Source organism: Choloepus didactylus, chromosome 8 (genome assembly GCF_015220235.1).
Source record: "Choloepus didactylus isolate mChoDid1 chromosome 8, mChoDid1.pri, whole genome shotgun sequence".
NCBI lineage: Eukaryota > Metazoa > Chordata > Mammalia > Pilosa > Megalonychidae > Choloepus > Choloepus didactylus.
Genome location: NC_051314.1, coordinates 1,348,378 through 1,419,335, shown reverse-complemented (window position 1 = coordinate 1,419,335; position 70,958 = coordinate 1,348,378). Strand labels below are relative to the sequence as shown.

Here is a 70,958-nt window from a genome sequence, read left to right as displayed (position 1 = left end):
GGGACCTCCTGCTGCCCTTTAACCCATGGCTCACCACTTGCCATCTTTGGGACCCTGTTACTTATGATCGTCTTATTGATCGGGTCACCAACGCCATGGAACATGAGAGCAAGCGCTTCCCTCCCGGCTTGCTCCCCACCTTGATAACCATCCGCTCCTGCCTTCAGGGCTCCCTCCCCCCTGATCGAGGCCCCGTTAATTCCAAGGAGGCCCTATCAACCCAGCCAACAGATTCAGATAGCGATACTAATTCAAATCATGACTCGGACACGGAGTCCTTAGTCGAGCAGATTAACAACGCGCTCGAGGTGACTCCCAAAAAGCAAAATAACACTGAGCCACACCAAGATGGCGAACTTCCTCCTTCTTTTTCCATCGAGGGGAGGAAATGCTCCAGCGATGACATCAGCCCTAAGCTGGGCCGGAAACCGCGTACGCTTTACCCCGCCCTTCCACAGGGCGGAGCTAGTCCGCCATCTCGTGCCTTGAACCCCGCCCTTTCACAGGGCGGGGCTGATCCACCATCTTGTGTCTTAGCCACTCCCACCGCGCCGCCATCTTGCGACGCTTGGGGCCTCCCACTCCCGCCTCCCCCTTCGGCGAGCTCACCCTCGGAGCCGCTACCGGCAGCTGCCGCCACTCCTTCCACCCTGCCAACTAACAACCCCTGGCTGCCTTCTACACCTCAAGGCAACCCTTGGGGCAACGCTCCCCCTACCCCCACTCCCGCGCCAAGCCCTCTTCAAGCGCGTCCTCCTTTCTCTCGTGCTTTTCGCTGCTTTCCTCTTAACCTTGCCCCCACCCCACAGAAACCGTATGACTGGTATCCCATTGACTCAGATACTATTAAGCAGCTTCGCAGGGCCGTCAAGGAGGACGGGTTAGGTAGCCCATACGCTTCCCAAATACTGCAGGATCTCGGCATGGACTTTTGCATCCCCCAAGACTGGGCCTCGCTTGCCCGTTCCATTCTTAACCCCGGTCAGTTTGTTGACTGGCGTGCTCACTTCCAGGCAGAAGCAGCTAAGCAAAGTGAGCAAGACGCAGCCCTTGGAGTCTATCATCCCCCCGAAGCCTATATGGGCACTGGAGCGTTTCTAAATGCGTCTGCTTATATTAATGTCCCTGCTACCTTCTGGACTGTCCTCAGAGGCATCGCCTTACGCGCGTTTGCCAACTGCTCTGCCTGTCGGCCTAATAAATTCACCAAGCTCTTCCAGGAGCCGAGTAAACCTTTCGCCACCTTTGTCTCCAGAGTCGAAGAAACCTGCACTCAAAAGGTAAGTAACCCCCAGGCCCAATATTACATGTGCCCATCCTCAAATCCTGGAAAATCGTACTGTAATTCCCCCAACGAGTACTACTGTGCATACTGGGGGTGTGAAACACTAACCACTAATTGGAAGCCTCCTGTTCCTGATCATTACCTTACCCTAAAGTGGGCCCCTACAGGGTGCAAACTCCCTACAGTTAACTGGCTCGGCCAAGAAAGTGAGGGATCCTGCACACATCTTAATCTTACAGTGCAGCTCCCCACTGATCCCTCCTGGTTACTCGGTCAAACTTGGGGCTTCAGAATCTATGAAAAAGGAGCCGACCGAGGATCACTTATTCTTATAAAAAAGGAGGCTGTAAGCCAACCATGCCAAAATACTGCATTAAGAACACCCTCTGGCATAGGTCCCAACCAAGTCATTAACCCCCTTTTTCCACAGCCCTCCAGCCGCACCTCAACTACAAGCAGCGCATCCGGAGGCCGCACCTCAGCTGCAAACAACGCATCGCCAACCCCACCACCCCAACCTTTCCTACCCCCCTCTCGTTACTCCTCTCCCCTCCTCAGCCTCATCCAAGCCGCCTTTACCTCAGTAAACTCCTCCAACCCCAATTTTACCTCCTCCTGCTGGCTCTGCCTCTCCACCTCTTCCTCACTGTATGAGCCCGTTGCCTCCAACCTCTCCTTTTCAGAAAGCACAGAAAACAGCCCCTTGGAATGCAATTGGAATACCTCTGCCGTCCCCCTAACCTTTCATTCAGTCTCCTATACGGGAAAGTGCGTCCGCCCTCGCTCCAGTAACTCTCCCGACCTCACTGCCTGTGCCAGCTACTCATCTCCCAGCAGCTCGGCAAAATTTCTCATTCCTCATAACTCCTCCCAATGGCTCTGCTCCTCTACAGGACTTACCCCCTGTCTCAGCACGAATATCATCAGTGAATATAAAGAAACTTGCCTCCTAATTGTCCTTATCCTTAGGGTCTTATACCACAGCGAGGAAGACTTCTTCCTCCGCCTGGAAACAACTGCAGCTTCTACCCCACTGCAAAAGCGAGAGCCCATCACCGTCCTCACAATTGCCTCCCTCCTAGGTCTTGCCGGCACTGGCACCGGAATCGCTGCACTAGCCAGTCAAGGCTCCGCCCTAACTCACCTCAGGGCGGCTGTTGACGAAGACATTCATCACTTACAAAATGCTATTTACCATTTAAAAAATTCTGTCAATTCCCTCTCTGAGGTAGTGCTCCAAAACCGCCGAGGTCTTGACCTTCTCCTCCTCAAAGAAGGAGGCCTCTGCGCCGCCCTAGGAGAAGAGTGCTGTGTATATGCCAATTCCACAGGTCTCGCCGAAGACAGCCTGAAAAGGGTCCGAGAGGGACTGGAAAAGCGTAAAAGAGATCGTGAAGCCACCAGTTATTGGTCCAGTTTTTTCACTCCCATTCTCCCATACATCCTTCCTTTTCTTGGCCCCCTATTAATAATTATTCTAGCTCTCATCTTAGGACCCTGCCTCATCCGCAAAATTGTCCAGCTTGTAAGAAAACAAACAGATGCCATTTTTTCCTCGTTCGTGCAAATCCAGTATCAGCGACTCGCCACCTCTGACGCCCCCCACTCCAAGATGACAGCCAACCCTCCGCGACCTCAACGCCACCGGTCGACTCGCCAACCGCGAGGCCCTTCTCAATCACCTGAACATCGCTCTCACCTCGAGTTCCAGCTTCTCTGAACCCCTGAACTTTAAACCCCTCACCTTCGCCCAGCCCGCTGCAGCGAAGCCATTGTCAAGCGCCCGGGCACCACACCAACACTGAGCTCCAGCCTCGCTGAGCCACCGTCAACCCCTTTTTCCCTTCCCTGACCTCCCCCTTCCCTCACCCTTAGCAGGCCTCTCCGGTAAAGCCTCTTCCTCTAATTAGAAAAGAAAGGGGAATTGCGGGTGACTGAGCTTGTACCTCGACTTACCAGGCCTGGGCCAGGGGACCTGATATCACCCCCTGGGGAGGGTAGTAGGTACGGGCGTGAGTGCCCTCTGCAGCCCCCCCGAGCCTGGGGAGCGAGGTCAAGGCAGCTCCCTTTTCCTCACCCAAAATGTCACGGGCAGGGGAGGCTTGCCAGAGGGAACCGCCTTTCTCCCAACCGCCCTTTCCCCACTTCCTTATCTTACCCGCACACTCCCCTGTGCCAAGGCACTCCTGCCACCGCCAGCGCGCATGCACCGTGGCCGGAACAACTCCCGCCCGCTGCTACGGCTCCTGCGTCCTCTCAGAACCAATCCTAGCCCCTCTCCCTTCAATATTGCCATTTAAGGCTACTTCACCTCCTTTCCAGCCCTACCCTTCTTACCAGCCTATATAACCTGTAATCACCCCTGAATAAATCTCTTTGGCGCATACTCCTACTGGATGAAGAGTGTCTTGTCCTTATCGCCGCCCTCCACACCTTGCACGCCTCCCGCCGAGGACCTGGCCAAGTCCTCCGCCTCGCCCTCGCCTCCGGGAAAGAGCCCCCGCCGCCGGTACCCTTTAAGCAGCCCCGAGAGCTGAGGGCTCCGCTACCGGCCGCCACTCCCCCCAGAAGCAGTAACCGCGACCGCACCCTGGGAGGAACGACCCCACCCCTGGGCCCGGAGGCGCCGCTCCTGCCCCGTCACTGGCCGCTGACCCCACTCCTGTCCTTGTGCTCCCCCGTGGGGCCCTCTCCAGGCTTGGTGGCAGGCGAGGGAGTGACCAGCACTCACCCACCTCCCCTCCCATCCCCTCCATGTTGACCACCCCCCATGCTTGTCCAGGGGAGCCGGAGCTCAGCTCCCCAGAAGTGGGGGGCCAGGCTTGGGAAACAGAGGCTGGACTGACGAGCGGGCATCCCAAGTCAGCCAGAGGAAACCAGCACCAGCACCGCCGGCTGCCCCTTGGCCGGGAAAGCAGCTCACGCGGGCTCTGCGTGTGGCCAGGACCTGGCTACGGGGTGGGGGACAGCCCCCCAATGCAGCCCCTCCCTTGCCGTCTCGCTCTGAAACACTCACTGACTCGATGAGGGGCCTGGCGCACCCCCGTGGCAGTCAGTGGACTTGTCCTCTGCCCCCACTGCCAACCTGTCATTGAATGGGGGGGGTCAGCCTCAGGGGTCGGGGGCCCTCATGAGCAGAGGAGGCCCCCGGAGATGAGGAAGCTCCCCAGACCCTCCCCCGGGCCTGGTCTCCAGGCGGGTACCTGCTTGCGGCCCCCACAGCCCTGAGCCGGCATCACCCGACCCAGGAGCCCACAGATACCAGCCCGGGGGCCCACAGACCCCTCCCCACAGTGTCCAAGGTAACACATCAGCAATCGGGTACCTTCACTGGAGGATGGCAAATGGTGTCCGGAAAACCTCTGTTAGCTGGGAAGGCACGTGGCTGGTATCTGCTCCAAAGTTCTGGTTTCAAAATGGCTTTCTCCCAGGACGTTCCTCTCTAGGCTGCAGTTCCTCAAAAATGTCGCTCTTAGTTGCTCTCGGGGTATTTGTCCTCTCTCAGCTTCTCCGGAGCAAGAGTCTGCTTTCAATGACCGTCTTCAAAATATCTCTCATCTGCAGCTGCTCTCAGCTCCTGTGCTTTCTTCAAAGTGTCCCTCTTGGCTGTAGCAAGTTGCTCCTTCTGTCTGAGCTTATATAGGGCTCCAGTAATTTAACGAAGACCCACCCTGAATGGGTGGGGCCACACCTCCATGGAAACACTCAAAGAATTACGATCTAATTGACACTAATACGTCTGCTCACGCAAGATTGCATCTAAGATAATGGCATTTTGGGGGACATAATACATCCAAACTGGCACCTGGTCACTCTTCCAAGAGGCCATGGGTCTGTCCATGTGCCGGAAGGTCTACAAGTGAGAAAAAGGTGAGCAGGGGACGGGGGCAGCTGGAGCCTCGGCCACACTCACTGCTCGGGCGTTTCACTCGGTTACGAACTTCCTGTCGTGCACATGTGTCTGTTCTGCTGCTTGGACCACACAATTCTCATGATTGTGCTTTCAAATGTGTTTCCCTAATCGGTAGGTCCTTTCCCCAAAATTCCCCACATAATTAACATTGTTAGGGTTAAATAACCCTAGCCTTGTTAATTTTTCCCATGGAAGTTTAGAACTGACTTGTCTTCATCTTGGTTTTTCCCCACTGGGCTCGTACTGGACTCCAGTTACTGGGGCAGCCTGGGGACCATCACCGTTTTCTGCCTTCCCAGCGAAGCACGGGGCACCGCCTGTGTCAGGCACCTGCCCTGTGGCCCAGGTGAGTTATGAGCCCCTCGTCCTCGCTGTACCCCCGGGAGGTGGGGGGCCACATGGCTTCACCCCGAGGGACCCGTGTTTTCTTACAGTAACTGCTGAGGCTGGTGGACAGTGGTCAGATTCTTCTTCCCAGTCTTGGGGGGAACTGGGGGGCTGCTGAGCTGGGGAGGGGTTCCTGTCTCCCCGTGGCCGAGAGACACGACCTCCTGGACCTGCTGGGGCACTGCAGCCCCTGCCCTCCTGGGGGTCACTCAGCCTCCTCCTGCTGCTCAGCCCCCCGGTGCACCTGCCAGAGGTCAGGCCTGCAGGTGACAGAGGCCACCGGGGGGCCTGGGGCTGAGACCCTCACACCCAGGTGGAGTGGGGGGATGGCACCCCAGAGCCTGCTCTGCGCCTCCACGAACTGGGGTTCTGCAAGAAAGGGGGCCCTGCCTGGGTCAAAACATCGGAGGGAGACACCTCAGGGCTCCGTCACTCCTCAGAAGCTTTAAACAACCTGCAGGAACTGTCAGAGACACACTGCTCAGAGCTCCAAGAAACTGCAGTAACAGGGCGAGTGCTGAACTGAGGAAACTTTCCTAGGGAAGAGGGGGTGATCCGAACCCTGTACACGGGGGGGTTCCCAGCAGGGGCCGAGAGGACAGGGCAGGGCCCCACGCTGTGGCCTGGGGCTGTTCTTTACACTCATCGTGCGGGTGAGCCCTGAGGGGGTCTCACGCAGAGATCAGAAAGATGTTCCTTTTCTTCCTCCTTTTCTTTCTCTGTTTTTTTTTGTTTGGTTGGTTGGTTGGTTGTTTTTTTCCCAGTTGGTGGGTTCCTGGCATTCCAGGAAAGCTGTTATGACACTCACTGGATAAAGATTAAGGCACAGTAAGTAATTCCAGTGATTACACGTTAAAATCTCAGAATGTCCAGGTTGGCGGATGGCCAGAAGGAAATGAGGGAGTCTTCGGTGGTTTGTGATGCTGCTGACAATTCAGTGGAAAAGCCAAGAAAGTTTTGTTTTTGCAAAGAAAGGAACGACGCTGCAGTTATCAGGAGGACCGGCGCGGACAGGCGCCGGCCTCACCTCGTGTGCGCCAACGCGAGGACAGAAGAGCCGCGTGTCCTCTGCTTTATTCCCCGATCCCGCCGGAGGTGCGCCCCGACAGCAGATGACGCACGCTGGGAGTAAGGACAAGCCATCCCCAAAGGCTGGCCCAGCCAAGACGCTGGAAATGAGAAATACCGAAGACCGAAGGACAGTCACGCGAGAAACTGGGATCTTCCCACTCGAGCAAACTCCTGTGCTTCTGACATATGGATGCATTAACCTGGCCACACCGCGGCCAGTCACACATACTTATTTATGCCTAAAATGCAGCCATTTACAGGTCTGTTTCCTTTTCCAGTGCAGAAAAATTCTTCATCTGTGCAAAGTTTGAACAAAGAGGAAATTATCTTCACGGTAAAGAAACCTCTGTAAATAGTGACAGATTCTGCACCGCACATTATGGAAGTTAGTCCGGGGTGAAGTAGTGCACCCAAGTTACAAATATAAGGAAACACTTCACCCCGGGACTAACTTCCATAATGTGCGGTGCAGAATCTGTCACTATTTACAGACACCGTCTGATCGTCATGGACAACAGTTGCCTCCTCTGGACAAACACTGGGTATTAGCAGTTTATCTAAGAAATAGCATATCGTCACTTGTCAAATTTTTCAAATTAATTTGAGGTCAAAGTCTTGACTGTCCCCATTTTGAGCCATGAGTAATCATTTCCTGTCATGTAATCTGCATGACAAGTGCTTTTTTCATCAATCCATAACTTTTTTGGTTCCCTATAACTTTCTAATCAATTTTGGAAACCGTATTTGTCACCCACTCATTCTCCAGGTCTGGGAGTTAGATTTTAGGATAAAGTTATGACCGTTGAGTTTTCTTCGTATGGAAACAGCAGCTTAGTCTTAGAAATTGGTGGGTTGTAACTAATCAAGGATTTCGTTCCTGGTTATGTCTTTTCTAGATAGTTTTGAAACTTCTAGGTTAATGAAGAGCCTCCTGAACACTAGTTATTGTCAATGTGTTAATACTGTGCCTTCAATTTGTTAACTTTACAGTTAGTCTAGAACTTTTACACTGCCGGTATTACAGATTTGGTGAAATTAATACTTTTGTAAAGGGTCCAGATAAAACATTTTTCTGGAGTGTGTATCCAAAAATCTATAATAAAATCAACTTTATATTTTTAAAATTCCAGCTTCCTGCTTGCATTGATGACTACGTGGCGGTTGAGATTATAATTTTGGATGTGTTTGTGATTAGGTTTGTGCCATGGAAAAAATTACCTATTTCAAAACTTTGACCATATTAAATAACATTAGCATAGCAATAAAGATTCTATCTTGTATCCTAAGTGTCAGAAGAGATCCTGAATTGGACACCTGAATAATTAACTGGACCAGTCCTGTTAAGTGGGCATCCCTGGCATAGAGCAAGGACTCTAATATGCTGTGCAATTTAAAAACAAATGTGTAACAAAACTGTTTTCACATTAATTTGACCAATGGCTCAGAGACTTTATGTGGAGACTAACGTGGTGAGTGAATGCTTACATTAAGAATATCTTGGTCATTTCAAAACTAGAAGAGACATTTACTTTTATGTTGGTATACCTTTCATTCATACGTTCTTGGTGTCCTTTTTAAGATTTCTGTGCTAACTTGAATATAGAGGTAAAGATAGTTGGAATTTTCACAATACTGAACAGAGCATCTTCTCTTCCCAACACGTATAACTTACTGTATGGTTTCAGTAATCTAGATACCAAAAAGCAATAGAAAGTTAGAAGTGAGAAAATGTTAGATATTTGTGGGGTTTTTAATGATGGGAAAGGAGTCTTTATTCCAATAATTTCCAGAGAGAGAGAGAGAGACCGTCACCCAGGAAGTTTATGAATTCTTTAAACAGGTACATGGATATTGGAGAGGCGCTTGCTCGTTTAGAATTCTGAGGAAAGGCAAATGTAATACAAGAGAATGGAGAGTGTTTTTAATGTATTTGAATGAAGGAATTAAAATTTTGTTTCCTCTTGTTCACAGCAATGAGAGAAACTGGTGATGCAAAATGTATTTTTAAATGGGGCTCCTTGTTTTGTCTTGGGTGGGGGTTCTTGGTGTTCTTTTTAATTTGAAGACTCTGTCTTCCATTTTGTTAGATAATCAGATAATATTGACCTGCCACATATAGAACTTAGCTCACTTTTCTCTAACGGGCAAATTGCTGTGCCAAACCATGTTTTATTGAGCTTGTCTGACTCTCCTTATCAATAACGTGTATTTTGCAAGATGATTGAGTAGGGGTCAGAAACACAATTTTTTACTCCCCCTGTGTACTGTTAAGTGTCCCGAATGTAGATTCACAAATAACGTGCTCTCAAATGTTCTCAAGCTTTTATATAAATTTCCCTTCCATGTGACCAAATTTTGCATTGTTCTTTTCAAATACATTTCCCAAATGATATCTTTTTCTACCGTCGCTTAAGTAGTAATCCCAGATTTCATAATTCCAGTTTTAACAGTCCACAGCATTCTGGTACAGACTATTCCCCTTCAAGCTTGAATCTTAGCCTTTCACTTTGGGCAGCAGATTTTGGTCCTGGGAACCTTCTTGGTGATCTTTAGTTTTGAATGGTTGGCCTTGCATAAGTTCTGCACAGCATCTAGTGTGGTCAAAATAAAACCAACTAGTAATCATGGTATGTTTTTTGTATGGTTTTGTGACAACTTAAACGACATATGAAGAAGACTGTTTTCAGGTTACTATGATGAAATTCCAAAATGAGAGAGAATTCTCAAGGAAACAATGGTTGAAAACTACCCCAATTTAACAAAAGACACGAACGGACAACAAACTCCAAATAGGATAAATCCAAACAGACCCACCTTGTGGCATCCTCTAATCAGGCTGTCAAATACCAAAGATAAAGAGAGAATTCTGAAAGCCACAAGAGAGAAGTAACCTGTCACGTACGAGGAGTCTCAAGAAAATTAAGTACGGATTTCTCATCAGAAACCACAGAGGCAAGAAGGCAGTGGGATGAATATTTAAAGGACCAAAAGTGAAAAATAATGCCAACCATGAATTATAAATCTGGCAAAACTGCCTTTCAAAAATGAGGGAGGGGGCTTCTGGAGTCCAAACAGTTGTCTGGCTGGGCCAAACCGCCCTGCATCCCGCCGGCCTCTCTGCCTCCCATTTCCTGCCCCACTGCCCAGGTCCCCACGGACCTTGGTTCATTTTCAGAAGTTTAAAGAAACCAATGTCTTCAAATTCTTGTGGGTTCGAAGCTTTAAATGTAAAGCACAAAAGAGGGAAAGAGAGCCTGGGAGTCTCAAAGCCCGAGCAGCACGTTGTATGTACATTGCAAGATAAAACAAAAGAAGTAAATATATTAAATGTTATCAGAATAGACCCCCAGATCTATGGTTCACTGATTTTTTATAAGGCCCCCAAATCCACTGAGCTGGGACAGAACAGTCTCTTCAACAAATGGGGCTGGGAGAAATGGATATCCACATCCAAAAGAATGAAAGAGGACCCCTACCAAACACACAATACAAAAATTAACTCAAAGTGATCAAAGACCTCAGTATAAGAGACGGTGCCATAAAACTTCTAGAAGATAATGTAGGGGAATATCTTCAAGACCTAATATTAGGAGATAGCCTCTTAGGACTTATACCCAAAGCACAAGCAACAAAAGAAAAAATAGATAAATGGGAACTCCTCAAAATCCAAACCTTCTGTGCCTCAAAAGACTTTGTCAAAAACATGAAGAGGGAGACAATTCAATGGGAGAAAATACAGGGAAACCACATATCTGATAAGAGATTGATATCATGCACATACAAAGAAATCCTACAACTCAGTAATAATAGTATGAACAGCCCAATTTTAAAATGGGCAAAAGATACTGTATTAGTTAGGGCTCTCTAGGGAAACAGAATCAACAAGAGATAACTAAATAAATAAAAGATTTTATAAAAGTATTTCACGCAACTATGGGGATGCACGAGTCCAAATTCTGCAGGGCAGGCAGCAAACTGGGAACTCTAATGAACTTCTCAGGAAACACTTCACTGGCTAGCCAAAGAAGAAGTGAAGGTCCTCTATCTGTCTCACTTAAAAGTCTTCAACTGATTGGGTTAAATCCAGATGAATGAATACTCTCATTGAGGAAGACACGCCTTTTGTTGATGTAACCAGTCACAGGTGCAATCAACTGATGGATGATTTAATAAACCAGCCTTCTGGCTTATTAACCAGCCACAAACATCCTTGCAGCAACCGTTAGGCCAGTGCTTGCTTGACCAGACACCTGGGCACCATCACCAGGCCAAGTTGACACATGAACCTAACCATCACAGTCCACCCCTTGTCAACTTGGCAGTTATACACATCAACCTAAGCCATACTTGATATATAAGTAGAGAACAATAACAGACATATGCTCCACCTAACAATACTCAGCTGTCCTGCACACAACCGGGAACGCACTAAATCTCTCCAGAAGAGGGGGCAAGTTCTTGGGTGACATTAACTCTTAAAATTGATTTCCTTTAAGTTAAATACTGTGAAATGAACAATACAGCTTATGTCATATGATAAGGGGATAAGATAGAGAAGAAAAAAAGATATTTGCTTTACGGACAAATACAAACATACTCATAATAAAACAAGGAGGAAATATTCATGCCATCGTACTCCTCTTTTCTGTAACTGGTCACTTGGCCATAGTTCATATCTATCACGACCTTCCTCCACTACCCATTCCATGTTCCCTTTACCCTCAGCAAGCACTTCAGCTGGCCGTGGTTCTTTGCCTGGTGGGGTGACCCAAACCTTCCTTCCTGAAGTTTCTTGGCCATTGGTAGTCCTGCCTGGATTGGGTTGTTGCAGTTTTCCATTGACTTGAATCACAGGGCATGGTAGTACTAACAGACGCCCCAGGGGATCTCCTGTACGCCAGGAAAACTCTTCTTTACCTCCATTGTGTAGTTGCAGTGATATTTCCCCTTGATAGTCAGGATCAATCACCACAGCCAGTACAGTAATCCCCTTACTTGCCTGTTGATTCAGAGGCATAAGAAGCCCAAAGTGGCCAGGTGGCAGCCTTAACTTCCAGTTCAATGGGATTATTGTTGTGTTTCCTGGTGGAAGCACTCCTCCTTTTGGAACAGAGCTTAAACTTGCAGGGACAGGAAGCAAAAATTTCCCTAGTGGATCACTAGGAGTGATAGTGAGTGGTTCCACTCCTGTTTCCACCCCTTGATTCCTGGACCCATGAATCCTGGCTATGGGAGAAACAGCACCATAGAGTGGATGCTGATTCAGAGCATACACAGCCTCCTGGAGAACACTGCCCCAGCCCTGCAAGGTATTGCCACCTAGTTGGCGCCATAATTGAGTCTTCAACAGGCCATTCCACCGTTCTATCAACCCAGCTGCCTCTGGATGATGGGGAATATGGTAAGACCACAGAATTCCATGAGCATGTGGCCATCCCCTCACTTCATTTGCTGTGAAGTGGGTTCCTTGGTCAGAAGCAATGCTGTGTGGAATACCATGATGGTGGATGAGGCATTCTGTAAGTCCACGTATTGTAGTTTTGGAAGAAGCATGTCATGCAAGGAAGGCAAACCCATATCCGGAGTATGTGTCTATTCCAGTGAGAACAAATCGCTGCCCCTTCCATGATGGATGTGGTCCAATGTAATCAACCTGCCACCAGGTAGCAGGCTGATCACCCCGAGGAATGGTGCCATATCGGGGACTGAGTGTGGGTCTCTGCTGCTGGCAAATTGGACACTCGGCAGTGGCTGTGGCCAGGTCAGCCTTGGTGAGTGGAAGTCCGTGTTGCTGAGCCCATGCATAACCTCCATCCCTACCACCATGACCACTTTGTTCATGAGCCCATTGGGCAATGACAGGAGTTGCTGGGGAAAGAAGCTGATTGGTATCCACCAAACAGGTCATTTTATCCACTTGATTATTAAAATCTTCTTCTGCTGAAATCACCCTCTGGTGAGCATTCACATGGGACACAAATATCTTCATGTTGTTTACCCACTCAGAAAGGTCTATCCACATACCCCTTCCCCAGACTTCTTTGTCACCAATCTTCCAATCATGTTCCTTCCAAGTCCCTGACCATCCAGCCAAACCATTAGCAACAGCCCAGGAATCAGTATACAGACGCACCTCTGGCCAGTTCTCCTTCCAAGCAAAGTGAACAACCAGGTGCACTGCTCGAAGTTCTGCCCCCTGGGAGGATTTCCCCTCACCACTGTCCTTCAGGGACATCCCAGAAAGGGGCTGCAGTGCTGCAGCTGTCCACTTTTGGTGGTGCCTGCATATCTTGCAGAACCATCTGTAAACCAGGCCCGAGTTTTCTCTTCCTCAGTCAACTGACTGTAAGGAACTCCCCAAGATGCCATAGCTGTGGGCTGGGCAAGAGAAGGTAAGGTGGAAGGAGTGGGGGCCATGGGCATTTGGGCCACTTCCTCATGTAACTTACTTGTGCCTTCAGGACCTGCTCAAGCTCTATCTCGTATATACCATTTCCATTTTATGCTGGAGTGCTGCTGTGCACGCCCAACTTTATGGCTTGGTGGGTCAGACAACAGCCAGCTCATGATAGGTACCTCAGGTCTCATGGTAACTTGGTGGCCCATGGTTAAGCATTCTGTCTCTACTAAGGCCCAGTAGCAGGCCAACAATTGTTTCTCAAATGGAGAGTAGTTATCTGCAGAGGATGGTAAAGCTTTACTCCAAAATCCTAAGGGCCTGTGTTGTGATTCTCCTATAGGAGCCTGCCAAAGGCTCCAAACAGCATCTCTATTTGCCACTGACACTTCCAGCACCATTGGATCAGCTGGATCATATGGTCCAAGCGGCAGAGCAGCTTGCACAGCAGCCTGGACCTGTTGCAGAGCCTCATCTTGCTCCGGTCCCCGCTCAAAACTAGAAGCTTTTCTAGTCACTCGGTAAATGGGCCGGAGTAGCACACCAAAATGAGGAATATGTTGTCTCCAAAACCCAAAGAGGCCAACTAAGCATTGTGCCTCTTTTTTGGTCGTAGGAGGGGACAGATGCAGCAGCTTATCCTTCACCTTAGAAGGAATATCTCGACAGGCCCCACACCACTGGACACCTAGAAATTTTACTGAGGTGGAAGGCCCTTGTGTTTTTGTTGGATTTATCTCCCATCCTCTGCCACGCAAATACCTTACCAACAAATCTAGAGTAGTTGCCACTTCTTGCTCACTAGGTCCAATCAACATGATATCATCAATATAATGGACCAGTGTGATGTCTTGTGGGAGGGAGAAATGATCAAGATCCCTGTGGACAATATTATGACATAGGGCTGGAGAGTTGATATAACCCTGAGGTAGCACAGTGAATGTAAACTGCTGGCCTTGCCAGCTGAATGCAAACTGTTTCTGGTGGTCCTTACTGACAGCAATTGAGAAAAAGCATTTGCCAGATCAATAGCTGCATACCAGGTACCAGGGGATGTGTTGATTTGCTCAAGCAATGAGACCACATCTGGGACAGCAGCTGCAATTGGAGTCACCACCTGGTTAAGCTTACGATAATCCACTGTCATCCTCCAAGACCCATCTGTTTTCTGCACAGGCCAAATAGGAGAGTTGAATGGGGATGTGGTGGGAATCACCACCCCTGCATCCTTCAAGTCCTTAAGAGTGGCGTTAATCTCTGAAATCCCTCCAGGAATCCGGTATTGCTTCTGGTTTACTATTTTGCTAGGCAGGGGCAGTTCTAGTGGCTTCCACTTGGCCTTTCCCACCATATTAGCCTTCACTCCAGGAGTCAGGGAACCAATGTGAGGATTCTGCCAGTTGCTGAGTATGTCTATTCCAATTATGCATTCCAGCCCTGGGGAAACAACCACAGAATGGGTCCATGGACCCACTGGACCCACTGTGAGATGGACCTGAGCTAAAACTCCATCGATCACCTGACCTCCATAAGCCCCAACTCTGACTGATGGACAGAGTGACATTTTGGGTCTCCTGGAATTAATGTCACTTCTGAACCAGTGTCTAATAACCCACAAAATGTCTGATCATTTCCTTTCCCCAATGCACAGTTACCCTGGTAAAATGCTGTAGATCCCCCTGGGGAAGGCTGGGAGGAAGATTAACAGTATAAATTTTTGGCAGTGTAGCAGGGTCCTTCCCCAAGGGTACCCGGCCTTCCCCTCATTCAAGGGGCTCTGGTTCTGTAAACTGTCTCAAGTCTGGGAATTGATTAAGGGGCTGTGACTCCCTGTTTTTGTAATTCAAGGTGGACTTTTGTCCACTTGACCTAGAATTCTGCTTCTACAGCTCAAATAAGAATTCAGTAGACTGCCCATCTATTTTACTGCTATGTACTCCATGATCTACTAGCCAGCACCATAAGTCTCTGCGAATCAGATTACTTTGACTGCTGCCTTGAGCCTGTTTTCCATTATGGTAGCCACGCACACCTTGTCTGTGGCGATTAACTGCAGCCACTTGGCTTCTGCCGACTCGGGACCCGATTATCCCCATTGCGTTTAAGGATTCCAGCTCAGTGACAGCAGTTCCCACAGTAATATCTGACCCACAGAGAAGGGCGACTACAGAGCTCTTCAGGGATGATGGAGCTAGTCTCACAAATTTATTCCTCACAGTCCTGGTAAAAGGTGTGTCCTCTGGACATTCCAGGGCTGTGTGAGCAGGTCTCCCATGATAAATCCACTCTAACATTCCAGTCTCTCTAAGCCTTTGAATCCCCTCCTCCACATTATACCAGGGCAGTTCTGGCATTTCAGCCTCAGGTAATGTTGGCTACTTTTTGATCCACATTTCAGTCAACCACCCAAACAATTAACCCCCTTTCTAACCCCTCGAGCTACAACATTGAATGCAGAATCTCTGCTTAGTGGGCCCATATCAGTAAATTCAGCCTGATCCAACTTTATATTCCTCCCACCATTATCCCACACCCTCAATATCCATTCCCACACAGATTCTATTCATTTCTGTCTGTATAAATTGGAAAACTCATACAGTTCTTTTGGAGTATAGCGTACTTCCTCATGGGTCACACTTTGTACCTCACCCTCCGGGGCCTGCTGGGACTTTAGTCTAGTTATAGGTCTAGAAGCAAAGACTGGTGGTGGGGGTGGGTCATGAAAAGAATCAGAAGTATCCCTCAAGCCATTTACCTCAGGACATTCCCTGGCAGTTTCATCTGGTGAAACAGGATTAATCTCTCCAGACAGAGGAGTGAGGGCTGCTTCCTCAGGGGAGGCGATTACAGGGTTAGCAGGCACTGAGGGGTAATCTCTTTAGGTGGAGGCTGGATGGCAGGCTCCTTGGGCAGACGGGAGGTCCGAAAGCTGCTTCCCCTAAGCAGGCTGAAGGTTGGTGGGGGGCTGTTTCCTCAGGACAGCCCTCTACAGGTAAATCTAACAAATACTCAGCAGAATCCAGGGTTCCAATGTCCTCACTGCCATTATTATCAATCCATATGTCCCTATTCCAAGTTTCCGGATCCCATTCTTTTCCAATCAATGCTTTACTTTAATAGCAGACACCCTGTGAAGTTGAGATTTTAGTTTACATTCTAAATCTGCTACTCACAAAATGAGACTCTGGGTCTGGTTTTCAGAAATCTCAAGTCTACAGCCACAGGAAATAAGATTTTCTTTCAGGGCACACAAAGAAACCTTTACATCTGTCATACGGCACTTAAGTTTCAATTTGAAGTCGTTAGCTGATCCCTTTCTCTTATAACTTTATCCAGCGTATCTAAGAGCAGCCAGCCAACATCATTATACATCTTAACTCTGCAAAACTCTGTTAAGGTGTCAAAAACACTGTCGCCCAGAGCCTTGCTTCGTACAATAGCATGATTAGGAGAATGAAACGGTGCTGTTTTGCATATCTCCATTGCCAGATCACCCCATGGGCTGTCACTGCCCTCCTGATTATTGGAAATGGAGTCATTAGTGCCTTTGAATCTAATCAGAGTAGAAAACCAATTGTAAAAGCCCATTTTAAGATTCTGTTTCTCAAGAACCACCCCACTTCGGGTACCAAGTTGTATTAGTTAGGGTTCTCTAGGGAAACGGAATCAACAAGATCTATCTATAAATATAAGATTTTATAAAAGTGTCTCACGCAACTGTGGGGATGCACAAGTCCAAATCCGTAGGGCAGGCAGCAAGCTGGCAACTCTGATGAAGGCGTCTGATGAACTCCTCAGGAACGAACCGGCAACTTCGATGAAATCCTCAGGAAATGCTTCGCTGGTAAGCCAAAGAAGTGAAAGTTGTATATCTGTCTCACTTAAAAATTTTCAACTGATTGGATTAAATCCAGCTGACTGGATTCTCTCATTGTGGAAGACATGCCCTTCATTGATGTAATCAGCCACAGATGCAGTCAATTGACTGAAGATTTTATAAACCAGCCTTCTGGTCTATTAACCAGCCACAAATGTCCTTGCAGTAAAGGTTAAGCCAGTGCTTGCTTGACCAGACACCTGGGCACCATCACTTGGCCAAGTTGACACATGAACCCAACCATCACAGATATGAAAAGGCATTTTCCTGAAGGGAAATACAAATGGCTAAAAAACACATGAAAAAAACTTTCCTCTTCACTAGCTATTAGGGAAATGCAAATCAAAACCACAATGAGATACCATCTTATACCAGTAAGAATGGCTGCCATTAAACAAACAGGAAAAAAACAGGAAACAATAAATGCTGGAGAGGATGTGGAGAAACTGAACTGTTACTCGCTGCTGGTGGGAATGAGTAATGGTACAGCCGCTGGGGAAGGCAGTTTGCTGGTTCCTCAGAAAACTAGACATTGAACTGCCCTATGATCTGGCAATTCCACTTCTCGGTGTACACCCAGAAGATCTGAAAGCAGTGACACAGACAGACATTTGTACACCAATGTTCACAGCAGCATTGTTCACAATTGCCAAGAGATGGAAACAGTCCAAGTGTCCTTCACCAGACGAGCGGATAAACAAAACGCGGTGCTACACACGATGGAACACTACGCAGCAGTAAGCAGGAACGCGGTCTTGAAACATTTGACACCATGGATGAACCTTGAAGACAAAATGCTGAGTGAAATAAGCCAGACACAAAAGGAGAGCTATTGTGTTACCACTAATGTGAGCTCCCTGGACAATGTAAAATCGGCGGCTTATGAAGTAGAATGTAGGGGACCTAGAGATAGACAGAAGCTAGACGTACGGGAATGGACAGGGGTAATGATAATTCATTAATGGGATTATAAGTATCAGAGCTGCATTGACAGCAAACAGGATTGAAAGTTGTTTAAAGGCATGTATCCCACAGATCAGCACCACAAATATGAATAAGTGCTTGCAGGATCTTCTTCTAAGGTATGACGCTGGTACAAAGAGTTAACCACAGAGTAACATGTTAAAAACTACCTATTGCATACTAGGGACTGTATGTAATAAGAGTACCTTACCAGTACCACACTAATTCTAGGGATAAATAACTAGGGGCTGATAAGAGCTTTGGGTGGTTTTTGTTATAATTGTTTAAAATTGAGAGTGATGATAATTCTACAACTAAGTGAAGATAATGTGAGACACTGATTGTTTATCTTGGACATAACATGTACGTGAAATTAGGAACCCGCTACTTTATAAGTGAAGCCCCTGATCTTGAGGCTTGCTCTTGTGAAACTTAGGGCTGTGAAAGAGAGGTTGAGCCCACTTACAATTATGTCTAAGAGTCACCTCCAGAGAGCCTTTGTTGCTCAGATGTTCTCTAAGTCCAACTCTGCAAATAAATTCACAATCTCCCCCCCAACAAAGGCTACGACTCCCAGGGGAATGGATGTCCCTGGTGATGTGGGATACAACTCCCAGGAATGAGCCTGGCCCTGGCATCGAGGGACTGAGAATGCCTTCTTGACCAAAAGGGGGGAAAGAAAGGTAACAAAATAAGGTTACAGTGGCTAAGAGAATTCAGATGGACTCGAGAGGCTGTCCTGGAGGTCACTCCTAGGCAAGCTCCAGCCAGATAATCCAAATTCCCACAGTATGCCAAGGCCAAGTCAACTGCAGCCCCGAAAACCTTAAACAATACCCAGGTCCCTAGCTGAGACTCTATAAAAGTTTCATTCACTTACTTTATTTTTCAGAAACTTAAATCCCCCAGGGTGTTCCTATGACAGCTAAGTTCCCAAACCCACTGGCAACGGCCTCTCCAAGAACATCCACCAGGTGCATCCCCCCTCCCCAGTGTTGACAGCCCTTCCCAATACGGACCAGTTAGGGTGGCCACTGTCCAGACATCCCTGAAGACTGGGAAAGTGATCGAATGAGAGCGAGGGGTAGCAACTGACAAGATAGGATTTAGGAAAGGATCATGAACACCGAGTTTTTGTATAAATATTTTTTTCTTGGTTCTAGGGGACTCAACTAGCTAGAAGGAAATGACCGAAACTGTAAACTTTAACCCATAGCACTCTTCGAAATTTGCTAGCTACTTGTTAAATTGTACTTTGAAAGTTATCAATTTTCTGTATATATGTTGTATTTCACGATAAAAAATGTTAAAAAAAAAAAAAAAAAGAGGGTGAGATTGAGATTCCCAGATACACAAAGCGGAGTCTGCCCCTCTAGACCGGGCTGAAAGGGAGGCCGAGGGACAATGGATCAAAGACCCATTTATCAGTAGAAATGAAGCTCTCGGTGAGCAGGGAGCACCCAGAGGGAGCACCCCAAGCCGGGGCGGCCGTCCACACCACCCTGCAGGAGGACACACTGGCACCTTCACCACCTGCCCCGGCGGAGGCGGCTGGCCTGGGTGTCCGGGCATCACGGTCTATGAACGTGGGGGGCCCAGGCTCCCCAAGACCAACACCACCCGCCGCCTGGAGCCCGGGCCCGCTGGGCCCAGACACCCCCCGACCCTTGGCACAGGGCCCGGTCAGGGCGACAGGGCAGAGGCGGTGGGGAGGCCGCAGCGCCAGGGGAAGGCCCCACCAGTCGCCCGCCGCAGCCCCCAGCACGGCTGACCCCTAGCCCAGCCCCGCTGCCTGTCCCCAGGGGACGCGAGCCCCCCACCGACCCTCGCCTTCCCCCCCACCCAACCCTTGAATGCAGGGGGTCCCGGCCAGGGCCAGGGGGTGGCTCTAAAGCCAGGTTCGGAGACCCCGGGGCCCCCGGCGACCTCCGACCTCTGAAAGGGGTGAGAGGAGCCCACTGCACCCCTCCCCAGAGTCTCACCCTGCTCCTCCACAGCCCCGAGCTGCAGACCCTCCACCTCGGCCCCCATCCCCACATCCTGCAGCCCCTTCTCAGCCCCAGGACATGAAGCACCAAAGGACAAGCCAGGTGCAGCCTCTGCCAGAAACACACACGAGCGCGGGGAGCTTGAAGACCTGCCTCCCCGCAGCGACCCAGACGTCCACCCTCTAGGCCGCAGCACGGGGACAGCTTGGGGCTGGAGAAGACCGGATCGCATCCTGCCTTCGGCAGCCCCAAAGGGAACGTGGGGAGCAGGAACAGGCTCACGTGCTCACCTAACCCTGAGGTGCCTGCAGCCTGGCCACACCCCACACCCCCACTCCCCACTGCCCCCACCAAACCAGTCTCCGTCCCCACCCTGTGGGCGTCCCGGGCCAGGGGTCAGGGCCACAGCAGACAGCAGCAGCTGCCAAACATGACAGATGCCAGCAAAGGAAGATGCTGAACTCAAGTTTCTATGGAGATATTACAATGTGGACGTAAAAAAAAAAAACACTTAAAGCTTTTTAAGTAACTTACTATCACTTTAAAATAAAAATTAGGTTAAAATAACAAATGTCACCCCATGACAATTTTTAATAGAGACGCACCAACCTGCTTTCCCGAGCATCCCCCAAGGCTGGCAGTCCCACCACAGGCTCCCAGCCCAGCATTTCAGCGATGGAAGGAAAAAATGTCCACAACCGTCCAAATCCTGACTTTATTTTTTAATATAAAAAATGCAATTTTGGAAACCCACCCTACTTTTCCCCCCTAACATAATGCTTTACCTCTTAAAAATAAAAATAAAGTACTAATTCTATATACATCACATGTACCATACAAAAATGTATCCAAAGTCTCTATTGCTACCAAAGTGTTCTAAAATAAAACAAGTTACAGAAAGCCCCTCGTTGTAAACAGAAGATTACAGGTTACAAAATCAAAGTACACACAAGCCATCAAGTCATTTATACAACGACGCCGATACATCTCTCTCCCAAAGCGAGTTGGATTTTTATGTGCCTGTATAAAAATGCATATCAATATACCTTTGCAAATTTATTTTTCATTATAAAGCAAATGAATACACTTTCTACAATAAATAATCGGCTGGGAGGTGCACCGTGGTGGCCTGGGGTGGGCGGGAGGGGCCAAGGGGATGGGGCCGTGCCCCGGGAGCTCTGCCCGACGGCTGCGGAGGGTTTTTGGTGATTTGCAAGTGATGTGCAGGACATCAATTTATTCTCCATCTCTTTCCACAAAGTACCATTCAAAATAATGTCATTTCTTTCTTAAAATACACATTTGTCACTGTAAATTTACACCCATCTTATTAAATAAGTGGCACTCTGTGTAAAGAGTATGATTTACAAAATTATCAAACATTCAAAAGTCTTTAAAAAAAAGCTACTGATCAAAGAAAGTGATATAGCAGCACCATCCAGCATGTGAGGGATTCCGCAGACAGACCCACGCCATGTCCGGGCCCACAGAGCCGGGCGATGGCTTCACAGAGGACACGTGGAAACAAAACCTCCCCCTCCTCAAGGGAACAGAACCAAGACCTATGACGGAAACCAGAATAAGTTAAGATCTGAACAATGTACACATATGTACAGGTTATGGACAGTGCGGGAGACGCCAGGGCCCTCCTGCGGGGCTAGTCGACGTCGCTGAGGTCGCTGACTGGCTCCCCGTGGACGCGGCTGAGGTGGTTCATGGCGCGGTCAAACGCGACTCGCACGGCCTTCCGGATGCTGGAGTTCCTGCCCTCCATCATCTTCAACTTGTCGATCGTCTCATCGATGCCGAGCGGGACCATCTTGGACTTGGGAAGCCATTGCCTTCGTAAAACACAAAAGATGGAGACAACAAAACTATTCACGTTATATGTCACGTGTGTTGTGCAATAATCAAGCCCACAGCTCAGGCCCTTCTGGCTAACACAGAGCTCAGGCCGAGCTGCGCTTGACCTGCTGAGGCCGGGCGGGGGTGAGAAGCCAGGTGACGGCGCACACAGGCAGGACAGGCACCCCAAAGCTCGGACCTCACTGCCCCCTCCCGGAAACCCTTCCCAGGGCCCACTGACGGCACGAGGCCCACTGGGGGGCCAGCAACGAGCAGGGACACATGCAGACACCAAGTGCGTGTACACACTCGTGTACGTGTGCATGCACGCTTTCTCAGGCATACGGATGCACACCCATGGACACAACACGCTCTCACACACACACACAAAGCCCCTGGCACGGAGCGGGGGGAGAGCTGCATGGGCCTGGCTGGGGGCAAGGAGAGGCACGAGCACTGTCGGAGGGGCTCCAGGGAGCACCGGGCAGGGAACCAGAACCCTGCTGGGTGCAGAGCCACCCCCGGCACCCCCAGCCCAGGCCCCTGGGGCGTTCCAGCAGCAGCAGCCGAGCAAGGACAAGAAAGTAGCACTTCTTGCTGCCGGGCCCAGTGCCCTCCTGGACACAGTGTGACAGAGAAGCCCCAACGCATCACAGGTGCCCTGGGGACCCCCGAGAGCCTGTCCTGGGAGGTGGGAGGGTGGGGCCGGCACGGGGCAGAGGCCACAGGAGCCCCCAGGGCACTGCCCGCACCCCATGCCTCGGAGGGCCCCCAGAAAGCAAGGCCCTCAGCAGTCGGGAGGGCCTGCGGGACACATGGTACAGGGTCAACAACAGATGCGCTGGGAGTAGCCATTGCACCGACAGGTGACGCAAGCAGATGTCACTCACATCAACACAAAGAGCCCTGGGCTCAGCATCAGATGCAGAGTCAGTGCTGCCCAGGCCGGGTGCACTGGGTGGGACCACGTGTGGCATCAGGATGGGGAAGCATTGTGGCAGGTGCGACGTAGGGGTGTGGTGAGGGGATATGGAGATGATGTGTCAAGAGCATCAGGGGGTGTGCTCCAAAGGGGCACCAGCCAGATGGAAACGAGATGCCCTCAGCTTGGCCTCCTGGGCACAGCACGTGCCAAGGCCCTGTGCAAGTGGGCAAGGTTGTATTTGGGGGGGGGGGGGGGCTTTCCTGGCAGAGCACTAGGAGTCTGGGAGCTCACCTGAGGAGCCCCCAAGCCTGGGCCCTCATAGCAACAAAGGGGTGAAGGGGCAAGTACTCCAAGTTAATGTTTTGCCGGATGAACACATGGGCACTGGAACGCTCCCAGGTGCTGGTGGGGCCCGAGCGCGCGCTGGAAACACAGAGCCGGGGACAGGGAGCAGTGCGGACAGCCGGACAGCCGCCCCCAGGCCCTCGGTGCTCAGTCGGCCCCTAGTGTGCTCCTGGTGTACTCTCTCAAGTCACCGGCTGCACCCAGACGGAGGACCCCCGGCGGGAGCCCGCACCCCGTCCTCAGTGCAGGAAGGACACACCACGCTGGCGCCAGGGCCTAGGCTCTGCACTCACCAGCTTCTCTTGTTGTCGAAAAACAGGACCAGGAACAGCTTCTCGCCAGCCTTGGTCTGCATGTGCTCCCCGATCCTGAGCACGTCCAGGGGGGGTGCAGGGATGGTGACGCCATTGTGGTGGCCGGGCACACGGGGCATCTTGGGGTCGATGATCTGTGCAGGGAGAGGTCCTCGGTCACTCGGAGCTCCCTAGGACCCACTGCCACGGACCGCAGAACCCCACCCACCCCCACAGAGCCCCTGTCCCCGCTCCAGCCAGGCTGATGGGGAAAAACTGCAACCAGTGCCGATGCTGACACTGAGGATGAGGGCATCCGTGCTCCTCTCCCCCAACCCCACCGAGTGCAGGCCCTGGGCAGGGCAGTGTGGCCGGCTCGGGTTCTGCAGCACCACGGCTGTGTCACCCCATGATGCCCCTCCACCTGCCCTGCCTGGTGCAGACGCAGGACCCCCAGCTGTGGCCCCTTGTCTTGGGGAACAACACTGTCTCGGCAGCTCAGGGCACCAAACCCTCTGCACCGTTGGCTGATGCGTGTATCTGCAACCGGCCGACTGAGAACCAAGGCCCAGGGCAGCCCTGGCCCGCCCCGCGCGGTGTCCTGGCCACTGCTCACCAGCGCGGGGTAGGAGGGGTAGCCGCTGCACTTGGCCCACACCACCTTCAGGGGCTCGAGCACAGAGGCCGCCGCGTCGGTGGAGATCCACATGCCGCTCTGCCCGACTTCTGGAGGAAAGGAAGAGCAGGAAGGGTCAGGGAGGGTCAGGGAGGGATGTGGAGGCAGGCGGGTGCCACCCCCGTGCTGGCCCCCAGCAGCCTTGCAGCAGGTGGGGACTCACAGCTCACACCACCCACCCCTGAAGACCGAGCCCAAACCATGGTGCACCGCAACTGCCACCCACGCAGGCCAGACGTCGGCCACAGGAAGACACCACGAGAGCCTGGTCTGAAGGAGAGGCGAGGCCACGGGAAACTGGCCAGGAGGGCCTGCAGCCCCAATGCCCACGCCCGCACTCTAGACCCCCTTCTGGAATGTGCTCCTTTCCATGGACCCCCTTTGGGTAGCACCACTGGGCTCCTAATACCTCCCCGACCCGTGAAGACAGGACCCCTGCTGCTGCCCCTCCCGCCACCAGGGTGCCACTGCCCTGCCCCCACGCCCTCCTCACGGCCCACAGGCGCGACGGCCTTGGCGGTGCCTGGTGCTCGAGACCGCTGAGGGTGAGCAGCAGAGGTGACACGGCACTGCCCCCAGGCCCGCCCCCCGGGCCCCCCACAGTGGCAGCAGACGCCAGCTCCAGGCCACGACATCAACTGTCTCTGGAGGGCGGCGAAGGTGCACACATGCACAGCCAACATCAACGCCGAGGGAAGGAAAGCACTTCCCCTGGGCAAAGCCCAAGCCTGGCTCGGGAGCGGCAGAGCCAGACAGAGAGGGTGGGACAGGGATCGAGAGGGCCGCTGCTGGGGCCGAGAGTGGATGCGCGCCAACAATCACACGGCCAGGCGAGGGCCACCAAGAGCCGTGACGCCGCAAAAATCGCCCGCAGTGCAGGCTCCGGGCCAGCGGAGCGCAGAGTTCTAGGAAAACTACACGAATCCGGCGTGATGAAAACCCAACTGACCTGCCGCGATCCGCGCAGCCTTGGCGTAATTCCCGTTCTCGATGCAGGAGATCAGCTCGCTGCGGTCTTCAAGCGTGTGTCTGCGCACGAGTGCGGGCTTGCCCCTCCCACACTTGGGTGCACTGAAACTGGAGGGGCCGGGACAGAGGGAGAGAGCGAGCCGCTGGAGGAGCTGACGCCCGCTCACCTGCTCTGCCCAACACCCCCAACCCAAGCCAATCTCCCAGTGATCAGCGCGGCAGCTGCCAGCAGGCGGGGGGCCGAGTCCCCAGGCTGCCACCCACCCCAGGCCAGTCCTGCAGAGGGTCTGTGGGCCAGGGCCAGCTATGCAGATGGGCGGGGCTTGTAGACAGGGGGTTCAGGGCTCCTGATTCTGGCCCAAAGAAGTGCCAAAGCGGCCTCCACAGGGCAGAGCCACAGGGCTTCATTTACTAAGATTTTGACTTGGATAAGGGATGAAATGTGAATTTACATGTGGACTCTAAGCTGGAGCCCACCTTCCACGGTGGCTGCCGGAGTGAGACTCTACAGGGTCACTTCAGTGTGGGACCTGGGGCCACCCTCACCCGCACCCCCAGCCCAGCCATGACCAGGGGGCTCAGGTGAGAGCCAGTCAGCAGGGGCGGGTGTGAGGAGCTGGCAGCGGGGGGCCCAGCCTCTCCACCCTTCCTGGGGCGCCACCGCAGCCGCGCAGCCGTGGTACCTGGGGCCACAGAGGAGACTGTTGCTGGAGGAGATGCTGGACTCAGAGGCGCAGCGGCGCCGGGGTGCGGCCTTCCTGCTCGCCGCGCCGCCCGGCTCCTGCTCGCTGCTCGCATCCCCAAAGCCGTTGGTGAGACCTGGAACACACACACAGGGCCCTGAGCTGCCCCGGCCCCGAGGCCCCCGACCCAGGACAACCCGCAGGGCGCCCCCCGCCTGGCGCTGGCCCAGAACACAGCGGACACAGGAGCACTCGCTGCGCGAAATGAGCAAACACAGTAAATCCAACCCGGAGCCACTCCCTGGGCCACAGTCTGCAGGAAGAAGCTGCTCTTCCTCCAAAGTAACGATTTTAAGTGGGTTCCAAGAGCAAACTGGCCTGTTTCGCCAGAAGACCAACTGACGACAGCCCACCCCACCATCCCCTGGCTGAAACGGGGGGCAGGGGCTAGGGGCCCCACACTTTGAACACATGCACCAAACACCAACGTCACACCGGGGCATGTCAGTCAAGGAAAGAGTGGAGCTTGAAACAAAACAAAACAACCTTGTGCCAAGAGAAAGTATGAAGATAAAAATGCTTCAGGAAACACCCGAAAACCGAAAATGCACTCTGAGTTCATCCATCTCATGCCAAGGCAGAACCATCTGGAAGCAACCTCACCAAAGTCCAGAGGACACAAAGGCTTGCAGCTGCCCTGCCTCGGCCCCCGGGTACCCTCTGAGCTCCTCCTTGACGCTAAGGCTCACTGGTTCCCAAATGATCTAAATAAACAAAACACAAGTACAGCATCCCAGTATTTGGAAACAGTTTTAACCAAGGCAAATCCCAAAAGTCAAACTGATCACTTGGCACCTTCCTCCTGAAAACGCCCATCGCGAGGGCAGTGGGCGGGAGAAGTGCTTTGTCACTGCCCTCCCTGCACTCCCCCGGGCCGGGGGGACAGGAGGACAGGGAGACGGGGACACAGAGTGACGCGCACAGAGAAATGCCCACGGCCATGGGCAGGTGGCTGGAGGCGGGATTTCCAAAGCAGAACCCCATTCCCCTGCCCAGCTCATCTTCAAAAGAAAAAACATTAAAACAAAACAGTCCATTTCCAAAGGAAAAATGAGTAACCCTGTAAATAATGCACTTTCTTAGAAAACGTTTAAGTGGGTAGCAAGTTCACCCATGTTACACTTTCCTGTGTTTTCTCAGCGAGTGTGGATTACTTCAAAAGAAGGGCGGTACTCCCCTACGTGGGATCAGACACCAAGGGGAGTGACTCTCCCTGGCAACGTGGAATATGACTCCCGGGGAGGAATGTAGACCCGGCATCGTGGGATGGAGAACATGTTCTTGACCAAAAGGGGGATGTGAAAGGAAATGAAATAAGCTTCAGTGGCTGAGAGATTCCAAAAGGAGCCGAGAGGTCACTCTGGTGGGCACTCTTACGCACACTTTAGACAACCCTTTTCAGGTTCTAAAGAATTGGGGTAGCTGGTGGTGGATACCTGAAACTATCAAACTACAACCCAGAACCCATGAATCTTGAAGACGACTGTATAACAATGTAGCTTATGAGGGGTGACAATGTGACTGGGAAAGCCATATGGACCACACTCCCCTTTGTCCAGTTTATGGATGGGTGAGTAGAAAAACGGGGGCAAAAAAAAAAAAAAAAAAGGCACCCAGTATTCTTTTTTATTTTAATTGTTCTTTTTCACTTTAATTTTTATTCTTATTATTTTTGTATGGGGGGTAATGAAAATGTTCAAAAATTAATTTTGGTGATGAATGCACAACCATTGTCACGGTACTGTGAACAAACGAATGTATGCTTTGTATGACTGCATGGTATGTGAATATATCTCGGTAAAATTGAATTAAAAAAAAAAGGGGGTGGTAAGTGGGCCTTGTCGCAACCAGATAAAGCCGCGGCCGTGGGCCCCATGCGGGGGCCTCTACAGACCACCCCCCGGGTGCACTTCAGCCCAGCCCGGAGCCGCCGCACAGTAACCTTGGCCTGACTTGGGGCTGCCATCCTCGTTTTTGGAACGCGGACATTTTTAAGATTCTCCAAGTTACTGTGGGAAAAACCCGGTCATAAAGCTGAGCAGGCCCCACGATGTGCACACAAGAGAAGCGCACCGGCCATCCCACAGCAGGGGACCCCGATGCTGGCCCAGCTGCAACAGAGGGACGGGCAGAGCCCAGAGCCCCCGGCTCTGAGGCCTGGGGGAGACCTCAAATCCTGCCACGGTTCTCCTCGCTGAACGCTGTGCAACCCAGGCTGGGGGCACCCTGCCCAACTCTGGTGAGTGGACACGTCCCACACAGGTGACCCCCATGAGATGAGCCCCTCCCGGACACTGCCCGATGGAGTGGGCCGAGCCCTGCTCCCACCGCACCTCTGCCCGACGCACAGTCACGCAGCTCAAAGCGCAGGTGACCACGACGGAGCGGCAGAACGCGCAGGGACAGCCACGGGACCCCCACCAACAGGCACACACTGTCCACTGGCCATAGCTCCCGCGCCTCCTGACGGCCACCCGCAGACGCCCGCAACGCCAGAACACCGCCACGGGCTCTGCGGGGACGCACTGGGCCTGGACGCGTGGGCTCTTCTAGAAAGGAGCCGGTGTACTTCCTTGCTTGACAACAGGCTTGCCCAGCGGCACCTGAGGCAGAGCCTGAAACGAGGAACGAGCTGAGACCAAGGCTGGGGCTCCACGCGGCCCACACGAGAGCGCCCGCGGCTCAGGGCTGCCAATGGCCCTCAGCGCCCTCCGTCGGGCGGGGGAAGAGATGGCGCAGCACAACGGGAAACCTTGACCACGGTCACCAGACCAGGCCCGTGGCCTGGGAGGCCGGAGAGCATCAGAGCACGGGGGTCAAAGGCGCCCACGTGCGTGGAAGGTGCTGGCCGAGGCCCGGGCCTGGACGCTCCCCACGGGGACCTGCACAGACTTCACGCGGCTGCATCCAAGTCGCGGGTCAAAGCCAGGCTCACTCTGCAAGGTAGCAACCTAAGGGGAAACCAGTCAAACGGACCGAAGAAAAACGCCTCAATTCTGAGAAATAAAGAATGGTTAAACATCTCCCTTTGGCTTTTCCTAAGCCTTTATTAGTGGATAGTTGATCTCTAGTCAGTCACACACAATTTTATATATAACTCATATATAAAAACTTTCCCACAACATGTATAATTTTACAGAGCACCTAGCACACGCCAGGCAGGGTCCGCAGGGCCTGTGAGGAGCGACCCAGCGCCCGGCCCGTGGAGGCCGGTTATGGGGGCCCCTCAGCCCCCTCCACGTGGACAGGCGTGTCCTGCAGAAGGTTATACACACCTTATGGAACACGCACTGACCGCCTGCACGGAGAAACGAACCCATGCAGACCCGCTGCCCGAAAGGGGCCCTTCCTGCTGGCCCCACACCCACCAGCAGGAGCAACCCTCAGTGCTGAGGCATCACCTTGCGGGACCCCCAAAGGAGCTGAGATGCACCCAGGACCGGAACGTTTGCCTGGGCCGTCTCCCAGGGAACCCCAGGGCCAGGAAGTGCCCCTCCGACAGCCGCCCCATCTCAAGCCTGGGCACAGCAGGGCACGTCCAGAACTACGTCGGCGTGAAGAAGGGCGAAGTAAAGCCAGTGGATTCTGAAAAAATAAACTAAAAGGCAAGACGGCTGCTGGGAAACCTCCCCCCGTCCCCCTGTTCTCCCCGCCCCCCTGCCGGTCCAGGCTGCACTTGGACCCAGCGTTCCGGAACCTCCGGGCAGCCGCTCATCTCAGCAGGTGACACACACCGTGACTTCTCATGAGTCAAAAGACTAAAAGTCAACACTGTGAACTCTCCTCCCGATGCCACCAGTGAGGAGGAAGCTTCCGGAGGCTGAAGACACTGTTCCCTGAGCAGCTGGCACGGCTGAGCCCTGGAGCAAGCTCAGCTGAGAGGGCAGTGGGCCTGCCAGGCCGCAGGTCCGCCAGCACCAGCAAGACCCCAGGCCTTCTCTAAGCCTCAATTCCCCAAACCAAAATGGGGAAGAGTGGGGTGAAGGGCTGCCCAGGTCCCGGCTGGGGGCTGTCCCTGATGACCGGGACATGCCTGGGGACAGAGACCCTTCCAGAGCGCCTCACCCGCAGCCTCTGCCATCTCGCTACTCCATAAAGACAACACCAGGCGAGCGTGAACCAACCCGCAGCTCACCTGCGGCGTCTGGACATCTTTGTGTTTTGCAGTCTTACAATTAAAAACAAAGACACGGCGAGTAAGAAGACTCCCTCAACCACCTGCTCTTGCCGAGACCAGCCCCGAGGACACGGGCTGGGAAAGGCCTGCCTCTCGGGAGCTGCAGGATGCCAGAGGCCTGGACAGAGGGGACGGAGGCCCAAGGCTCGCCGCCGCCACGAGGACACGCGTCAGGGCACCGTGGCAGCTGGTGAGAATTCAGAACTTGATGCGCTCAGTGACCCAGTGGGAATCACCAGATGGAAATAAAGGAGAAAGCCGGGAAACTGAGGAAGATAAAGGCACCAGAAGCTGGCTGGAGTGGTGCCCTCGGAGCTGGGGCTCGTGCCCACCACTGGTAGAGATCCCGGGCTCATGCTGTGCTGGCTCGGAGCCCAGTTGCGCGGCCAGGTCTGCACGTGCTGGCAGCAGGTGGCGAGGTCTGTGCCGGATGAGCTGTCCGTGGGCGCTGTAGCTTTCGGCATCCTCCGGGGACACGCGCCATCTCTGCATCTCGCATAACTATCGACAGAGGGTAGGGCCGGAAGCTGCTGGCAGTGTCCAGCCAGCGCGCAGAGGGGCCACTTCTGCTGCCCGAGTCTGGCCAGTGCAGACAGTGGGTGTGGGCTGCTGCCTGCCTGCCCCATGCGCGCCGCTGCGTTCTCTTGCAGACGGCGTGGATGCTTCCAACATGGTCCACAAGAGTTGCATGGAATGAACGATCTTCCCGCGCTCCAAAACGACCGTTACACAACTCCAGTCCAGGATGAGGTAAGAGAAAATTATTAGGATCCAAAGAGTTAACTACCCAGGATATTAGTAGTTAAAATGAGAACCTGGAAAACAGCGAAAAAGCCATTTAGTCTGACTGGAAGGGCACAAGCCAGCCACCTCCCAGGGCAGCTGGAGACCAAGCGCACTCTCCCGTCCACTCGTGCCCACCCCACCTCGCGCACAGCCAGAGTCCGGTGACAGGCGACCCGAGAGAGGAGACGAGCGAAACAGAACTGCTGGCTCGACTGGTCGTTGTTGGAAATAAATTAGTAACTGCAGAAAAAGAAGGTGCTGGCGAGCTTGGTGAGAACATGACCTCCCTCGGGAGCCGGCGCCGCAAGGACCCGCACACCACGCACGCTGCCCCCGGCCCCCAGCGCATCCCTCCCCGAGGGTCCGGGACCCCACAGCTCGACACCCAAGGGTGGAGTCCACAAAGGCACCGGACAGGAGTCGTCTCAGAATGAACGGGTCTCTTCACGCTAATGCAGGGCTCCTGGAGCGCATCATGGAACCCCGAGAACTTCCACGTGAGTTCAGAGCACACTGAAGGATTTGGGGGAAAAACCAGAAGGTTCAAAATACTTCAAGTCCTCAGACTGTGAGGAAGTGCGCTTTGGAGCGAGAGATCCAAGGCGCGCCGCGAGCAACGGCGGGTGCGGGTGGGGACGGAGGCCAGCCCGGCTGCAGCTCGGAGGGCAACGGCTGCTGGCCGGACCGTCAGTGGTGGGCGCCCGGCACTCCCGAGGCTGCTCTGACCAAGCGCAGGCCTACCAACACTCTCGGGGCTGCCGGGGCGCTTGGGGCTTCACCGCGCGTCCATGGAAATCTACTGCCTCTCTGGAACAAGACAGCAAGCAGAGACCTCCGTTTCAGTCGGGCTCGAGGGGCATGCCCCGGGAACTCCCCCGTGGGACCGGGCTCAGTCCAGGCTCGCCCGTGTCCGCGGCAGAGCGGCAGGAAGCACCGTTCCCACCAAAACAAGCCACATGGCCCAGACATGACAAAGCGGAGCCGGGGGCACAATATCTCCTACACGGACACTCAAGGACAAAGGCCAGAGAGCTCCCAAAGTGACGATCGCCAGGCCAGCAGCTGGAGACCCCTAGCTGGAGACCCCCGGCCCCGAGAAGAGCTCTGAGACCAGCTGGTCAGATCAGGCCCCCGTGGCGGAACCTGCCAGACCTGAGACCAGGCCACCCCACAGGGACCCCACGAGAGAGCGAGTGACTGCAGCGGAGCGGGGGGCATGGGCACTGCCTGCCAACACCCCCTCAGGCCCGACCGACCAAAGGATCTGCCCTGGGAAGCCCCCGGGCCACAGTGCTGGCGGCTGCGGGCACAGAGCCTGGGGAGAGGCCGTTGGGGCTGCATGTCCCGCCTGGACCCCCAGCTGAGCCAGGCATGGCACCTTGCTCGTAGCCAGGACCTGAGAGAGGAGCCCTCCTAGAACTCCCCAGTCACAACTGCTTGAACTTTTTAGGGTGTTTGAAAAACAAGGCCAAAGAAAGGTCAAAATGTAGCTCAGAGAAACCATCGGGCACTAAAACACTGTCTATAGCCTAGAAAAAATTCAAATACTTCATATTAGATACAAAAAACATTTTATGAATCCATCAAAGTAAAAGCACATGAGTAGAGTTTCCACAAATGTAATTCTAAGTGCAAAATTCTCCTAGGCATTAAAATTAAACCTACAAGAAATTCCTTTGGCAACAAGAATCATCCTCTGCTTGTCCGCAGTGGCAGAAATGCAGCCGAGGTCCCCTTGACCACGGGGGCCCGGCCTCGCCAGCACCAGCCTCCACCTGACTTCGGCCAACCCCAACCCCACCTTCCCGCCACCGAACACGCAAGGAGCCCCCTCACACTCAGGCAGCCAGAAGACTAGGAGCTGCTCAGCCACAGCGGAAAACATGCAACTGGGAGCCAAGCTTGACACTGAGGCACAGCCCTCAGGGGCATCTTTCAGGAGATGCAGTGATCCCATCCCGGTGCCCCCACAACGCACGGCTACCTGCCGAGTGAAGGGCAGACAGAGCGCCTTGCCCAGCTACGTCTTCATCTTTTCTCCTACTGAAATCACACTACTTTAAAGACCACAAGATGCTCATGGCTCTCACCTGAGGGCTGCCTTCCATCCGTGGCCGTGAAGGGCACAGAAGTGCAGGCCCGAGGGGGGGGGGGGGTTTCCCTCAAGCCGCAGAAGCTTAGGGGTAGGCACGATACCTTCAAGTGTTACACAGATAACTCAGCCTCCTACCAACAAGTCGACACAGAACAGTGAGAGCGCATAAAATGCCTCCACACCAGGCTGCGCCACTGAGGGCCGAGGCGGGGTGCACGCCTGGGGTCCCGGGCCTCCCCGACTGCAGGTCAAGAGCAGACGCACGGATGCGGCAAGAACAGGCCAGATGGACACACAGCCGCCTGCGCAGCGCTCCGCGGAGGCTACACACACGATGGCCCGGGTTTCCGCACCTCACCCAGGAGGCCCATGGCCACCCACATTCCCATGTCTGTCTAGCTACCAAAAAACCAACCCCGAGGGAAAAAACCCGCACGGCCGCCACCTGGCTTCCGAGCACCCACAGCCTGCAGTCTGAGGCCCCTGAAAGGCAAGGGCAGCCTAAGCTTCTCCTCTGGAAATGGACACTCCGCGAGCCCCTGCAGACCCCGCGTGCGGCCCCTCGCCTCCACTCCACGCGACGCTGCTGGCGCCCCACGGCCGCCGTGGCATTTACCTGTGTCCAGGCGCTTTCCCGGGGACTCCTCTTCCGCCTCGGAGTCTCCGCAGGCGCTTCGGGACCTTTTCCTTGGCTGCAGAAGAGTCTCCAACCTCGGAAGGACTACAGACAAAAAGGTTTTGGTCCCTAGCTGAGGAGAAGTTGGCTGGGTTTCAGTGTTCTTGGCAGACTTTGGGGGGCTTACGCTTTTCGATTTGCAGAAGAGAACAGAAGTGCGTCTGTTTACATCGCTCCAGGGCTCTGCCCCTGCGGCGGCGGCCGGCGCGCGGCCAGGACCGGCCAGAGGGGCGTCTGCTGGGTGTCCGTTCACCGGCGCGCTCTGAGGGCCGGGGCTACGTGACTCATTATCAAATGTGACTCTTTTGAATGGTTTACTGTGCTCTGGATTGAGTTCTACTGGTCTGAGGGTTGGTGGTTCTGAATTAGTCTCCGGGTTTGAAGGAAGAGGTAATGCATCTGATGGTTCAAGTTTAGGGGGAGATTTATCTCCTGAAAAAATTATAAATAAAGTGATTTTTGAAAACTGATAGTTATAAGATCTATTATAAAACTTTCTACAAATGTGAAGTCCACCAAAATACTAATTCAGTTAAGGACACAAAGCATCACACACACGGTTGGCTGAGCATTGCAGGCCCACAGCGGCCGGACCCCCCAGCGCCAGCCGGCCCCTGTGCACGGCCCGCCCTACACCACAGCTGGCGGGGGCCTCGTCCCGGCCCCCAGATACAGCGTTACCTTCTGAAAAGAAACGTGATGGATCACCTCACATCGCCCCACTAAATGCAACATTCGAGTTCGTGACAATTTCTAGAACCAACAATTCACTTACCTTGAGGAAGAGAAGGTCCCACCGAGCTAAAGGGACCCTTAGACTAACACCCCACACGGCTGTGCACCGAGCCAGAAGGTCAGCGAGCAGAAGGAAACAGACATGCACATTTCATTTCTGACCAGGTTTTTCAAACTCAATGCCAAAAAGTGGTGGAATGGTAAGTGGCTTTGAACAATTGTCAAGAAAAGAAGGGAAAAAAATTCCCATTCTTTTGTCAAAATACACAACCATCTACGCAGTATTCAAGGATCAGGTTACCCTAGAGTATTTTCAATATGAAAATGTAAGCTTTTTATGAGAATCTGACTTTAAAAATAAAAACAGTCTTGGGAAGAAGGCTATTTGAACCTTTTAAAAAAGGCTTCTAGAAGGGCTGAACGTGAAAAGGAGGCATCTTTAAAACTGCTGCAGGCCATGGCAGTGATTCTGGCCTGCACCCCAGGGGAGGCGTCTGTCTGGCCGTGGACAGCAGAAAGCAGGGGACGGACAAGCAGCGGGAGAACGAGGCGGGAGGCTGGGCACCAAGTGCTCCTTCCGGCCCGGGTATGACTTGTTTTTACCAGGTTATGTTCTGTATGTTGTTAAACTTGCAAGGTTCCCAAAAACCATCTGAAGTACGTAAGATTAAGCTTCTAAATTCAAAGATTCATTCTGAAGGTAAAAAGCTACACAACTTCCAAGCTCCACTTGTTTCTGGGCCCTCTGATGAATTCAGAGCAAACGTTTTGAGAATGACACCAAAAAAAGTTACCCTCAAACTTCAGAAAGCGGCGAAGTGTGGTCCTGCTGGCCCTGCTGGCCCCAGGGGCAAATGCCTCGACAGAGAGCCTCAGACAGACAAACACCATGCAGGAGACACACCACCCCTGGAGCCCAGTGCCAAACCACCCAGATGCACAGCGAAACGTCCCCAAAGCAGAGCCCTGAGTGCCGAGTCCTGGTGACATGTCCCCGCAGGTGCACGAAGCCTGTTTACAGGTGCATGGGAACACTGGCCGGACGGGGCCCAGAGAGCCGCCGCGCCCACCCGCCCCCTTCCCTGACCTGCAGCTCGAAGGCCTCCATGGGGCCAGGCAGCACCCACACTCCTGGGATTGTGGGGGGCTTGTGCCTCCCGACGGCCAAGGCTGCTCGCCAGCCAAACCTGCAGGAAACTCCCAGTTAGTATAAAAGGATGAAGGTTCCGCTGAGGAGCTCAGCGACCACCAGCGACTGTTGCTGCTACTGAACTGCAGGGGACAAGGCTCAACCGACTCTAGGATCCACTTCAGGCAACTTGAAGGGAAACGAGAGCATGGAAATATGCAAACCTAAAAGCCTGTCATTACCCTGAAATGACATTCACAGGAACTCATCCCATAGGTGAAAGAGCAAGTGTTTTAACCAAGAACGGCCTCACGCCCAGGATGTCCACTCTAAACTAGCTACTTGTGACGAATGAACGCTCCGCCCGGGGCCTCCCTGAGAGCTGACTCAGGCTCTACAGAAACCAAACGCCACAGACCCTTGCAGTTACACCCTGCTGTGCTTTCCCCAAGTCTCCTGATGGCCCCTCCTGCTTCCCGACTTCCCCACTGAAGGAACGACGTGGCACCCGTGCAGACGTGTTCTGGCGGGCTGGGCAGGACCTCGGCTCTGTGCACAGTGGGTGCCCTTCCCCCGGGGCCTCAGCAAAGGAGAAACGGCCAAGACCCAGGCCCACATGTGCTCAACCCCCAACTACCGTGGAACCCAAGCCGTGGGCCTCGGAGGTGGCCGTGAGGGGGCAGCTTGGGACAAACATCTGCTCCGAGCGTTCTAACAAGTCCACGTCTTTGTCAATAGTTTGACACCCAATTAGTTGCCTGAAACCAAACTCCATGTAAAAATAAAAACTAAATCTCCAAGAGGCGCTGGCTGCTCCCACGTGGCTCATCGAGTTCCCTCTGTAATCCGACCTGTACCTGCTTGGACACAACTAGAAATCCAGCCAGAGTGTGGCTCCCCAACAAACCCCCACCGGGATGCCATGGGGAGCAGGGCCCCCAGGTGGCAGAGGGGGGGCCTCAGGCCTGGCAGCTGCTGCCCAACCCGAGCTTCTCAAGATGGAGACACCACGAGAGCTGTGTCAACACAGCCACTTGCAGTTCTAGCGGCAGTGTGTGTCGGACACTAAGAAATGCTGTATTTTTTCAGGTGAGCTACTGATACTGTGGTTCTGTTAAACAAGGAGCCTTATCTCTTAGAAATGTTCAGGGAAATGTTTTTTAAAGATCTGATTCTTGGTTCGAGTCCCATGATAAGTTTCTCAATTACACACATCTACACTAAATCATAAACGTTCTTTTCCGGTTACCTCTACTGACCATTTATGTCACTGGGTATAAAACTTCCACGATGACCCTCCCCACCACAACTGCCCACGCGCACCCACTCCGACCTACAGCTCGGGGCAGGCTCCCACCTCACCCGCCTTCCCGCCAGCTGGAGGACATGCCCTGCTCCTTCACCAGCCAGTTAAGCACAGGGAAGGGGGTTCCCGGAGGCCCCCCTGGGCTTCCTGCAATGAGCCGGCACTGCTGAACTCAGGCGCACTCCCCGGGCCTGGGGCCCCTGCTGCCCTTGATCGGGGCAGTCGGGCAGCTAAGCAGGGCGGGGGAGGAGCACGGCTAAAATGCTTGCAGGGCACCCGTAGCCCGGCGGGCCCAATGCCCGGGCAGCTGCTTAGGACAGAGCTCAATGGGCAGCCTGGGGCTATGCCGGAGAAAGGAGGGCCCGTCCGAGCAGAAAGCAGCCGTTGGCGATGGTGACCTGACCTGGTGACAAACTTTCTGCAACTCGCTCTTTTCAGAGGAAATAATAAATGAACAAAAGACTGGCCTGCCAAAAAGAGGAGAAAAGGAGCTTACCCCTCCCAGGCGAAAGCGGGCAGTGTGGGTGGAGGGCTGGCTCACTGAGAGCCCTCAAGCGTGGCTGCCAGGCTTGGGCTCCAGACAGGGCACCACCCCCAGGCCCTCGAGACCCCCAGGCATCCCCAGGGGACAGCTGGGGCCTCTGGATGGGGCAGCTGTCAAAGGTTCACAGGGTCAAGAGCTCCTCATAAAAAAACAGCACAAGGGCTTGGAAAATGCAGTGGGAAATGTCACGTGTGAACGATACAGGCTTCTCTGGAGCGGAGAGCAGGAGTGGACCCTCAGCCCACAGAGACGTGGAGAGCACGGTCACAGGGCTACCTAACGAAGGGGTCCCAAAACGGAAACAAGAGCAGGTGTACAGTGACGAGGAAAAGGGCACGTGAAAACCCTCAAGGAGAAAAGCTCAAGAGCTCTATTCGTGTCCCACAGCGATGGCTCCTGGGAAATGGCACTGAATCCCTCTGCCTGGCGAAGAGCAGTGGAGACTTACGGGTGGGGGACGTCCTCGTGGCCCCGGGGGGACAGGGGCAGGGCTGTGCTAGGGCCACAGGCACCCACAGAGCACAGTTGAAGTAACGTGTACGAGAATTACACGTGTGTGCATCATGTTTTGTTTCTGCTGTTCTTACATGGGTACGTGTAAGTAGAAAAGATAAAACACTAAACTGCTGATAGCTGAGAGGACGGGGGCCTTGTTCTACTTTATGATATTTCTATGTAAGTAATATTAGAAAAAGAGAAGGCAAAAAGATCAAGAATAATTTCCCACCAACTTCTTCAGGCTCAAACAATCTGTGAACTTTCCCCTGAGGTTTCGTCTTGCCCCGTACCCCCCGCCCCTCAACTCTGACAGGAGCCGAGAAAGCAGACAAGCAAGCGTCTGTCTGAGCGGTCGTCTCCCCATGCTTAATTCTACATTGTCCACTGGCTTTCGTTCATTTTTCTGTTGGACAAATTTCCTCTCCTCCATTTACTTCACATCAAAAAAAAAGCGTCTTTGGCATCTGCCTGTTCCAGAGACACTTCATCCACCGCAAAGCGGACTCCTGAACTCTGTGTGCTACGCGGGAAGAGCGGCTGTGGGGGCGCAGGGGGCTGCGGGGGCTGCCCACGGCGAGCGCTGCTCACACTGGCGACTAGCTGGGTGAACCCACCCCTCACGTCTCAGGAGCACGTAAGCAATGCTGGTTTAAAACGACCCTCCCAGAAGGCTGTGGTGATAACCAAGTGCAGAATTCGAGGGCCCCTCAGCTCAGGTAACCCAGCACAGCTACCTGCTAGGACCACAGGCCTTATTTTAACCAGCCAAGTTTCAATCTTACTCTTCTGCCCAGTACAACATCTAAACCCCACTTTTTAACAGTTTTTCGGGCCCAAGTTGAGGAGAAAAAAGTCTTAAGTCTCCATCTTAAACTTTGCAAACTGTGCAGGTGTCATCAGGGTACAGCCAGCACCAGCCAGGGTGGCCTTTCGGAGGGCAGGGACTGGGGCAGCAGGCGCTACGGCCAGCAGAGTGGGGCCAGGGCGGCGCGTGGCCGCAAGGACGGGCTGGCCGCCAGCGCGACGGTGCAGCTCACCTTCCTCCTCGGGCTCGGGCCCCGGCGGAGCCGCGTCCTCTTCCAAGCCTCCAGTACCTGCCTCTGCCTGCGGCGGCCGGCCGTGCTGCTGGCTGAGCCTGCTCCGGAGCTGCGCAATCTCCTTCCTGAGCAGCTTTGTCCGCTTGCTCCTCGACCCGCTGGACTTCATGGAGCAGGTGAGGTCCAGCTTGTCCAGCAGCTCCCGCAGCTGCTCCTCCAGCGGCATGTGCGCCCTGCTGGCCGGGTCCAGCAGCCTGTCCACTGCGGGCAGGAGACGGGCATCACCAGGACGGCAGGCAGCAGGGGCCAGCCCGGGAGCGCGCCGGCAGCACAGGCTCTGCCAGCTCAGCGCCACCCACAACGTCGCGGCCGCTGGCGCGACACCCAGACCATGTGACAGGCAAATCTCACAGACAGTTCTGGATTTCAGGTGTAGCTACTGGCCTGCTAGCTCACATTCTCCCAGGCAACTACAGGGGAAAAAGAAAACAACGCTTCTCGCCCTTCCACAAAACCTGGGCACAGAAATTAATTTAGACAAAACCCATGGCAACCTGCAAGGCCGTTTCCGAGAGACCCGCTCCTCACTCGGGGTGCCAGTGGGCAGGGGAAAGACATGGGCCCAGGAAGCACTGGGCAGCCACTCTCCAGGTTACAGGGGAAAATGAGGACCCAGGCTGCACAGGGGCGGGCAGAAGAGCCGAGCCGCACACCACAGCACACGTGGGGCTTCCCTGGGAGCGTGAGGAACAGAGGCCAGGACCCCACCCCAGACTCTGACTCCATGGAAATTTGCTTTCCCATTTCTACAAGATCAGCATTACTCTTAAAGTCAGAAAAATGAAATACATGTGCAAGTGCCTGTTCTTTAAAAAGAGATTCACAATCTCTCCTGAGCACCCAGCAACGCCCTGGGGGCAGAGCGCACCGGTGACCCGGCCAACCGGCGCCAGGCCACGTCCCCACATCCATGGGTCTGGCGGGGGCAGGCAGGCAGCGGTCAGCGGCCCCAGAGGGCAGCAGGGAGACGCTCATAGCAGCACTGAACCCCCCAGCAAGAAGCCAAGGGCGGAGCTGCCACACGGAGGCGGGAGACTGTCAGGGTGAGGACAGCGACCGGCCAGAGCCTGGTGGCAGCGGGAGCCGAGGGAGGAGGGCCGGGCCGGCTCAGCCAGAGCCTGTCCTGGAAACAACCCATCAGGAGAAAGGGCCCCCGAGGGATCCGAACACGACGTGCCACCCTGCTCTGCCTCCAGGCAGGTGAACAGACCCTGGCAGCGTGGGTGGGGCCCAGGAAAGTGGGACATGCCACTCAGGGTGGCACCCAGGGTCACTGTGGCTTTTCGGCAACATGTGCAGGCCAGGAAGGTAAGGGACAGGGGCCGAGCCTTCAGGCTCCACTTTCCTGTCTGTGAAACACTCTGGCTGAGGCTCTCAAGCCACAGGATACACGTCTCTGACCAGACAGACTTCCCCGCAAGCACCACTAAGGCCCAGGCTGTGCAGGGGAGCCAGGGACCCCCAGCATCACCTGGGGGAGCCCTGAACGCAGTCGGTCCTGAGACACGGAGTGTAACACACACCAGCTTTCAGAGGCAACACAAAACAGGATAAAAAGTACCATAACTTCACTTTGGTTACATGTTGACATAGTAACTCTTTGGGTATACCGGGTTAAGTATGATACATTAATAATACTAATTCCAGCTGAGCCTCCCTGAACGTGGCCACCCTGGGGTCTCCCGAGCGGTCCCGCCGCTTACCGTCTTCCCAGGAGAAGGGTGGCGGAGGGGCAGCCACGGGCCGTTCGGGCAGGTGCATCCCCGTGGCCTCCTCGAAGCCAATGCTGTCCACGTGGCGCCGGGCCTGCCTGAGCACGGCACCGCCCTGGTCACGCAGCCGCACGGCAGCCCGGTAGAACACGGTGTCCTTGGCGTTGTACTTCATGCAGTTGTGCACGATGAGACTGAAGTCTGCCTCAAACTCGGCCAGGCTCTTATAGCCCTGAGACTCCAGCCGCCTGCGCATGGTGGCAAAGTCCATGGGGTGCTGGATGTGCTCCAGGTAGTCTGGCACCTGGTCGGGGCAGGGAGGTCAGCAGGGGAAACCTGGAGGGGACTCTCCCTTTCCCTACCTAACCCGAAGTCCATTATGTTTAAGAGCCGTGTGCACACACTCGCCTCGTACACACGCGTACAGACGTGCACACGTACTGCACAAATCGCTCTCACACGGCTAACGAGTGGCCCGAGCCATGCGGCTGGAAGGGCCCCGGGGCGCTGGTCTTGGCCGACACAGACTACTGCAGCTCTTATCTGTGGGGGAGCTTCCGCGATTTTACAGTGAAAGGTAAAAGTTCTGCAACTTTTTTAAAATGTATTCAATAAAAACAGAGAATTAAGAATACAAGCGAGGTACACCCCACTGTGCTGAGTAACATCAAACCCGGGCAGCCGTCGGCACGGAGCAGGGGGACGCGCCCGGGCCGGGACCCACCTCTTGCAGACTCACGGGCTGGGCGAAGATGCGGGCAGGGTCCTTCTCCTGCAGCTGCTCCAGCACCGAGCGCAGCAGCACCGTGAAGGGGGTCAGCCGCAGCTCCATGGCCACCTGCTCCACCTTCACCTGCACGAGATGCGCCAGAGGCTCAGCCTCCAGCCCCCGCCCGGCTCCAGGGAGGAGCCCCCACGGGAGGCCGCGGCCGGGACGGGCTTCCGGGACACCCGGAGCCCCTGTGTGGGGGCCTCTCCGCCAGGACGGTGGCCAGGCGCCAGGAGCCCCCCCAAGGACCCCCACGGCCACGGCGCCCACCTGCTCACGCTTGAGCTTCTCGCGCTTGCGCATGAGCTCGATCAACAGGCGCGCACGCTCCAGGTCGTGCCGCAGCCGCTGCCAGTACTTGAGCTTCTCCTTCGCCGCCTTCACCTCCTCGTCGTTCTCCCTCTGCCAAGGGAACCACGGCCGTCAGCGCTCCAGGCCCACCGCCGGCCCCAGGAGCCGCCCAGCTGCCCCCGCCTCCGCAGGCTGCACCCCGAGCACCCCTCTCCCGGCCCCTCGGCACCACTGGCCGACGGCCCCCACAGGTGCCGCTGCTCCCACAACACAGAGCGGGGTCACGTGAGGCTGGGGGCTCCTTGTGCACGCCATCACCCCTCTCAGCACAGGCGTGGGCAGGCCCCCCACCCCACCCCCACCATGGCCTCCCTCCTGATGCCCTGCACCCTCCTCCACGGCCTCTGAGAGGCAGACCCTGCACCCCCACCACACGTTTGCGTGTGCAAGTTCGCGTGTGCACACTGACCACAAAGCAGCTGCCAGGTGGCAGGAGCGGCTCAGACCCGTCCCACACCTCCAGCGGCCAAGGCCCAGTCGCCCCGCGCCCTCCACCGGACCTCCCAGTACCCGACCGTGCGCTTCTCTCGGGGAACAGGAAGGGGTAAGGGAGCGACTGGGCCCTCGCAGGACAACCTCCCCAGACGCACAGGTCTGCGCCCCCCACCCTGCGCCTGCACGCACCCCGCGGGCACTGGGCTCAGGGAGTCGCTCCTCGGGCTGGAGTGCACCCCACACTCTTCAGACCCTTCTCTCCCTGCCCAGACTGCTTGGCCCCATCCGGCAGTGCCCGAAACAGCGCCCAGCCCAGGCGTGCCCACCCTAGGGAAGCCCTTCCCACCCCCGCCAGACACCGCGCCCACTCCCACTCTGACACCTCACGGCGCCTGCACTCACCCTCCCGAGAAGAGCACACCGACGTCCAGACGCAGCCCCCAGGGAGACCCATAAAACCACAAAGCAGGGAAAGGTCTGGAGGGCCAGCGGCGCCAGCCCGTTTCCTAAAGGACTTTGGGGTCGGAGGAAGGAGCCTGCACCCTCAAGAGTTGAGGAAACGGGCTGGGGCAGCCCCTCCGCTCGGCCAGATGCCCCACACCCGCCACCCGAGGGTGGACCACTCCAAGCAGGGCCTGCAGTCACGTCACCCACGCAAACGGGGCCCGAGGTGACGAGAGGGGTGGGTCTCAAGAACCACATTCCCAGGAGTGTTTGAGAATCAGCTCGTCCACTAGTTTGAAAGAGGTACTTCTGAGAAAATGGCCAGAGGGACGTTTAAACTAGAACCCTGCAGGAAGGGACCCGCGAGCCTCCTCACGCCCCCGGCTCGGGAGTCGTGTCCTCATGTGGCAGCAAGGGGCACCACGGCGGGCCCGGGTGGCGCAGACACCCGCACGTCCGTCTACTCAGAACACACTGGGTTCCCCTACTCTGCTCCTCTTGACAGCACTCCCCCTCAACTTGCCCCAGCGTTTCCTGCCCTTGGCAAATTTAGTTTGTCTACAAGGAGTATGAAAACGAAAACAATTGAATGCAAACCAACACCAGGCCAGCACCCCCTGGACAGAGCCAGGTGTCCACCTCCCCTACCGTGGCCCTGAAGGGCACCCCACTCACAGCTCCGGCTTGATATGTCTGTCCATCCGGCAGGTGTGGGGACCCACCCTCCAACGCTCCCCCTCCCCGTGTCCTTCCTGGCAGGCCCCACCCTGGCCCACCCTGGCCCACCCAGCCCCATTTCAAGGCTCTCATGCTTGATTGCACGGGGCCATCCCACAGCCAGAGGGAACCTCCTGCCTACGCCCCATCCCACAAGCTCCCCCTCCCTGGACTCTCCACCGGAGGCAGTTCCCACCTCACCGGTCCACAGGCCACACCCAAGGCCCAGGTCACCCTCTGGAGCTGTGGGACCTGTCCATCTTCTGTCCCGGCCTCCTCTGAAAACATCCCTCTGCTAGAGCCCTGGCGGCCAGCGCTCTCGTGCCCCCACACCCCTCCATGCGCCCATGCAGCTCCCACTTCCCCAGCGCCCGGAGCCCGGCCCTCGCTGCTGGGCCACCTGCCTGAGGACCGTCCTCACCCCCGGGGGCAGCAGGGTCCTGGAAGCACAGCCCCAGGCACCAAGGCACCCCTTTCCCAGAGATGGCAGCAGGCCCACGAGGCCCAGTGCCTTCAGCTGTCACGACAGTTTCCAGAAAGTGTACATTCGGCTCCAATTTACACCAAAAACCCTGAGCATCTCAATGCCAAGTTCTTTAAAAGCACCTGTTTTGGCACCAAAATATTATGGAAGATTTAGGGAAAAGCTCAAATGAGAGTAAAATGTTAAAATAAGATGAGCTAAAAAGAGGGGCAAGGTGTACCTTAGACCAGAAGATTCCAGTTCTGGCTACGGAAGCGGGGGCGTTAACGAGACTAAAAGGAACATCCCATACATAATGGGTGGGAACAGTCATTACCGCAGCCCAAAACCCCATCAGCTGCACAGTGGGGCCCAGGAGCCCACCCACCTGGAGCCGCGGGGTTCCGCGGGCTTCCTGGGTAGAGGGGAGGCAGAAGGCCCTCGAGGCTGCAGAGGGTGCGGGAGGGGAGAGCGGACAGAGGGCAGCGAGGGGCCTGGCCAAGTGCAACAACCACCTGTCGGCTTCAATTTATTTTTGGAACATCTTACAGAAACCAATTTCGTATTTTCTAAATCCATTCTTTAGGAACAGTTCTGAAACATCAGATGGTTCTATAAACCAAAACTAACTACTAACGCCAAGCACCTATTTGGTTTTGTTCTTCACGAGGGGAAAACGCCTGCTCCTCACCCACCCCAGCGCTCTCCTTACCTTCCCACCATGGTCAAGTATAACCAGGTCTCAAAGCAAGTCCCTTGAAAAATAAAAACCACCCCCTGTGCGATGTTTCCGCAAGCCGAGCTCCCCGGCCCAGCACAGATGCACGGTGGCCGAGCCTCACCTCCTGAGCCCCCAAGGCCCTGAGGCCCCCGAGGTCCCCATGTCCGAGCTTGAGCGCAGGTCCCGTCCCTGCCCAGCCCCCAGCACACAGCTCTGCAGTCAGAGAGGAACAAACCCTGTGGGCAAGGGGCCTCTGCAAGCACTCAGGAGACCTCTGCAGAGCAAAAGGAGCCCAAAACTGAAGACAAATCGGGAAAAACAGAGTGGAGAGGGTATCATCTACACAGCCCAGGACTCAGAGCCAGTGGGAGAGACCAGGGTCTACAGAAGAGGAGCCTGGGGTCCAAGAGCTTAGACCCACCAGCCAGAGCTGCTCAGGCCAGGGCAGCAGGGGCGAGGGACACTCGCGGACGGACGGAGCGTCCCGCGCGCCAAGCGGGGGCCACGTACCTGCTGCGTGTTTCTCTGGGACTGGGAGCCGGACTGCAGCCTCCGCAGCAGGGGCGCGCCGTTCCGAGACAGTCTCTTGAGTAGCCAGTAACTGTGGGCTCGCTCAACAAACTGCTTCTTCCGCTGAATGGCCACCTGATTCGCAATTTTATTTAATCTAAAACACGGAAAAACTCAAAGTTTAGCTCAGAAGCAACAGGTTAGAACATTTTGATCATGGAGACTAGAAACAACAGTGCTACTTTCAATACAACTATACTTGTTTCTATTTTATTTTTTTCTCTCCGCAAAGATCCATGTAATTTCTACCACGCAGTATCCCTGGAGCTGATTAAACAAAGTCCACAATCTCGAGCATCGTGACGTTTCACCCACTTTCAATGCACCGAAGTCTATGGGAGTAAAGCCTCTAAACAGAACACACGGTGAGCAACGCTGCAAACGCTTTTAGTCCTCTCCGGTTATACTGTCTCCGAGTTCGCCAACCCTTCCACGGTGTCCCTCGGCCGTGCCGCCACCGCCACTGCCCCCCACCGGTCTGGAAAGGACGGAGGAGCAGCGGGAGGGCAGGCCGGGGCGCGGACAGACCGCTGCTCAGCAAAACGACAAGGAGTCCCTCGAAGCCTCCGGGAAAACCTCACCTTCTAGAGGCTCTAACAGCCAAAGGGGTGAAAGCCACCCGGAAAATTTCCACTCCCCTGTTACTATTCTTTCTGCTGAGACAAAAATTCATTTATCAATTTGCCTGATAAGGACACTGAAAGAAAAAATAAATTTATCAGCAACAAACCATTAAAACATATACCACAGGTTTCATAAAATCAAAATACAAAAATACAATGAAAATGCATTCCTTGACATACAAGAAACATGAAAATTACAACAAAGAAATTAAGGAATTTCACACCAGATTTTAAAAATTAACCAAATGACGAGCTTTACAAAATAATCACGGGGCCAACATGCCAAGCAGAAGGCAGCACTCCCCACGTCCAGGTGCACAGCCACCTTTCCTGGTTGGTGCACCCGGGCTCCCGCCGGGCTCCGCAAGGACAACCCGGCGCCATTCTCAGAAGGGGCCTCAGGCACACGCCCCAGGTGCCCTGTTAGGGTCTCCCCTCACCTCCCTCTTTGGGGCTGCAGCCATCAAGGCACAGGCCCACCTGCCCACCTGCCCTGGCTGCAGGTGGGGGCGACACGAGCATCTAACAAGGAGCCTCTGCCCTTGGCCCCCAGGCTCAGCCGCACACAGGCTCCAGCTCCTCCCTTGCGGTGCTTCTCACTGTGACTCACTGCACCCTAGGTGACGTGCAGTGACGTTTCACACTCACACGTTTTCACACATACGAACACGTGGGGTCATTTCAGGATCAAATAAAGCAATGGATATAAAATACTTTTTAACAACCTAACTATGACACTTGGCAATCTGCTCAGGCAGAAATATGATTCTGACCATCAAGAGCTAAACATCACCGTTTTCTCCGAGAGCCGGTATCGCTGGTAGACCCGGCTGTAGGCCACGCAGTGGCAGCACCTCCTGGGTTCCGAGCTTTAGTCGAAAGCTCGCACCAGGGCCCAGCCCACTCAGCCACCACAGGCTCGGATGGAGACTGCAGAGCCTGCCTCCTGTCACGTGCACAGCCGCACCACAGGAAGATGGCCAGCCCTGCGTCATGGAGAGGAGCAGCAGCCCGAGGTCTCTGCACCAAGTCACTGGAAGTTCATCTTTAATCACATCGCCTTTAAAACAGGCTCAGGAGGAACAAGGGGTGGGTTCATCCAAGTAGCTTTTAAAAACAGTGGTTCAAAAAATAACTGTAGAAAGAATAGTGACGTGATGCTGGGGCAGGATGCTCCCGAAGAGCATCCCACCACCCAAACAAGACTGAACCGGCAGGGAACGTCTGAATCACCTGTTCTGGAGTCTAGCGGAACACTAGGCCTTACCTGGGGAAGAGCTGGGGGGAGATGCGGGCAAATGGTGGGAAAGACCCAGCCGTGTGGCGGGGCAGTGGGGCTGCAGCCCGGGCTCCTGGGCGGCTCACTGGGGCCAGGGTGGGCCACAGGGACCCAGTCTTCCAAAGTCTGGGGTGAGTGGTCTGGTCGCTGGTCGTCACTTTTGATCAGCTGCTTCATATTGCTGGGGCCACTCAGGGTACCAAGATATACATCACTGGAGTCCCAGAAGGACGGGACAGAGAGGAGGGGGAAGAAAAAGCATCTGAACAAACAGTGGCCAGAAAGTTCACAAATCTGATGAAAGACATGAGTACACACATCCAGGAGCTCAACAAACTCCAGGCAGGATAAGGTACCTAAAACATCTAACCAAGGACACATTATAGCAACGCTGTCAAAACCCGAAGACAAACAGGACTTTGAAAGCAGCCAGAGAGAAGCGACTTGTCACAGATAAGGAATCCCCAGCAGATTAAGAGCAGATTTCCCATCAGAAACCATGGCGGACAGAAGACAATGGGACGGCATATTTAAAGACCTTGGAGAAAAAGAAGAAATCAAGATATTTACAGATCAACAAAAGCCAAGAGAGTGCAATTACCAGAAGACTTGTCTTGCAAGAAATACCAAAAACGTCCTCCAGTCTGAAATAAAAGGGCATGAGATAGTAACTTAAAGCCACAAAAAGAAATAAAGGTAAAGGTAACTTCACAGGCACAGGGAAATCCTGTATCGTTGCATTTGGGTATGTACCTGCTTCCTACCCCCCACCCTCCCACCCCAACTTAACAGGCAGATGTGTAAAACAGCATTTTACCTCTATGGTAACAAGCAAAAGGTGTGAGATGGCACTGTCCAACACAGCAACAAGGGGATCCTTTCTTCTCAGTTACTACCTTATAAGTCAACAAATGAAACTCCCCTACCGGATGAAAAACCACAGTCCACCTACAGGCTCTCTACAACAGACTCACTTCAGATGCAAAGACAACAAGTCTGAAAGGGACAGGATGGGAAAAGCTACTCCAGGCAAACAGTAACCAAAGGAGCGCCGGAGAGGCCGTGTTAGCTTAAGACAAAACGGACCTTAACTCAACAGAGACTACAAAAGACAAAGAAGGATATTACATATGGATAAAAGTTCAACCCAGCAAGATACACGATTATCATCATGCACACACGTCACAACAGAATCCAAGGTATATCAAGAAAAACGGACAGAACTGAAGGGAGAAACAGGCAGCTCTACAGTAACAGCTGGAGATGCTGCTGACAGACCATCGAGGCAGAGACCCACGGGAAGAAAGCGCGGCGCGGACAACAGCATCAGCCTAATCATCAGAACTACTGCACGCAGCACCCCACGTAACTGTCCACACGCCTTCTCCAAGTGCACCCCAGATGTACCCTACACCTCAGTGAGCCTTACTGGATTTTGAAATATTGATCATATAAAGTATCCGCTCAGACCACGGCGGAATAAAACTAGAAACCAATAACTGAAAAAAACTGGAAAATTTTACAAACATGGAAATTAAACCACAGGCTATCAAGCAACCAACAGATCAAAGAAAAAGCAAAGGGAAATCAGTAAATATCCTGAGACAAATGAAAACAAAAACACAACACACCAGAACTTACAGGATGAAGCCAAGGCAGTGCTCAGAGGGAAATTTACAGTTCTAAATACCTACATGAAAAAGAAAAAAAATGACAAATCGATAACCAAACTTCACACCTAAAGAAACTAGAACAAGAACAAACTAAAAACTTCCAGGTTAGTAAACGTTTCATAGTAAAGATCAGAGCAGAGATAAATTAAATAAAAATAGAAAAATACAGAGAATCAACAAAAATAAAAGTTGATTTTTAAAAAGATTAAAAAAATCGACAAACCTTTAGCCCAACTGACAAAGAGGGAACACAAATAACTACAATCTGGAAGGAAAGTGGGGACATTACTACAGACCTTACAGAAATAAAAAGGATTATAAAAAGGTACTACTGCATGAACAATGATATGCCAACAAACTAGAAAACATGGATGAAATGGACAAATTCCTAGAAACACACAAATTACCTAAGCTGACAGAAGAAACAGAAAATCTCAAGAGACCTATAACAAGTAAAGAGATTGAATCACTAATCAAAGAACTCCCAATAAAGAAAAGTCCAGGACCAGATGCTCCACTGCTGAATTCTACCAAACACTTACAGAAAATTTAACACCAATTCTTCTCACACTCTTCTAAGAAAACAGGAGAAGAGGAAATACTTCCTAGCTCATTTTAAGAGGCCAGTGAAAGCCAGATAAACATAGCACAAGAAAAGAAAAATTACAGACTAATTTCCCTTATGAAAATAAATGCAAAATCCTCAACAAAATACTGGCAAATCAAATCCAACAGCACATGAAAAGACTGCACACCATGACCTAGTGGGGTTTATTCCAGGCGTGCAAGGAAGGCTCAGCAAAAGAAAACTGATGTAAGACACATTAACAGAATAAAAGAAAAAAACCACATGATCATCTCAATTGATGCGGAAAAGATGTCTCACAAAACCCAACTTCCTTTGGTAATAAAAACACTCAGAAAACTAGGAATAAAGGGCATTTGTGAGACACCCACAGCAGGTGCCCTACTCAGTGGTGAGAGACCGAATGCTTTCCCCTCAGGTCGGGAACAGGACAACAAAGCCCACTGTCACCACTGTTCTTCAACCTTGTACTGCAAGTCCTAGCCAGAGCAAGCAGGCAAGAAAAAGAAACAAAAGGCATCCGAACTGGAAAGGAAGAAGTCAAATTATCCCTATGCGCAGACGACAAGATCCTATACAAAGAAAACCCCAGAGAATCCACAAGAAAGCGACTGGGATTCATGAGTGAGTTCGGCAAAGCTGCAGGATACAAGACAAACAGGCGGAGCCAGCTGGGTTTCTATGCACCAGTAACAAACTACCTGACAACGAAATCAAGAGAACAATTCCATCTACAACAGCATCCAAAAGAGCAAAATACCGAGGAATAGCTTTAACCAAGGAGGCGGGAGTCTTGTACACTGGTATCTACAAGACATTGCAAAAGAAATCAAAGACCTAAATCAATGGAAAGACAGTGAATCCCACAAGTCAACAAAAAGACAAACAACCCAATTTAAAAATGTGCAAAAGACTTGAATCGACTTTTCTCCAAAGAAGATACATAGATAGCCCATAAGCACATGACAAGATGCTCACCATCATCAGCCACTAGAGAAATGAAAATTAAAACAACAACGAGATACCCCTTCACCCCCGACTGGGATGGCTGCTATGTAGAAAAACAACAAAGAACAAGGACTGTTGAGAATGCTGAGAAACAGGGACATTAGGACATTTCTGGGGGGAGCGTGAAAGGGTGCAGCCACCACGGAAAACAGCTGGGCGGCTCCTTAGAGAGCTGGAGGGAGAACTACCACACGGCCCGGCAATCCCACTTCTAGGCACCTATCCAGAACTGACAGCAGGGACCCTCCACAGAGACTTGCACACTGATGTTTGTCGCAGCATCTTTCAGAGACCACAACGTGCCCATCCACAGACGAATGGATAAACCAAACGTGGTCCATCCGCACAACGGAGCATCATTCAGCTGTGTGCCAATTTGGACACATTATGTTCCCCAGAAAAGCCACGCTCTTTACTGCAATCCCGTGGAAGAAGACTAGTCTGTTGGTTAGGGTGGAAGCTCTAAGGAAATGATTATTTCCTTGGAGGTGTGGACCCCACCCACTCAGCGTGGGACCTAATTAGTCACTGAAGTCCTTTAAACAGAGCTCACACAGAGAGGAGAGAGGACAGAATGGCCCAAGAGAAGCTGAGACAGTCTGGAGACGGCCATTGAAAGCTGAGGCTTGGGGACACTTGGAGTTGCTCCAGAAGGAGGTCTGGAGATGCTAAGGTAAGAGATGAAGCCCAGAGCTTGCCCTGGAGAAGCTAAGAGAAGACCCCTAGACATTTAGAGAGAAACACCCTGGGAGGCCAAGCAAATATGCACAGGAGCTGAGAGAGAGAGGCTAAGAGAGACAGAAGCCCAGAGACAATTGTGGAGAAAACCATTTTGAAACCAGAACCCAGGAGCAAAGGACCAGCAGCGCCAGCCACGTGCCTTCCCAGCCGATAGAGGTGTCCCGGACGGACGCCATCAGCCTTTCTTCAGTGAAGATATTCTCAGAACTGTAAATTTGTAACTGAATAAATCCCCTTTATAAAAGCCGATCCATTTCTGGTATTTTGCATAATGGCAGCTTCAGCAAACCGGAACAAGCTATAAAAACAAGTGAAGTGCTGGTACAGGCAACAACATGGATGAACCCTTAAGACATCATGTTGAGTGAAAGTAACCAGACACAAAAGGATAAACATTGTAGGATTTCTCTTACATAAAATACTTACAATAAGCAAATTCAAAGAGACCATCAGAATTAGGGGTTAGAATTGTTGGTGGGGACGGGAGTCATCAGTTAAGGAGTTAAGTCTCTGTGTGGGATGATAAAAATGTTCTGGAAATAGTGATGAAAGTTACTCAATATTGTTAGTGTACTTATCATAGAAATGGTTAACTTAAAAACGGTTAAAATGATTTTTATGTCGTCTATATTTTATCGCAATAAGAAAAGGAAAGAGAGAAAGAATAAAGGCCAGAGGAAGAGCCAAAGAGCAGCTGCCTGAGGGAAAGTGCTCGTCCGGGAAGCTTCTACCCGGAAGGGGAAGGCTGACCTGAGAAAAGCAGACAAAGCAAAAGACAAAGAAGAGCAAAAAGCAATGAAAGAGGAGACAAGAAGCCTCAACAAACCAAAACTTTGTTCTTTGGAAAGACTAATTAATAAACAAACATGGGGAAATGCTGAACAAGTAAAAGAGAAGACACAAACAAAGTTAGGAATAAAATAAACAAATAAAAGAGAAATCCAACCAAGAATGAGCATTTTGATCACCTCATGCCAATAAATTTGAAAACTTTGATGTAAAACAAAATCTGTACAAAAATACAACTTTCCAAAATTCATTTGTGGAGATAAAAGCCTACATACACCCATATAATAATTATTTTTTAAACTGAACCAATAGTTTAAAAATTTCCCATACCCAAAGAAAAGGAAAAGATTTTTCAGAAGAGGTCTAACATTAAAAAGTTATGTGACCAATATTATACCAACTGTGCCAGTTTGGATACATTATGTCCCCTGAGAACAAGCCATGATCCAATCCTGTGGGATAATTTTGATTAGATTATTTCCATGGAGATTTGGCCCCGCCCATTCAGGGTAGGTCTTGATTAGTTTACTGGTGTCCTTTAAGAAGAGCCACACAGGCCCAGACGCTGGCTGACAATGACACTTAGAGATGCTGGAGGTGCAGACAGAAGGATGTTTAGCTACAAGATGACGCCCAGAGTTTGCCCCAGGATATGCTAAGACAGGACCCGCAGGTGCTTCCAGAGAAAGGTCCAGGGAGAAAGAACCAAGAATGCACAGGAGCTGAGAAAGGAGCTGGAACACAACCCAGGACCAGCAGACGCCAGCCACGTGCCTTCCCAGCTGACAGAGGTGTTCTGGACGCCATCAGCCTTTCTTCAGTGAAGGCATCTTCTTGTTGATGTCTTGGTTTGGACACTTTTATGGCCTTAGAACTGTAAATTTGTAACTGAATAAATCCCCTTTATAAAAGCAATCCACCTCTGGTATTTTGCACAATGGCAGCACTAGCAAACTGGAACACCAACTTTTGGAGAGGACAGAGAGAACTGCATCTTAGCTCATTTAATGAGGCAGTGGACAAAAAGGAAAAGTTAAAGCTCAAACTCACTTAAAAACATACACGCAAAAATTGTGAAACAGAGCAAACCGAATCCATCAAGGGAGAAGATGATGTCACACTCCTGACCATGGTGGGCATGCTCCAGGAACGCAGGGGGCTTTGGATACCAGGACACCTACAAATAGAGCCCGTGGTCTCGACGGAGAAAAGCAGCTGCAAGCAACAGGAGGCCCCAACCCCAGGAAGGACCACGGCATGACCTCCAGGGGCGACGAGTAAGTAGAGACACTCACGGGGAAAGACAAAAGAGCACGACAAACCATCTCCAGGCTGAGCTGAGACTCCCCGTGATTTCCACACTCCCAGACGGCTTTAAGAAAAAGCTTTCCCCAAGAGGCGCGAGGGGCAGCACTGCCTGGCAGACATGGAGCTGCCGACAAAGTGGCAGGAGGTGAGGGGCTCAGGGCAGAGCCCGTGGAACCCCAAGAAACACCTGCTCCCCGGGGAAACATGACCAGTGCTGGGAGCAGTAGGCTCAGCTTTCAGGGAAAGGAGAAGCTGCTCAATGACGCCACAACCAACGGCTGCCCAGACTCAGCGATGCAGCGGCATCTCGCTCCCACGGGAAACCCTTTCCAGGTGCAGCGAGACACCTGCGCCACGATTTGCTGCTGAGTACTTCCTGGGTACTGGGTCTGTTCCAGCCAAGACCCTGCCCCACAAGGGGCAAGCTGACTGGAGGGCGGGGGCAGGGGTGGAGGTGCAGCTCAGCATGGGGGCAGACTAAAGCTTCCAGAAGAAAGAGCAAAAAGAAACCCTGTGACCCGGGGCAGCAAAGGGTTATTCAAACCAGACGTAAGCACTAACCATACAGGCAAGCGTAGTCGAAAGGCCCCGCTCGACTGAGGCGGCTGCTTCTCTGTGACACATGACCCTGCAGACGAGGACCGGGGCCCAGGGTGGCCTGGGCGACAGCAGAACCAGCCCTTCCCCCACACCCGAGCCACAGACCCCAGAGAAACCACACGGCCTTCGTGGGCAGGCTCTCCACCAAGGGGACACCGCAGCAGTGACCACACGGCATGTAGGCGCTGCCTCTGCCACCAGGGAAATGCAAATTCAGACATGGGGTGACCCGTCTGAGACCACTCCAGTGGCCCGCTCGGCAGTCTGAGAACAGCATGCCAAGGACACAAGGTTGGGGTGTGCCCCGCTCTAGTGGGAGGGTGAACCCAGGGCGGCTGCGGAACCACCAGCCTTACCTGGCCACGGTGAAGACGCACCACACCCAGCAGGGGCCCTCGCGCACAGCACACGTGTCATAAAGATAACACGAGCCTGGGGCAGACCCCATGTGTCTGCTGCCAGGAGGCAGGAGCTAATCCCTGCTGCAGAGGCAGCCGCTGTTTGGGGCCCATGGCAGCAACAAAGCCCCATGAGACTGGTCGGGCAGAGCCTTCTTACACCCACAGCACAAGCAACCAAAGGAAAAACAGAGAAATTAGACTTCATCACAAGCACAAACTTCTGCACCACGAAGGACGCCGTCAACAAAGTGGAACGACACAGTGAACAGGAGAAAATATCTGCACATCATGGATGAAGGTCCAGTCGCCAGAATCTATAAAGAACCCTCAGAAGCAACAATAAGACAATGAAGAACGTGAGGAAAAACACAGGCAAAGGATTTGAATGGACATTTCTCCAAAGATGCAGACGTGGGCAGAAAGCACATAAAAAGATGTGCAACATCATCAGCCACCAGGGAAATGCAAACTAGCACCACAGCGATGCCGTCAGCGCCACTGAATTACAAACTGGAATGTGCTCCAAGGGGGGTAGTTTCAGGCTGTGAACAGTTTCTAGAATAAAAGCTTTTTAAAATCGAAGGACAAGAAAAGTGCACCCTAGGGTAAACCCTGGACGGTACATAACAGCCCATGTATAACAATCTGTCAGCTGGGGCAAAGGGCCACACCAGTGCAAGCTCTTAACCATGGGGGGCTGCGGACTCTCTGGTTTCTACCTGATTCTTCTGTACAACTTTTCAAATGGAAAAAAAAAAAAACCACAATGAGGCACGTCACACAACTGGAACAGCTGGAATCAGAAAGGGCAGAGGGAGCAACCAGGATGGCGGTTAGGTGAGACAGGGCTAAGGAACACCTCCGTGGAAAACACTAGATAAGGACCAGAGTGTGACCCAGAATACCGGTTACAGCGATGTGCCAGCTGGACGAGATCTGCTAGTTCCCAGGGGCTGTATACTTGGTGAAACCGGGAGTCTGCATTCTGAAACAAGTGAGTAAGCTGGCTGGAAGTCCCGCAGCCATGCGGCAATCTGGGGAAGCCAGGGTTTGGCATTTGGAGACCGACAGGCTCTTGCAATAAAAAAAAAAAAAAAAGGGAAAAACCCAGGAGTGGCTGCAGGTGCGATCGTGGGAACCATGCAGTAAAACACAGCAAGAGGGGGCTGGGCCGGCCTCTCGGTGTCTGGCCTGGAAGATAGCCCACTGCAGATATCCCTGGGGCTGGGGGAACGGAGGGAAGAGCCAGAAGCCGAATGAAACCCCGCAGCTAGCAGCTCGCTCCCGGGAGGGCTGCATAAACTCCTGCCTGGGGCCGTGCCCACAGCCCAGAGTCGCACCAGTTGTCCCGGAGCTGGGAAGGAGGAACTGTGCAAGGAGGGGGGTGTGGAGATGCCCCGTTCGGCCATCTTTGCATCAGGCTGAAAGCGAGCCGGCTCGGCCCGGAGGCCCGGGGCTGCCCTTGAGGGACAGCGCGCACTGGTGATGTAGCATGGCATTCCCTCGGCAGAGGTCCTGGAGGATCGCGGCTGGGCAGGGGGACCCGCTCAGAGATCTCAGGGACACTACGCCAAGTCCGGTGGTTTGTGGGACAGTGAGAGAGAGGGGCTGGGGCTGAAATGAAACGAAGGCTTGGACTCTTGCGGCAGCCTTGAATCTCCGGGAACTGGGGGTATTTGAATATTGAGGCTGCCCTTCCTCCCTGGCCACCCGTACAAGCGCCCCGCATTCAGGGTGGACGGCTCCAGCAACACACCCAGGCTGAGTTCTCCGGCTGGACCCCACAAGAATCATTTCCCCACACACCGCGGGGACAGGGTTGAGAACTGACTTGCGAGATATAGGTGACTCACAGACGCCATCTGCTGCTTAGTTAGAGAAAGTGTATGTCACCGAACAGTGTTTCTGAAAAATTAGATAGGTTTTTTTTTTTTTACAAATTGAAAGAACCCTCTAGAGCAGAGCAAATGCCAAGAGGCCAAAAACAACAGAAAATCTCAATGCGTATGATAAAACCAGACGATATGGAGAATCCAACTCCAAACACACAAATCAAATTATCAGAAGAAACCAAATTCCTCGCAGAATTAATCAAAGAAATACCATCGAGGAATGAAAACATGGCAAAGGATTTAAAGGACATCAAAAAGACCATGGCCCAGGATATAAGCGACATAAAGAAGACCCTAGAAGAGCATAAAGAAGACATTGCAAGAGTAAATAAAAAAATAGATCTTATGGAAATAAAAGAAACTGTTGGCCAAATTAAAAAGACTCTGGATATTCACAATACAAGACTAGAGGAAGGAGAACAACATCTCAGTGTCCTAGAAGTCCACAGAACAAAAAATGAAAGAACAAAAGAAAGAATGAAGAAACAAATCGAAAAAATCAAAATGGATCTCAGGGAAACGACAGATAAAATAAAACGTCCAAACTTAAGACTCATTGGTGTCCCAGAAGGGGAAGAGAAGGGTAAAGGTCTAGAAAGAGTATTCAAAGAAACTGTTGGGGAAAACTTCCCAAACCTTCTACACAATATAAATACACAAAGCATAAATGCCCAGCGAACTCCGAATAGAATAAATCCAAATAAACTCACCCAAAGACATATTCTGATCAGACTCAAATACTGAAGAGAAGGAGCAAGTTCTGAAAGCAGCAAGAGAAAAGCAATTCACCACATACAAAGGAAACAACATAAGACTAAGTTGTGACTACTCAGCGGCCACCATGGATGCAAGAAGGCAGTGGCATGACATATTCAAAATTCTGAGAAAAATTTCCAACCAAGAATACTTTATCCAGCAAAACTCTCCTTCAAATTCGAGGGAGAGCTTAAATTTTTCACAGACAAACAAATGCTGAGAGAGTTTGCCAATAAAAGACCTGCCCTACTTCAGATTCTAAAGGGAGCCCTACCAACAGAGGGACAAAGAAAGGAGAAAGAGATACAGAGAATTTTAACAGACATTTATAATACGTTACATCCCAAAGCACCAGGACACTCATTTTTCTCTAGTGATCACGGATCTTTCTCCAGAAGGGACCATAAGCTGGGACATAAAACAAGCCTCAAGAAATTAAAAAAAAAAAAAAAAATGAACATACTCAAAGCACATTCTCCAACCACAGTGGAAACAAATAGAAGTCAATAATTTTTGAACTGTAACTCCACTATTCACTTCCTACATGATATAAATTACACAAACTCTAATGACAAATCAGTGGTTTTGAACTCAATGTAAAATATGTAATTTTAAACAACTATATAAAGGTAGGGGAATGGAGAAGTATAAGAACATAGTTTACGTGTCGTATTGAAGTGAAGGTGGTATCAAAGAAAAACAAGATTGTTATGGATTTAAGAGGTTAATTTTAACCCCCACAGCAAACACAAAGAAATTATCAGAGAATATAACCATAGAGATGAAAAGTAGAGTTTGGGTTAAGAAAAATAGGGGAAGGGGCAATGGGGAGTTAAGAAATGAGCGTAGGGTTGCTGTTTGAGGTGAAGGGAAATTTCTAGTAATGGATGATGGGAAAGAGCATTACAACATTCTAAATGTGATTAATCCCACTAATGGAAGGCTAGAGAGGGGTGGAATGGGAAGATTTATGCTGTATATATGTTTCCACAATTGAGGGAAAAAAAAAAAAAAAAAGACAGTCTAAATAGATGACAACTGAATGCCAAGGATGACCCTGGATGGGATATGAGGATGGAGGAGAGGAGGCTCAAAGGGACACAGTTGAGATATAAAGAAAAGGAAATATAGAATGTAAGTTTTGTATCATTGTTGAATCTCTTGTACTTCTTAGCTGCGCTTAATGGGATTGCATAAAAGAATGTTCTTGTTCATGGGAAGTGCATATGTGAATTATAGTGTATGTTCAAGGATGTGTGCAGCTAGCGCTCATATGTTGAGAAAACAGAGCAATAGATGATGGATAGGGAGGGAGGGAGGGAAAGAAATAGCGATGTGACAGCATGTTAAGGTTGGTGGATTGAGCTATCAAGTGAGGGGGGGTCAGGGTATGATGGAATTCTTTGTATGGGGTTAGTATTGTTTTTGCAACTGTTCCTATAACTTTGAATTTATTTCAAAAAAAAAAAAAAAAAAAGAGCAGAAATGCACCCGACCCCGGCTGATGGGACCAGAGCAGCCTCACTCCCAGCAGCTCCATGCCCAGGAAGATACCGCAGGAAACGAGGACACATCCATGTACGAGCTGCCCGCGGATGACAGTCAGTGCGTAGTTACTCACGACACCAAAAGGCTGGGGCCAGTATCCACCAAGACGGGCAGGCAGGACACGGAAGGAATGATCTGATACGCAGCATGACACAGCGACCCACAGGAGACCAGGAGCGGTTGACTCCACTCCTGTGAGAGGCCCAGACGGGCTCACCCAGAGGGAGAAGGTGCAGCAGGGCCCAGGGCTGCGGAACGTCCTTCTGGGGCAGTGGGAATGTGCTCCAGTGGACTGTGGCGAAGGATGCACAACTCACAGACACCACAAACCAACAGGATGTGGATGCTGAATAAGTGAATTACATGATACATGAATGAAGCCTAAATAAAGCCATTGAAAAAACTATTAAAGCAATGCAAAACAAAGCAGAAACTGGTAAAATTTTCCCACCAGACGGAGAAGCAGGGAATGGAACAGGGGCCCACAGGTAAACTCAGGGGGTTGGTGCACATCTAGGTTTTACTTGGCTTCATAATGTACATGCAGGGCACACACGTTACATATGGGGTACACGTTACGTTCAGGGAAGGAACGTGCATTATGTGGTATGTGTCACGTATCACCAGTTAAAAAAATATTAAAATCTGTAATCGTAACAGAGTAAATAAAACATTCCTCTCAAACACGTGGCAAACCAGTCAAACAATTAGAAATCTTTAATATTAAAAACTATTTGCATTGTGGTGACAACTACACAACTGTGATGGTTCTGTGAACCAATGACTATGCAGACTGTAAGAGGTGTGAATATATCTCAATGAAACTGAAAAAAAAAAAACCTATTTGTAGGGCAGAAAAAAAAAAGGGTCTTCCCTAATAAGAATGAGTATCTGTGAAAATCTTCTGGCCAACAGCCAGCCACAGCACCCCTCCAGCCCGCTTGGGACCGAGGGTGCTTGTCGACGCAGCGTGGAAGGGCTGGGAAAGTCCACCCACGCTGTCCTCGGCCACAGATGACACTGTCCACAGAGGCACTCCGAGTAAATCTGTATCTCACAGCAATCTAAGAAAATGACAACTAAAAAACACATTATTTCTAACACTAACAAAATAAGTTACCTAGAAATAAACCTCACAGATTTTTATGGCAAAAACTGTGGGACTTAGTGAAATGTTAACGTTCCCCAGGGATTGAGAAATCAACACCAGCTGCGCACAGAGCGTGTGATCCGATACCAGATGGTTCTCCGTAAGGAGCACACAGGTGGCTTCTGGGCGCGCACTGGGTGACGAGACCCGAGAAGCCGCCGACTGGAAACCCGACCTGGAAATAGACCAAGAGGAGAAGCCACGGGAGGGACCTGCCGGGCAGAACCCATCAGCACGGTGGCAAGGCCCCGCCTCTCCGGGGGCCACCCCCACGCACCGCCACCCTAGGGCCTCTGGCCTCACCCACAGCCCCCTCACCCACCCCTCCGGAACTCAGAAGACAAGCCCCGGGAGCCAGGAGGTAGGTCTGTTCATGTTTAGACAACGCCACCAAGGTACGGAGGTCAGAACTCCTGAAAGGAACGCAGGAGTCACGGCGACTACCCACAGCCCCGTAAGACGTGTCACAGAGCATGAAAAGCTTCTGGCACGCTGCAGACAGCAGCAGCATGAAGGCGCAAGTCGGCCGGGGCCATTCTGAGGAGCTGGGGATCCCCGCCCGGCACCCTGACACGGCTCGGCACAGCAGCCCCACAAACCGGCAGGCAAAGCGATCCTGGAAAATAAAATCAAACCCCACCCCACCCCTAAACGTCAATACCAGGGGGACTAAAGCCTTCTGGAGAAAATACAGCGGAAAGCTGTGACCTCAGCATCAGGACTTCTTAAACCAGATGCAGGATGCACACCCAGGAGAAGATTACGTCTGACTACACTGGACCATCAAGCTTCAGTTTATCAGGACGCTAGGAGATCACAGCTATGCTCCTAGAACCTCCTGCCATGCAAAGGTTGACAGGTACAGCCGAGGTGTGCTTCAGACCGGCCAAGAGCTGCCGGCGGGGAGACGGGCAGGTGCAGGGCCGGCCGAAGCCAGTCACAGGGCTCCAGTCACAGAGTGTTTCCAAAGACGACAGCCTCAATACCAGGCTGGCAGAGAACAGCAAGCCGCTCACTGACGGGCAGCACAATGGCACCACGGAAAGGTGTTTCAGAACACAGAGCGTACCAGCTGGTGTGTGCCTGTGTGTGTGTGTGTGTGCATACTCCTGGGTGTACCCATGTGCGTGCCTCTGGGTCTGTGTGCGTGCTTGTGGGCCCACATATGCCTGTGTGCATGCACGCATGCCCAGATGTACCCATGTGCATGTGCTCATGTGCACCTGTGTGCCTGCATGTGCATGTGGGTCTGTGTGTGTACCTGTGTGCCCACATATGCATGTGTGCAAGTGTGCGGGCCCAGGTGTCTCTGTGTGCGCATGCTTGTGTGCCCATGTGCCTGCATATACGTGGGTCCATGTACGTGCCTGCAGGCACATGCCCATGTATATGCAAACTAGCACAAATGGTAGCCTCCAAGAAAGTGGGTGGGCTAATGCAACTTGGAGAACCCCTAGGGCGACTTCTGTTTACAGAACATTTTGCTTCTTTAAAGAAAATAGTTTTGCCTGACAATGCTGAGCACTTCTTAGTCTCTGGGTTTTTCCTTTTTTTTTTTTTTTTAATTTAACTTTTCATACAAAAGTCAAGAAAAAGTGAAAACAATGCCACTTGGGAGATAACTTCTGCCTGCACGGGGCCTCTGACAGCAAGGCCCTGCCCGGAAACATCAGGGATGCGCCGACTTCTTCCCAGGCTCCCCTGGGCAGGTGGCATCTCTGTGGCAGCTCCGGCTCAGGTTTGCGACAGCTACTGGTCAGATTCGCAGTTCTTCTCCTGCAAGGTGTCAACAGTGAGATTTGGGGACCCAGGGGCTGAAAAGCCCAGGAATGGCCCCCAGACGCTTCTGCACCATCCCCGGGCCTCCCGGCCACACGAGTGGGGGAAGCAGGGGGCCAGGTGCCTCCCCCAGCCAACCCCAGACTGTGGGTGCTGTGCGCCCACCGGACCCCCACTTTTGACAGGTCCATGCCCCTCGCCCGCTGTGCAGACCTTGAAACGAGCCACACGCACCCACTGTTTCCAACAGTGACAGCCCGGCCTGGAGCGCCCACTCCTGTAAATCCCACCGGACTGCTCACCCGACCCCCGACCCTGCATGCTGGGGGGAAGCAGCTGCCCAGGTATCCCAGGCCCTGCCTGCCCGCCTGCAGACCTCCACGCCAGTGCCTGCGTCCTGAACGCCAGCTCACGGCCCACCGTGGCTCGGACAGGGCAGAGCAGCCCCCAGGCTGGAGGAGGAGCGGGACACCACACTGTCCTCAAGAGTCGCCCCGGACTGCCCACCAGACGCAGGGAGAACCAACAACAGTGACCGCAGAGGGGACGGGCCCGGCACAGGGCGAGGAAACCAGCACCAGCACATCTGCGAGTCACCCACAAACGGTTCAGAAACAAGACCGGGGGGGGGCGGAGAGCACACAAATGGGGTATCAAGTCGACGGCAGGTAATTCCGTGAAAAGGGGACGTGTCTGTTCCAGGGACTCTTTATTCCTTTAGCGTTCTGTGAACTCGAAATTCTTTCCCAACAAGAAGTTAGAACGATAAAAGGCTCCCTGTCCCTGCACCTCGGTGGGAGCTCTTCCCTTCGCCTGCTCCCTTGGTCCCGCCACTCAACCAAGAACGTGTGGGCACTGGGGCACCCCAAGCGGCCCGTCTCCCACTCCCGGGTGCTGGCAGAAGAGCGCGGCCATGGACACGGCCTGTGGCACTGCTTCTGCAGGCCCCTCAGTGAGGGTACGGGGTCAAAGCGAGCCGCTGCGGACAAGTGCAGCATGGACGGAAGCCCCTGGTCGCACCAGGCCCCGCTCCCGAGCTGTGGCTGCCCGAGGACTCACAGAGCCGGCGGGGACAGCACTGGGGGTGCCAGAGTCCGGCAAGGAGGTCACTGGGTTAAGCCCCTGAAGGGAGGTGCCACGTGCTCGGGACACTGGCAGCCCAGGACCTGGGCCAGAGCCAGCCCTGCTCACACCTGGACCTTCTCCCCGGCACTCCTGGCCTCCACCTCGACTCCTCCCATCAAACCATGTCTGTGGCACGAGGCCCGCTGCCAGGCCGCACGTCCAGCTCCGTCTCGCGCACTCGGGCCAGGAGGGGTCACTGGGGGAGGCACCTCAGCAACTGCCGCGCCGCACCCTGAACTGACAGAGGCCGGTGGGGATGGAGGGGACAGTGGGAGAGGGCGGGAGTTAGGAACCCACAGCGCCGCCCGCCCCTCTGCCAGCCGCGTCAGCCTTGGCCCAAGACGGGGGGAAGGCGCTGGCCAGTCCCGCGGCCGACACTGCGGGGCCTGCTTTTCCACACAAAACCCACTTCCCAGCCCCCGACTCACACTCCTCAGTCTGTTCTTCGGCCTCCGCTTCCACAGGGGCTGCCCTGGGGCCAGCGCCCCCACCGCGAAGGCCCTGCTCGGGGCTCCTCCTTCCCTGACCCGTGGCAGATGGAAAACATTGTAAAGATAATAAAAATAAACTGTCGGAAAAATGGGGAAAGAGAACTACGAAACACAAGCCCAGTGCTCTGGTCGTCTCTCCTCACGGCCAGGTCCCGGGAAGAGGGGTCCTCGGGGCTCCCTGCTCGGGCGACTGCATCAGGCGGTTCGTACCCAGGGGTCCCGCAGGCCGCGCGGACCCCACCGGAGGCCAGGCCAGAGCAGCACGTCAGCTACAGTTGACAAGCCCACTCTCCTCCCCTTCCAGCTGCCCCCGCCGCCTCTGGGCACCCCTCGACTCGCCCCTTCCCCCACAAGCCACTGGAGGAACCAAGCAGAGAGCCCCCGAGAGAGGAAAAGGCCTCATTCCCACCCAAAGAGCCGAGACCATGCGCACCTAAACACGGGCTTTTCTTACGAGACGAGAAGATTTCTCTCATTTAGACACATCTTTTCTTATCTTTCCCAATTTTAATAGGTCGGAAACAGTTTTTTGATAGAACAGGGGAGGGAGGGAAGACACGGAAACAGATGGGCACAGGCCTGAGACCCGGCCCGTCCCCACGCAGCCGCCCAGCGACCCGAGGGCCACGACCGCATGGACGGCCAGACCACCCCCGGCCCTGGGCACCCCGCAGGGAGCGCTCAGCAGCCCAGCGGCTCGGGGCCGGTCGACAACCACAGCCGCAGCGGGCCACACCGGGCCACAGGCAGGAAGGCGGGACAGGCGGGGACAACGCTGACCCACGTCCACCCACAGGGACCAGACAGGCGAGGGCCATGCCTCCCGCCCCGACCACGAGCGAGTTCCGGGACAGGCGGGACAGCCACACGCACCCCTCCTTGCCCCCCAGTCTGCCACTCAGAGAAATCACAAGCATTACCGGGGCTTCAAAATGCCAGATGCTAAAACGTTAACTACACTGCCCTCTTCTCACTAAGGACACATCTGATTCTGGAATTGATTGGTCCTGCTTCTCTTTTTACTTGAAATCTTAATTTTTTAAGCCACTGAAATTATAACAGCATCTCCAGTCCCTGCACCACTCCCCACTCGCGACACCCCCCCTCTCCAGCCCTATTGCAGCAGACTCTATTCGCTCCCCAGGGAAAAAGGGATATCCTCTTTTTCTGAGATCTCCGAAACCACCGCACAGGCGGATGGCGCGTCCCTCCTCCACTGACCGGCCTGCCCCGGGCAACTGGCTTTCAGGATCCCGGACCAAGGCTAAGCTGCCCCTGCCGTGTCTCGGCTGCAGGGCTGCCACACCAGGAGGCTGCACCCCGGTTCCACCGGCACCTCGACTGAGACCTGCCATGCACACCCTCAGCCAGCGCTGGGCCGAGAACGGAGCCTCTGGGCCGTGCACCCCACCGTGGCCGTGGCGCCCCCAGTCCTCGCCAGCCACCCTGACGCCCACGGTGGGGGATCAGGACCCTCCCGCAGGCAGACCCAGGCGAGTGAGCCTCTCCCAGACGGCAGGGTCCGAGGCCAAGAGTGGTGGACGTCGGTTATTCCTGAAGCAGAAGGACGCGCGGCCAGGCCACACCCTCAGTGCGCCACTGCCGAGCCTGCACTCCCTTCCCGGTCAGCCCAGTCCCTGCGTCCCAACATGCACGGTGGCCGCAGACCCTCCCTTGTGGCAGCACCCACGGCACCCCCAGGCGCTCGGGCACCCCCAGTCTCAGGTGGGAGCACTGCAGACCACAGCTTCTCCTGTGTCGCTTGACACTTCTGGTCGGTAAGCCTGGGGTTCCTAGGCCTTTTAAACGGAGGCTCCCCATAGAACCCCACCCCTCTTGACTCGCGGGCAGAGCTCGGGTGACAGTGTGTGACCTGCAGACAGGCCCTGTGGTCTGGACACTGGCTCCCTCTGTGAGAGGGACCCGGAATAGTTCCCACTCCCTCTGCTTGTCTGAACGTAGCGATTCTGCAGACTATGCACTGCTCTGTAACAAGAAAAGAATCATCATCTTGGGGGAAAAAACCAGGTACATTATGTAATATTTACAGACATAGTCTTAAACTTCTAATTCTTTACACAAAGTAAGTGTCCCCTGTCTCGGGATAAAACCAGCGTTCTAGGAGGTGGACCACACAGCTACATCCTCACAACCTATTCAGTTGAGATTCACGTAACTTGACATTTTAAAACCAAACTAGATCATTTAATCACAACCTGTTGGCAAGCGTGAATTACCTTAAATCACAAACATACAGGAAAACAATACAAAATGTTAACATTCAATATGGAGAAGACAACTTCTAATCCTTAACTGTACAAGTATCCTGAGAGTGTGTCAACTGCTTAGCTGGTGAGAAACACACGCCTCTATCTGTACGTCAGCCGCTCGCCCAGGTAACACGCGCCTGGCAGCCTGCCCCGGGAGCGCCCCCTTCTGCCACACGGTGCCCCCGGGGTGACACAGGGCCTCCTCGGGGCCCAGCAGGGCCAGGGCAGGCAAGGGGAGCACAGGGTCTTCAAAGAGGCTCGTCTGCTCTCCCACGTTACCTGCACCCACGGGAGGGGACATTCAGCCACTTACCTCACGCCCGTAAGGTAAAGGTTGTCAAAGACAATGGGATAAAAAGCACACCAAAAATAAGAGGCTCGGGTCGAGAAAAAGGACCAACAAGGGACAGGACAGAGTCGGGTGAGTATGGCCCCAGGACAGGAGAGGGAGCCTGGGAATCTCAGCGCATGGCCGCACCGGGGCAGATGGGGCCACAGCTCCCACGCACACGCACGGTCCACATCCCATCGGTCCCGCCCTTACACCCTTCGCTGTCGTGAAAAGCTGTTTTTAAAAAAAAAACTGTAAATGGGTGGGGATGGGGGGCTCAATGCGACAGGGCCGGGACGGTGAGCGAGCGCAGCATGAGCCAGGCACTGCGAACACTGAGACACTGCAGCAGTCGACCCAAGTCTGACAAAAATCTTTCGCATCTGTGTCACCAAAACCATAGCAAAGCAGCAGGACTGCATCGGGGGGAAGACCGGGAAGCAGCAGAGGGTGGGGTGTTCTCGGGCCCTGCCCCGCACAGGCGCCCGCTGTGCCCTCACGCTGAGCCCGCTCTGACCCAACGCCAGGGGCACTCACCTCTGAGGCGGAATATAAGGGGCGCACACGGCGGGCAGGGCCGCGCAGGGCTCGGCTAGCGTCTTCTTGGCCTTTTTCGCTTTCTTCCTGACCTTGGAGGTGGACCTAACCGTTTTGACCACACTCTCTTTCCGGCAGATGCCATTTTTCGTCTCGCCATCCCCGTAAATGCTCAGGGGCCTCCGCGTGCAGCCCGGAGGCGTGTGGACGTCACAGTACGCGGTCTTCCTGACCGAGAAGGTGGTGCCCCCCGCAGCCAGCTCCCGGACAGGCTCCATCTTCATGTACAGGCCAGCCTTCTGGGCACATGTCACGTGGAATGCTGTGTAGCAGTTTGCTTTGTGGCACTGAATGCAAGCTCCAACACCCTTCTGCTTGCAGAGGTAGCACGTCAGTTTCCACCTGGCTGGGGGAATGTTCCGCACGCCATCGATGGGCTCGATGAAGACCGTGTTGGCAAAGCCGACCTCGGGGATCCACAGGGCACACACCACATGGCCCCAGCGGTCGTCGTCCGTCTTTTTGAAGGCCCCGCCCTTGTTGGGGCACAGCACGCAGTCGGCAGGCCTGGCTCGGGCCTGCAGGCAGTGCCGGCACAGCCACTGGCCCTCGGGGATGTAGGGCACCCCGTAGCACTCCTGGTGCACGGCCAGGTTGCACAGGTCGCAGAAGAGGATCACGTTGCTGTTCTGGCACTCGCCGTCCATGCAGATGCAGCACACGGCGTCCTCATCGATGAGCGGCGGCTGCTCACCCAGCTTCTGGTTCTCGCAGTGCGAGGCCTTCTCGAATCGGTCCATGAGGAACTCGAACATGCTCTGGGACACGGCCGAGACACACTCGCCCTTGCGCTTCTCGTTGACGATCTCCAGCCAGGCATAGTCCTCCTCGTCCATGTCGTACTCCACCTCGTTGTCCAGCTCCTCGGCGGACTTCTCGACGAACTTGTAGTACAAGGGGGGCCTCCTGGGGGCGGATGGGGGGCTGTACTCAACGACACGCACCCTGGGCTCGGGCAGTGCGCTGGCGGAGGCGGGCGTGCCAGGAGCGCCAGGCAGGGCCTCACTTTTCTTCCTGACTCTGTTGTTTCTGTGGCGCTTAGTTCTGAGGCAGACAGGAGGCCGCTCGCTGTTCTCCTTGTTGCTGTTGCACTCGCTCATCTCCTGGGCGGTGAGGTCATCCTCCAGGATGACCTCCAGGGGGTCAGAGATGCTGATCCTGTGCAGGCGCCCTTCGATCTCGATCTCCACCATCCTCTGGGCTTGCGCGTACGTCAGCGTCTCTCGCGTCGGGGAGTGCTTAAGGCTGCACGGGGAAGCGGGGTGCCTGGCCACGGGTCCTCGATGACATCGTCCTTTCCTCCTCATTTGGCAACAGTCACCTACGGGCAGAGTCAGAGACCTGGTTACTCTCGCAGCAGTGGTGCAAGCCTCGAGGAAAGCACGGATGCACCCGAGCAGACCTGACGCAGTGGCTCCACGCTAAATCAACCCAAAATTCACTCACATGGGTCTGAGGTTTGCAAAATCACACATCCCCGGACCTGTGGTCTCGTGGCGACAGCCCGTCAAGGGCCCCGTCCGCCCCAGGCCTGCACGCCAACCCGGGACCAGAAGGAAGAGGCGCCAGGATAGGCGGCAGCAAGCACAGCCCAGCCGGCCGTGGCCCTGCAGAGGCCACGTGTGGCGAGAAGCCGTCCGGGCAGCCAAGAGGGCCTGTCCGACACCCACATAGGCTGAGCCAGCAGGCAACGGAGACCAGGACAATGCAGGTGTGGACCACAGCCAGTCAGCACAGGGTCCACTAGACCATCCTCATAGCAGGCAGCGGCCTCAGGGCACACGAGCTTGGCAGCCACTAAGTCCTCAGGGCCATGGGGGTCCCTGCCCTCTCTTCCCTTCTCCCACACTGCCCAGGACGGCACCCAAGGGGGCAGAGGTGCACCCAAAGTCACGAGTCCCTCACACTCTAACAACATGATGGGGGGAGACAGCTATCTGATGGGCGCTGCCTGCCAGACTTGCATCCTTCACGTACACTGCCGCATCCCAAGGGGAAGCCCCAGCACAGCCTCCATGGGAGCCTCCACGGTGACCCCTACAGACCAGCCCTGCTCCAGGTGCCCTCTGCCCCAGGTGGCCTGCAGGGGTTGAGCCCAGCCCATGTCCTCTTCCTGCTACTGGAGGACCACGGCCTGGCCCCTCAGCAAGGCCGACTCCCCGAGAAGCCTGAAGAGCCCACCATGGCAGGGTCTCCCGTGCCTCAAAGATGGTGCTGGCCCCAGGGCCGGAAAGCTCAGCCGCAGGGGTTAACAAGGATCTGCTCTCCTCAAGACCAGCAGAGCCACTGTGCTCCCAAGCCACCAGCTCCTGTGGCCAAGAGCTCTGGGCCTGCTGCACCTGCGTCAGTTTTGTGGGGTGCTCCCTTACAGGCCTGGCCCTGGGCACCTGTGTGAAGACCCTTCCGGCGCCAGACTACCCGTGCCCATAAGACTGCCACTTCAAGGGCAGTCTCGCCCAGGAACAAGGACGACGTGGAATCTTCCCTGGAAACTGAGGAAGCCAGATGACTGTTACAAGTTCTGGGCTAACAAACAAGTGTGCCAAGCTGGAGCGCAGGTCCCCAGCGCAGAACCCGGCCCAGCCTGTCGGGAGGGCAGGGGGCCTGAGGGACCTGAACTCACAGCCTCTCGGTGACCTAAGCCGGGCTCTGGGAAAAGCCCGCAAAGAGGTTTTGCTCTGTAAGTGGACACTGTCGGGTCCTACAGGGAAGTCCCAGCAGATCCTATGTGCCCTTTTTAAGATACAACCTTCAGCTTGTGGTTTTCTTTCTCTCTCGTCAACTTTAATGTTGTAACAGACCGGAATTCCCTATGAAGACATCATGATCAGCCAAACCCCCACTCAGCCCACATCTCAGGGGCCTCCAGGGCCCCCTGAAGCCTGAGTTTCTGCTGAGCCACCGGCACGGCCACCCCAGCCCCTATGCCGCGAGGAGCAGCAGGCCCAGAACCCTTTCTGAGGTGCACTGGGCGTGGCCCCTGGCTTTGGTGCCACCGCCTTCACGGCGGGCACCCTCCTGCACACTGGGACAGCCGCACAGGATCATTACTTAGGTGGGGCAGAAGCAACAGCTGCTTACTCACCAGATCCGAAACAAACATATAATTTTCTCCTCTACAGCAAAGCACAAAGGAGTCTAAGTACAGGGTCTTCAAAACATAAACTCTGTCTGACCCCTTTCTACAACAAAAGCTGAGCCTGGGACTCAATGGCCACAGCCGCTCTGTCACCCGAGACATAACTGTGGCCGGGTGAAGGTGGCCATTCAGCAGCAGCCTCTGGCACGGGGTGACCGGGTGCCCTGGCGCCTCCCTGACTGTGGTCAGCGTGTGGCCTCCAGCCTGCTCCCCCGGCCGTGCAGGGAGGGGCCCAGGAAGGCACCCGGTGTGCTTCTAGGGAAACAACCAGGTGGAACGGCATGTCCTGGAAAGCCAAGCAGTCCACGGGAGAGTCACTCCAAAGCATGCCCCGCTTGGGGTTTTGTAATTCGTTTCATTTCCTGTCTGGCTTCAGACAAGTCATTTAAACTTGCCCGGCCTCCGCGGCCTCTCCCGAAAAGTGGGAACAGGAAGAGCCTGCAGCTGGCAGGGCTGTGGGAAGATCACAGGCACAGTGCTCGGCGAGCAGGTGCTGGGCCAGGTAGCCATGCGATATGGAACTCCTAAGCCACAGTTCAAGCAGTGACAAGCGCTAACGACAGATGCAGGCAGGAGGGGCTCTGTGGGGCAATGTTTTGGGTTAGAGGGTGGTTTTGTGGACTAGGATACACGTGTCAAAACAAAGGCACCCCACCAACAGTTGTATTTGGTAAATTATACCTCGGCACGGTCACTCAAGAAAAAGCCCAGGCCGGCTGGGGTGCGCGCTCATTGCGTCCCGAGCCCCGGATCCGCAGGAAGGAGGAGCCGCGGCGCGCCGGCCCAGGCGGCCCAGCACAGCCCGGCAAGTCCGCGGCGGCCGCCAACGGCGCTCGTCGGGGAATCTTGCGAGCACGTCCCTGTTAACAGGGAGTTTCCTGTCTCGGCGAAACAAATAGAGAGTGTCTGTTACATAACGCGCCCCGGCGCGCTTCGGGAGCCGCTCGGCCAGCCCCGGCCCGGCCCCGCCAGGCTGCGCGCCCCGGTCCCCGGACCCCTCCCGGCTCCCCGCGCCAACCACCCCGAGGCCCCCCACCCGGCCGCGGCCTCCGGCGCCGCGTCCCACCCGCTGCCGCGCTCGGGGCTGGCAGCGCCCCCGGCCCGGCCTGGCCCCGGCTCTTCCCGCCGCCCCCGGCCAAGCCCCGGCCCTCCCCGCCGCCCCCGGCCCGCCCGGCCCGACCCCGGCCCGCCGCCCGCGGACAATGCGCGCCGCCGCCGCCGCCAAACATGGCGTCCGCGCAACACCCCGGCGAGAGGCCGCGGCCCAGGGCGGCGGCGGAGGCCCGAGCGGCCCGCGAGCGAGGGTGGCGGCCCGGCCCGGGGACCCCGGCCCACTCACCTTCGGGGCGCCGCGGCCGCGGGAGCCCGGCGGGCGGGCGCGGGGAGCCGGCGCGGCCGAGGCGGCGCTAATGGCGCCCGCGGCTCCTCCGCCAACGGCCGCGCAGGCCCGGCCCCGCCGCCGCTCCTGGGCGCGGGCTCCCTCTCGGCGCCGGCGGCTCCGGGCCCGGCCGCGGGGACCGCGGGCTCTCGGGGGGCGGCTGGCGCGGCGCCGGCGGCGGCGGCCGGCAGGGGAGGCCGGCGGGGAGGCCCGGCCGGGGCGGCGGCGGCGGCGGCGGGGGGCGCGGGGCAGGCTCGGACGCCCGGGCCGGGCCGCTCGCTCGCTCCCCAGCGAAGCAAACAATGCGGCGAGCGCTCCGCCCGGCGCGCTGCGTGCGAGGCGCGCCCCGCCCCGGCCGCCGCCCCGCCCCGGCCGCCGCCATGACGCGCGCGGGCTCGGCGACTCGGACGGCCGCGGGGAGGGGGCGCCGCGCGGGGCTGGGGGCTGGGGGCCCGGGGGAGGGGCGGCCAGGGGAGGGGGACCTGAGGGGCGACGGGAGGGTGGGAGGGCGCCGTGAGGGGTTGCGGGTGGGCGGGTGGGGAGGTAGCGGACGCCACACGGGGGGCTGGGGGAGAACCAGGGGAGGAGCAAC

The 70,958-nt window shown here is 54.1% G+C and overlaps 1 protein-coding gene across 4 annotated transcripts; it reads right to left on the bottom strand.

Moving 5' to 3' along the window:
- Positions 1-20,582: 20,582 nt before the first annotated feature.
- On the bottom strand, positions 20,583-70,576 carry BRD1 (bromodomain containing 1). Of its 4 annotated transcripts, none has more exons than XM_037845356.1 (14): positions 70,328-70,575; positions 69,670-69,866; positions 65,790-67,170; positions 44,843-44,999; positions 41,472-41,603; positions 41,157-41,285; positions 40,424-40,736; positions 38,661-38,921; positions 33,352-33,843; positions 25,618-25,753; positions 24,915-25,042; positions 23,906-24,015; positions 23,290-23,444; positions 20,583-21,722 (listed from the first exon to the last, which is right to left on the bottom strand). In XM_037845356.1, exons 3-14 carry the CDS (start codon positions 67,154-67,156, stop codon positions 21,539-21,541), a joined length of 3,564 nt encoding a protein of 1,187 aa, XP_037701284.1. In that variant the 5' UTR covers positions 67,157-67,170; positions 69,670-69,866; positions 70,328-70,575; the 3' UTR covers positions 20,583-21,538. The 4 variants fall into 4 exon arrangements, 3 of the variants coding, with proteins under 3 accessions (XP_037701284.1, XP_037701285.1, XP_037701286.1); XM_037845357.1 differs by having other exon boundaries at positions 33,352-33,456; positions 70,328-70,574; XM_037845358.1 differs by lacking the exon at positions 33,352-33,843 and having other exon boundaries at positions 70,328-70,574.
- Positions 70,577-70,958: the final 382 nt, after the last annotated feature.

What these genes read in the sequence shown, in the direction of transcription:
- BRD1 (XM_037845356.1), bottom strand. Translation starts at nt 67,156, where the DNA reads ATGAGGAGGAAAGGACGATGTCATCGAGGACCCGTGGCCAGGCACCCC. An exon ending in AGTCTCCTCTGTGGCCCCAG is followed by an intron (nt 25,043 to 25,617) that starts GTACCACGGCTG and finishes CGGCCCCTCCAG; the next exon opens with TTTCAGTGCACCCAAGTGTG. An exon ending in GGCTGCGCGGATCGCGGCAG is followed by an intron (nt 24,016 to 24,914) that starts GTCAGTTGGGTT and finishes CCTTTCCTCCAG; the next exon opens with AAGTCGGGCAGAGCGGCATG.